The 72,089-nt window shown below is 42.1% G+C and overlaps 1 protein-coding gene across 2 annotated transcripts; it reads left to right on the top strand.

The window, feature by feature from the left end:
* Positions 1-23,651: 23,651 nt before the first annotated feature.
* Positions 23,652-59,556, top strand: BEST3 (bestrophin 3). 2 transcript variants are annotated; one of them, XM_039245640.1, is made up of 9 exons: positions 23,652-23,803; positions 27,518-27,612; positions 28,073-28,306; positions 39,754-39,908; positions 41,101-41,178; positions 41,538-41,690; positions 45,108-45,188; positions 47,697-47,848; positions 58,614-59,556. In XM_039245640.1, the coding sequence occupies exons 1-9, from the start codon at positions 23,652-23,654 to the stop codon at positions 59,554-59,556; spliced, it is 2,043 nt and encodes a 680-aa protein (XP_039101571.1). The 2 variants fall into 2 exon arrangements, with proteins under 2 accessions (XP_039101571.1, XP_039101572.1); XM_039245641.1 differs by lacking the exons at positions 23,652-23,803; positions 27,518-27,612; positions 39,754-39,908; ... (3 more) ...; positions 47,697-47,848; positions 58,614-59,556 and adding an exon at positions 35,693-35,748 and having other exon boundaries at positions 28,144-28,306.
* The last annotated feature ends 12,533 nt before the right edge of the window (positions 59,557-72,089 follow it).

Below are 72,089 nucleotides of genomic sequence, written 5' to 3' on the forward strand. Positions count from 1 at the left end.
ATTTCAAATAAGATCTTTCTTTTCAGATTATTTTTAGCACTTTAAATATGTCCTCCAAAGAGACTCACCCATAGTGCTCCAGGATAATTACTATAATGTGGAGAACTGGGAACGATGTGAATGTCTATCAATAAGGAAATGACAAAATAAATTATGGCATATGCATTCTCTGGAATCTGAGGCATTTGTTAAAAAGAATGATCACAACATACTGACAGGGAAAAAATGACTATGGCATTAAAATAAAACAAGTATTAGAACAATATGTACGATTCCATTTTTACAAAATTTCCACTTTGTAAAGCAAGTGTATCTATCAGATGTAATCTTCCTGCACCTTCTCTGATTTCCTCCACTACTTCTTGCTGAAGGTAACCCCAACATCCCAGTTGTATCCCTAATGCAACCATTGCCTTTGCTAAACTTCCTGAGCTGGCTAGAGTTCGAGTTGGAACCCACATGCTAAGCCTTATTGCATTGAGTCGTCTCTCTAGATTTGGATGAAATGCCACACAATTGTCTTCTTTGGTGGCTGCCAAGGGCTGAAAATATAAAGAGTTACCTCTCAATGATGTAACTGATAGGAATGATGGCTGATAGGAAATGAGAGGCAGGAGGGATATGAGCCGAAAAATCCTCCCCTCTTCCTTCTGGCAAAGGACTGCTCTGAAGTAAGGCTTCTGCTTAAAGCCTTTCCAGAGGAGCCCTGTCTGCCAGACAACACACCTACCAAGCACCTGCCTTGTCTTTGCCAGGCCCGTTAGGAAACAGCAGCCAGTGCGGTGACACGTCACAACATATTGCTCTGCATCTTTTTTACCCCGTTTCCATGGTTTCTTCACCCTCACCATCTTTGGCTGCCATTTCCCAAGTAAAGTGGCCCCAATCTAATCCTTGATTCTGTTTCTCCTGTCTTAAAGCACCTAGACTGAGATCATAGCAAACTAAATGTTGAAGCTATACCGTAGTCCCCCCATTATCTGTGAGGAATACGTACACAATCCCCAGAGGATGCCTAAGACCAAGGATAGAACTGAACACTGTATACGCTGTGTTTTTTCCTATAAATGCATGCCTGTGGTAAAGGTAATTTATAAAGGACTACTCATCTGCAGTTTCAGTTTCCAAGGTTTCAGTTACCCATGGTCAACCACTGTCTGGACAGATGATCCTCCTTCTGACAGATTGTCAGAAGGTCAGTGATAGAGTACTGCGGCCTCACAATGCCTACGTCATTCACCTCACTTCATGCCGTCACATCGGCATTGTATCATTGTATCATCTCACATCATCACAAGAGGGGTGAGCACAGTACAATAAGATATTCTGAGAGAGAGGCCACACTCACAGAACTTTCATTACAGTATATTATAATTGTACTATTTTATGACTGGACTATTGTTGTGAATCTCTTCTGTACCTAACTTATAAATTAAACTTTATGATAGGTGTGTGTAGATAGGAGAAAAGATAGTGTGTATAGGGTTGAGTACTATCTGCAGTTCTGGGGACCCTGGGGGGTCTTGGGATGTATCCCCCACGGATAAGCGGGGGGGGGGGGGGGACTACTGTCACCAACGAAACTCAACTTTAAAAAGAATTCTGTTCTTGGTCGGGTAGCCCCAGGGCTTGAGAAGAAGAACCTAAATAAGACACCATGAAGACAGAACTTGACACGCCACCAACAAAGAATGTAAGTTGGTTGTGGAAGTAGCAATTACCACAAGTGAGAGCTACCATTGTGTGACCTAGGTCAAGGCCTTCCTCCTAAACGTGGTCCAACAACCCTCCTTTTAGTAGCTTGAGAACTGCAATAACAAAGTTAGTCAGCTTTAAATTATAGCTATGGTTGGGGGAAACAGTTAACACAGGCAACTAATATTCACTTACGCAATTTTTATTATTACCATGTGCCAGGAAATGTTCAGAGTGCTTGGGATTCAGCAGTGAAGCAAAGGGAGAAAAATCCCAATCAACGTGGAGTTTATGTTCTAGAATTGGAGAGTGGAGGGGAGTGGGTTGGGAGGGAAAGTAACCAAAAATTTCAAAACTTAATTTTAGCCCTTAGTTTCCTAGCAAGGCCAGCTCGGAAGAAAACGTGTCAGAGCAACCGAGTTCTATTATTTTCTTTCCCCTCTCTCTTTATAGCCCTGTCTGCTCCCTTTTGCATCTTGCTTGGCAGCTCCCTCCCTTCCCCCATCCTGCTTTCGCTGGGCTGGGTGTCTAGTCAACTGAAATCTCAAGCTCTTGGGATGAAGCCCACCAATCTTTTTTCCCCCTAAAACCCTCTCCAGATGGTTCAGATGATCAGCCAGCCTGCTTCAGTCCTCTCTCTCCTTCCTGCTGCCACCCATCACAATTTGCCCAATTTGTGTTTCCCCCCCCAGGACTTGCTCACTACATTCCAAAGGAGTCCTATTAGCTCAAGCTAATCTGTTACTTTATTTCAAAAACTCCATGCTACCGCTAGTCCCTGACCCTTGCAGAGCGCTTTTGTATTAGCAGAGCATTTTCACATACAATAACCACTTGGGTCACATTACTACCCCAAGGGATAGGCAGGGCAGGATTTATTTCCCTCTTCTTACTGCTGAGGAGACTGAGCCTTGGAGAAGTTGAGTCCTTTGCCCCGGGTCACTCCGCCGGGAAGAGTGGAGTCGGGGAGTCGGTTTGAGGATCCTCCCAACTCCTTGACTTTACTGTTTTTCCCCCTGTTCTTTTGCACGGTTCTCTCCAGATGATAATTTGAATTGTTTTGATACCATTTCGTTCTAACTGTAAAGGAGGGAATGCCAAGCACCAGAGTGGGCTGACAGGAAAGAAGCCTGGAGCAGGTGTATCTTTGGTGTCCTTAAATCAACTAGATTGATTTTCTGGCCCACCTTCAAGTAGAGCCAATGCTGTCAGAATCAAAATCACTATCAAGTGATAGATATAAAGCTGATTAGCCTAATTAATACAGCCCACGGGCCAGTGTTTATTGGCAACTGGGCTACTTTCTGTTCCTTCAAGTGCAGCTGCCGGCTCCTTCTCCCGCTCGCTGACTGCTGGGAGCCAACTGTCCCTCCCACACACCCCCCCCTCCACTCAAGAGTCAGCATCCAGATGGTACCAGTCTTTCCTCCCCTCTCCCCGTATCCGAAATTGCTAGGATGATCATAGAACTTATTCTCTGAAGCGGAGCAATTTTTTTAAATAATTTTTCTTTATTTTTGAGACAGAGCATGAGCAGGGGAGGGGCAGAGAGAGAGGGAGTCACAGAATCTGAAACAGGCTCCAAGCTCTGAGTTGTCAGCACAGAGCCCAACGCGGGGCTCAAACCCACGAACTGCCAGATCATGACCTGAGCCAAAGTCGGACACTTAACCGACTGAGCCACCCAGGTGCCCCTGAAGCAGAGCAATTTTGAGAGAAGACAAGAGCACTTAAGCCAGGGTAGCGTGTAGACCAATATTGTCCTGGAAAAACCCTACTTATCGCCCCCAAGTAAGTGGTAAAAACTTTTTTAAAAACAACTGGCTGAATTAAGATTAGGATTTTGTTTCTTGGTGTGCTTCTGATAAAGGTGCCAGTACATACAAACGTACCCTCACATGACACAAAAAGAAAATAATCTTGAGAGTTTGCATGCTATGGAATGCATGAGAAAGCTAGCTAGTTAAGGAAACTTATGAATTCTTTGGAAATGTAAAAAAAAAAAAAAATCCCTTCACAATGCCCTTCCCATGTCCTCTGGTAAGGCTGTAAAATTAAATGTTCTGTACCAGTGTCTTACCAGGTAGTAATCTACACGGGCCACAGTTACCCATAGGAGAATATTTAATTCTCCAAGAACCCCACAGAGCAGTGTGATACGAGGCACACTGTCAGAACATTGCTTTGTTGAAGCATCCTCCCGGAGCAGATACTGCTACCCATCCTCGCAGCAAAATCCTTACTCCTAGAGCGTTTTCTTTGTGTTTTGATATTGTAAACTAGCATGCACCCATTGTGCATGAATATATATATTGAAAAATATAGACAAGTTAAAAGCAGGGAAACAGATCATTCATAATCATCACCTCACTGGTAACTATTATTTGCATTCAGTGTATGTAGTTCCAAATATTTATATAAGTATTTCTATAACTTTTCTTAGTTGCGATCATTCTATCTATAAAACCTATAGCTTGCTTTTTCGCTTAAATTATATTACATGTATTTCTCCATGTCATTATACATTATTTATGAGCATCATTTTAAATAACTGCACAGTAATCCATCATGTAAAGAACATCTTGTTCACTTAACTATTCCCAGCTTATAGGGAAGGCATTTAGGTTGTTTCCCACTTCTTATAAATAATGTCACAATGAATGCTTTATGCTAAAAGCTCTTTCAATGCTGCATGTTATTTCTTGAAGCTAGATTCCAGAAACAAATTATCTTAAAACACATGAACATATTTAAGATTCTTATTATATGTTATAAAAAGCCTTCCAACAGGCTTTCATCCGGTTTATATACCCATCAGTAATAAATATGGCCCTCACCAGCACAGAATATATTCATATGCAAAACATGATGTATGTGTTTTGTTTTGCATTTCTTTGATTTCTAGAGACGCTTAGCTGCTTCCCATATACTGGCTAACTAGTTGCATTTTCTATTCCATGAATTGTTTGTTTATATCATCTATACAGCAGCATTTTTACTAATGTGACAAATTAGAAATATATATAGTGTATGTTAAAAAGCTCTGTATGTTCAGACTTGATAAAAATAGCAGAAAGACCCACTAAGAATTATTATATGGATTATGGAATTAGGGTAATGTAAAATTTTCTATGGAGAGAATTCAAGGCTTAAGTAGATAAGCAACAAAATAGTTGGTTGCTTATGATGATCTCTCTCATATCCAGTGAGATCATGATATTAATATCTGTCATCATCAAGAACTGACAAAACTCTGAGCCAGGGAGGAAGCGAAGACCATACCATGCTGTCAGTTCTGGTCGTCGTGTGTCAAATTCTGTATTCACTGCTTTAGTTCTCTGTCTTCCTCTGTGTTTGAATATTTAATCATTTCATGCTTCCTGTTGTAGAACCTAAAGCAGCTGGTATTGTCATTTTTCCAGATAAGAAAACTGGAGTTCAGAGAGGCATGTAACTTGCACAAGGCCAAGAGTCAAACACTTCCTGATTCTAAACCTCATGATCTTTTCACTAACACGCTCCTATTGAAGTCAGATATTTAAAGGCATTCGAGGGGGCCCCTGGGTGGCCCAGTGGTTTAAGTGTCCAACTTTGGCTCAGCTCATGATCTCACAGTTCATGGGTTTAAGCCCCACGTCAGGCTCTGTGCTGACAGCTCAGAGCATGGGGCCTGCTTCAGATTCTGTGTCTCCCTCTCTCTCTGACCCTCCCTTGCTCATGCTCTGCTTCTCTCTCTCAAAAATAAAATAAACATTAAAAAAATTTACAAAGACATTCAAGAAAACAAGAAAGCAAGGAACCTGGAACATTTAGTACAATAGCAGCTGTAAGTGTTAGAGATGCCCCAGCCAGACGACACTGACCATTAGTAACATAAAAACATTCATTTCATGCTCTAGATTATACTTTTTAATTTTTGTAAAAAATCCCTACCTATCCACAGCCTGGTTCTTTTAGATACTAGCTCACCTGCAAGACAGTATGATACAGTGGATAAGAGTATAGGCTCTGAAGCCCACCTGCTGAATGTGAATCCCAGCTTTGCCATTTGCCACATTGTAACCTAGGAACATTACTCAAATGCCCAGTACCTTTGGGTTCCTTGGGTGTAAAAAACAGGGAAGAGATAGTAATAACAGGACTTAACAGAGGTCTAGGGAAGAGTAAGTGTAGCAATGCATGTAAATCACTTAAAGTGATGCCCAGTACACAGAACATATTCAAGTAATGTTGGCTGTTGCTGTATTATATGTATTAATTCACTTAAACTCATTACAACCCTGTGATCCTACTGTGATCTCCCATTTACTGATGAGAAAACAGAAAAACTGTACCAATTATAAAAACATAACATCAATACCATTCAAATCTAAAAAAAGGATCCCTGGCTATAGGTGTGAGTCAGATTTGAGAAACACAGTATAAGGTGTTTTCACGTTAGTGAAGTATAAAATGTTAAGGGAAACAAGTTACATTTTACATCAAAGACAAAATTAAGTAACCTTAGACACTAACATAAAACTTTTTCGTTAACATTTAATGTGCAAAAAAAATTCAAAATTGAATGTGCAAGAAAATTGCAGAGATTTTTTAAACAGTGTTTTTAGAAGTCTTAGAAAAAAGACTGTCACTGACTGACCTAGAGCAGTGACAGGGACGCTGATACCTGTAGTGGTCAGCCTCCGTTGTCCTATTTCAATGTCACTTATCCCTATTCTCAGTAGGCTTGAATGCTTGGTTTCTGATGCCTGTGACTCATAGTTGTGAATAATAAATGTAATAAAAACATCCTTTTTGCATCAATATATACTTTCACTTTGAATGAGAAGTGCACACACACCCTTAACGCATTTTTTTTTAAATCAGTCTTTATCCTGAGAACAACCCTACATTAAAATCCTAGAGGAAGTCAATATAACTAAAATATTTTTCTAAATGCTGTCCTTAAGAAATACGACACTGGGAGAAATGGTTACTCTCCTTTCCTTCCTCTTCTTTCAAATATAGGGGAAAACCGTGGCTGATGGATAGGCTCCGGATGTGTCCTGGGAATCCCAGGCCTGACTCAGGAAGGCCGATAACCGGGAGAGCAGAAGATGGTTGCAAATGTGAAGACCTAGAAGAACTTACCAACGAATGGCAATCCAAATGTGACAAGCCTAGAGAAAGAGGAGATGGTAGTCAGTGAAGAAATAGGAAACAGAGACAACAGAAAAAAATGAGCGAATGGATCAAGATGAAGACTGAAATGGCATGACTGCCATAGTGAACAGTGAGATTCACCTATTTCAAAAGGAAATCAAGCTGCTGAAGAGATCCCTGGGCTGTGGTGGAGACAAATGAAATGGAGTATTTCTAAGGGCACTGAAACTATTAAGTCCAAGCCAAGAGGTATAAAGTATGGTGGGGGAAAAAAAAAGCCTTTTCAGCCTATTGCTTTGTGTTTACAAGGTTTACACACTCCACTGACAGCAAGCAGTCTAGTTATCTATTTAAGTTTACTTATATGTAAACTTGACGTGTGGTTTCTCCTGCTTTTCATCTACTGGAGTGATTTAATAGCAAGGACATCTATATCTGCAAACCTGCAGAAGTGAATGCTATCATCAAACAACCCAGCTGCATTGCTGGTTGTAACCTACCTTATTTCTTGAACCATTTGGCTTCCTTGATTCACTTCAGCCATCCTGAAGATTGTTGAATTTCAGGTCAGTATTGAATCTCCCTGAGAAGTAAAATAAATATTGTGTATAGAAAGGGGAAGAACATTCAGACGGGTGGGGCTGGAGATGGGCCATGTAAAGAAAGCAGGTTTGCTAACACAACTCAGAGGGGGTGGCTCGTTCCTCCTGACCACTACCCTCAGTCACACAAACCCCCTAAAGTTCCCTGAGTGTGTGCTATTTAACACCTTTGTGTTAGCTGCCTTATTAGAGCAGATTGCAATCTCTCCCCACCTGACAACGATGTGCTTATATGTCTGAAAGTCCTTGCTTATATGTCTGAAAGTCCTTTTAGACAGCGGATCTATGATGGAAAGGATGGATCCTTACTCATCTTTGTATCTCTTAGCTCCCAGCACAAGCCTGGTGCATAGCTATTATTCAATATCCATTTGTTGAATGAAGGAATCAAACCCTCAACTACATTTTTTTAACCTATGAATCTTTTTCATGAAACTTCTTAAAAAGCCTATAAGAAATTTTATAAGATAAGATATCTTATAGAAATAAGATTTCTATAAGATAAGATGGAATGCATAGTTTTATGTTCAAAATCACATTGGTCCCTGTGACAGTCCATGGAAATTTATGTAATCTGATTATTTATTATATCACCAAACCTCCAGAGTTAGACTGGAGGGTAGACTCAATTAAGAGAGACAGAGGACATATGAGTACTTTGCACAACAAGCAATAAATTAATAGAAATAAATTAAAAGGCTATTAAAATTCACATCTTGGAATTAACCTTGAAGTAGTTATTCTTAATCTGGGGGACATGAATTTAGCAAGGATCCTTAGCAAGGATGAACTCCACAGGGCATATCTAGAAACCACACAAAAAAAGTCAAAGTCAGAATGAGGTATATGAATATGTGTATTTTGCAAAGGAGGTGGTCCATACATAGCTTTCATTAGATTCTCAAAGGTGTCCAAGATCTACAAATAATACAATCCATTACTGCAGAGACACTTGCAGAAACATGAAAAGAAGTATGCACAAGGATATTTGTCACAGTGTTGTTTGAAACTGATAAATAAGAAGCAACATAAATGGACTTCCATAAAGAGTGGGTTGAACACATACATAAAACATATGTGACGTGCAGTATACATATCACAGCACATTGTTCTGTGAAGGAGCAGATTACCACACAGTGTGTATAATATGGTCTCGTTGATGGAATACAATGTGCATGAGTATCCAGGCATAGAGTGTGTCTGGAAAGACAGTCACCAAATGTTAATGGTTACTGTTGACTGGTAGAATTTAGGATGTTTTTGTCCTTCCTTTCCACTATTCTGAGTTGCTTAAATTTTTACAGTGGGCATTTTGTCAGTTTGACAAAATAATAGTACTATTTCCAAGAATCAGAGGGGCTATTTAGAGAAATGTAAGAAAGCTGGAATCGTCATTGACAACTACTGGAAACTTCGAGGTTATTAGCCTTACAGTTGGCATCAAAGAGATCACTGCTGCTCCTCAAGTGCAGAGCAAGATAAGTCACAAAGCCCACCTGGCACAACAGTCCCTCTGTCCGAGTTTAGCAGTGTTCAGAGGCGGACGCCTGGGCTGCTCAGTCTGTTAAGCGTCCACCTCTTGATTTCAGCTCAGGTCATGATCTCGCAGTTGTGAGATGTTAGCTATTACCGCAGAGCCGTCTTAAGATTCTCTCTCCCTCTGTCACTGGTGCCCTCTCTTACTCAAAAAGGAAAAGAAAAAAAGAAAAAAACAGAAGTTTTCCAAGGAAGGGACAACGGTTCGTGGAAACTTCTGGCTCCATCCACCTTACCATGAACTGGTTTTTCTGTGAACACACAAGAGCTCTGTGCAAGAATAAAACCACGTATGGAAGAAGTAGAAATAATTGCATATTGTCACTTGTGGTTGTGCTAGTCAGCCTGGGATGTGGCACGACCAGTTCCTGGGATAGCTCAAGCTGTTCGTCATCTGAATCAGAATCGGATTAGAATCTTCTTTATTTTTTTTTTAATGTTTTAACAGCTTTATTGAGGTTATGTTTGACACAATTTTATTTATTTTCTTAATTTTTTAAAATGTTTATTTTTGAGAGAGAGACAGAGCGAGAATGGGGGAGGGGCAGAGGGAAAGAGGGAGACAGAATCCGAAGCAGGCTCCAGGCTCTGGGCTGTCAGCACAGACTCCGACAAGGGGCTGGAACTCACCAACTGTGAGATCATGACCTCAACCAAAGTTGGACACTCAACCGACTGAGTCACCCCGGCGCCCCTATTTTTTTATTAAAAAACATTTTTTTAATTCCAGTACAATTAACATACAATGATATTAGTTCCAGGAGCATAATGCAGTAATTCAACAATTCTATACATTACTCATGCTCATCATGACAAGTGTACTCTTAATCCCCCTCACCTCTTCCACCCATCCCCCACCTTCCCTCTGGTATCCATCAATTTCTTCTCTATAGTTAAAAGTCTGATTTTTTTGTTTGTCTCTCAAAACTTCTTTCCTCCTAAATGGCAAAGACCTGCTTTCCACCTTAGGTTTGAAATGTGAAATGTTTACTTGTAAGATTCAAACCCTTCTAAGAGGAACAATATATGAATGCACATTTGCCCTGAGTAACTGCTGTCCCTTTCCACAGTTCTTCATTGAAAGTCTCTGGTTAGTTGTTACACGTATATACCTCAAGAGCTATGCACTTTCAAAATGTCCCTTTGTTTGGTGCCCCCAAAATGTCACATCTGGGAATAATGCATCACAGTGGTATTTGAGATGGCTGAGAGGAACGCTTTCCTTTTACAAGTAGGAGAACATTTATGAAAAGGAAAGCACATTAACTTTAGGAGAGAATACATATGTATAAGGAAGTTGTGGCTCTAAAAATGATTCACTTAAAACTCTTCATGCCCTTTTACTACCTCAAAATCCTCATATGTACCAGAGATCTGTGTACCCCAGTTTGAAAACCACTGCTTTAGTCTACCTCATTTATTCATAGATATGGAAACTGAAGCACAGTGTAGTGACCAAACCAAGACTAGATGTAGCTGTCTTAATTTGCAAACCAACAGGTTTTCAGCCCTACAGCGCTGCCTTTTACTGTGACCTGTAATACATTTTCTCCCTTGCTGAGGCTTGTTTTTCTCATCTGCAAAATGTAAGAGATATACTCCCTGATCTCAGTACTTGATGCCTTTCCATTTTTTCCCTCCAGATCCACTTTCCAAAGTTCTGCACTCTGCTCTGAGCCTCTAGAGGTGGAAATGTTTAAACTGACCTCTAGCTTCTGGTTGGGTACAGCCAGTTAGGAGGCCCTGGCAGGAGCTTAGAAGGCAGAGGAGTAAGACTGGGCCATTTGTCACCTGGCAATCTCTGTCGGTTATTGTGGGCTGGTCGTGTCCTGTCCCTGAAGGCACCCACAAATCCTCTCCAGGGTTCTTTCCATTCAGCTACCCTCTCTGGGTTCCACTAACTTCTCCCTCCCCTCTTTCATTCATGCATAGGGGTAGTGACATTTTTCCAGATCATTCCATCCCACTGAGTCCCCTCATCCACATCCTGCCCCACCATTTTCCTATTTCAATTAAATCTTTTCTCTAGGAAGGGAGAGGGACCAGAGGCAACTTAATTTAATCATCCCAACTTCCTTCCTTAATCCCTCAGTTTTTCTTTGAAAAGAAAATGAATGATGTCACTCTATACATATTTGCAAAATCTTGGCTCAGCTAAATGTGAAAGCAAGCAAAATAAACAAAAGGTTTAAGTGAGAAAGACTTTTTGTTTTTAACTTATCCTTCTGAAAAATTTTAGACTTAGAGACAAGTTGCACCAACAGTGCAGAGCCCCCATGTACCCTTCACCGGGCTTCCCCTGATATTAACATCTTACCTAAGCACAGCGGTCAAAACCAAGAAGTGAGCATTGATGTGCTATTCATTAGTCTGCAGAACTTATCCAAATTTCACCAAGTTGTCCCACTCAGGTCCTTTTTCTGGTCCAGGATCCAGCTGTCCTGTTTCCTTAGTCTTCTCCAGTCTATGACTGTTTCTCAATCTTTCTTTGTCTTGCCTATCCTTGACACTTTCAAAGAGTGCTGGTCAGTTATTTTGTAGAATAGCCCTCCATTTATTATTTGTCTGATGTTTTCTTGTGATTAAACTGAGCTGATGCATTTAAGGTGAGAATACAGTGTAAGTGACGGTGTGCCTTTCTCAGCACCTCATCTTAAGGGTTCTGATGCCACTGACTTTTTACTGGTGAGATGGACTTTCATAGCTTGGTTATACAATTTGGCCATGTGTCATCTCTCTAAACTTACTATTTATTTTTTTGTTGCTAAAACTATCTTAGGAGGATGTACTTTGAGACTATGCAAATATCCTATTTCTCAACATTCTTACCTGCACTACTTTTAAGTGCCCATTAGCTATTCTTTTTTTTTTTTTAACTTTTTAAAAATGTTTTATTTATTTCTGAGAGAAGAAGAGAGACACAGTGTGAGCACGGGAGGGTCAGAGAGACAGGGAGATACAGAATCTGAAACAGGCTCCAGGTTCTGAGCTGGCTGTCAGCACAGAGCCCGACACGGGACTCAATCCCACAAACCATGAGATCATGACCTGAGCCGAAGTCGGACGTTTAACCGACTGAGCCACCCAGGTGCCCCTCCCATTAGCTATTCTCATCTTTACCTTATGGTGATTTTCTATTCCTATCATTCTTTTTTTTATTATTATTAAAGAAGAACTGTTCCTTCTCTCCATTTGTGTATTTATTTGTGTCACTATAGACTCAGGGATATTTATTTCACCTCCTACATCATAATCCATTACCATCATTATTTATTTTTTAGCTCAACTTGTCCCCGCTTTCCTTCAAGTTGGTTCCCATATCAGTTTCACACACACACCATCATTTTTTAGTACTTCCATACTTTCTGGACTTTAAGATATTCCTGCCTCATCTCATATTTTCCCTAGAATCAATTATTTCTCAAAGAAGCCCGTTACTCATTCAATCCTAGTATACATATAAAGTAGTTTCAGAATTGCTAACCTATACCCTTGAGAAAAAAAGTTACTAACTAGAGTATAATATTTGCTAACAGTTCTGTCTTTAGCCTTACATTACACAGTTAGAGTTGGTTGGTTCTTCCCCAACTTCTTTTGTATGGTCACAATAATCATCTGCAATACATTTACATCCATTTGTTACTCTTTTTATTCTAATTTGGGCTCCCACCCACACCCTGGTTGATTTTAATTCTTTATTTTGGGGATATGTGAAACATTATCATGATTCTAAGAGTCAGCACCATACAAAACTGCAAAAGGAATATCAGGTAAATGTCATTCCTCCAACCCTGCTACCCCATTCCTGCCTCCTCATTCTTCCCACCTGACTCCCACCCAATCCTGAGTAACCAGTTTCATTAGGTTTAGTCCTTCCTGGATTTCTTTTGCATAAATGAATAGATACACGTCTATTTTATCTCACCTTTTATCTTTCATGAAAGGAGGCACGCTATAGGAACTCTTTCTTTTATTATTGAGGTACAATTCACATAACATAAAACTATCCATTTTGAAGAGTACAGTTTGGGGGGTGCTTGGGTGGCTTAGTAGGTGAAGCATCCAACTTTAGCTCAGGTCATGATTTCACGACTGGTGGCTTCAAGCCCCACATTGGGCTCTGGGCTGACGGCTCAGAGCCTAGAGCCTACTTTGGATTCTGTGTCTCCCTCTCTGTCTTCCTTCCTCAGCTCGTACTCTGTCTTTCTCTCAAAAATAAAACAAACATTAAAAAAATAATAAAGTGTACAGTTTGGGGTGCCTGGGTGGTTCAGCTGATTAAGCGTCTGACTCTTGATTTTGGCTAGGGTCATGATCTCACAGTTCACGGGGTCAAGCGCCGTGTTTGGCCTTGTGCTGGCAGTGCGGAGCCTACTTAGGATTCTCTCTCTCTCCCTCTCTCTCTGCTCCTCCCTCACCCATGCGCACATGCTCTTCTCTCTCTCCATCATAAATAAATACATACATACATACATTTAAAATAAAATTAAAAAATAAAGTGTGCAGTTCACTGGTATTTAGTATATTCACATGCTGTAGTCACCATCTCTGTTTACTTCCACAATATTTTTCTTGCTCCCCAAAGAGCCCTCATACCCGTTGAGAAGTTACTCCCCAGTTGTCCTTCCCCAGAGCCCCTGCCAATGGCTAATCTGTTTTCTGTCTCAGTGGACTTACCTATTCTGGATATTTAATATAAATGGAGTTATACAATAGGTGCTCCCTTTGTGTCTGACTTCTTCCACCTAACATAATATATTTGAGGTTTGCCCAGATAGTAGCATGTGTCAGTACTTCATTTATCTTTTTGTCTAAATAGTGTTCCAGTGTATGGATTTACTGCACTGTGTTTATCTGCCCATCAGTTGATGAATATCTGGGTTGTTTCCACCTTTTGGCTATTGTGAATAGTGCTGCCATGAACATTCATTCAAACAAGTATTTGTTTGAATATCTGTTTTCAATATTTTGGAATAAAAACCTAGGACTAGAATTGCTGGGTCATAAGGTTAATTTCCCGCTTAACTTTTGGAAGAACTGCCAAACTGTTTTCCATAGCAGTTGCATCATTTTACATCCCCACCAGCAATATACAAGGATCCCAATCTCTCCACATCCTTGCCAACACATGCTAAATTTTCCATGCTTGTTTGTTTGTTTTAATTATAGCCATCCTGGTGGGTGTGAAGTGTATCTCATTGTGGTTCTGGTGTGCATTTTCCTAATGACTAATGATGTCAAGTATATTCCCATGTGCTTATTGGCTATAGGCACTCTTTTGCATTTGTTTTTTTCGCCCAATGCATCCTGGAAGTCACTCCATTTCAATTTATAAAGATCATTCTTATTCCTTTGTGCATGTGTGCAGTGCTCCATTTTGTGGACTACCATAGTTTATTCAACCACTTGCCTATGTGTAAGCGCTTAGGTTCTTTCCAACATTTTGCAGCTACAAGTAATGCTTCAATTAATTTCCTGGTACATATGCATTTTTGCATTATTGGAAGAATACATCAGGATGGATTCTTGGAAATGGGATTTCTGGGTCAAAAGATAAGTTAATATGTAATTTTATAGCAAAAGAACAGAAGAAGTTAGCAAAGAACAATTCTAGTTCTCTTAATCTAATGATAAATATAACAAAATTAAACTTTTTAAATGTGTTTTCCTTTTTTAATTTTTTAATGTTTATTTATTTCTTGAGAGAGAGAGAGAGAGAGACCGAGCACAAGGTGGGGAGGGGCAGAGACAGAGGAAGATGCAGAATCTGAAGCTAGCTGCCGGCACAGAGCACAATGTGGGGCTCAAACTCACAAACTGAGAGATCATGATCAGAGCTGAGGTTGGATGCTTAACCAATTGAGCCACCCAGATGCCCCAACAAAATTAAACTTTTTAAAACAGGGTTACAGAAGGTAAGCCCAAGAGAAAGAACCATCTACCTAGTTTTACCATGAGGAAAAGGAAACTGCATATGACTTATCTTTTTCTTTAGTCCTTTTATAACAAGATAACACTATGCTAAGGGAGAATTTGTAGTCTTGTCCACGCACAGACAGACTTAATTTTCCTGACAGCAAGTTTTTATAGGATGCCATGGGGTCTAGTAGAAGATGAGTTCTATGAATTTGCTTTTATGCAACTCATTTTTGTGTTTTTAATTTAGTATAATCATGAATCTCTGTGAAAAACAGATGACAGTGAACATGAGTCATCCCCAAGCTATCAGACTATATAGAGGGTGGTAAGGAATGAAGACAGGAGGTATACTTAATTCTCAATTTACTGCCACTTTTATGTCACAGAAATGTTGAAATATATTAGAATGTGCTCTGAAATACCACCTTAACAGTGGATCTGAATATCTACACCCCTCAGATACTATTACTCTGGTATTGGGATTTAGTCATTACCCTAAAGGACTTTTGTAATTTAATCTTCACCAAGAATCTTATCCTCTATCCCAGAAGGGCATTCAAAGTCAAGAACTGCAAGGCACCTTATGAGCCACAAGAATGATATCACCACCACTGAGACCATCATCAAAGAACATTTACTGTATTCATCCTTTCATTACACTGCTATTTTAATGGGCGTGCAATGCATTTGTCACCAGCAAAGTCAGTGCTTGTTCCCATGCCTGAACAAAATGATGCTGTGGAGTAGTCAATAGGAAGTAGAAGGAATCAATTTATTTCTGCATCTTTCCTTATTGCTATTTAATGTACAGTGGTATCCTAGTCTGAATCTCCTTGAGGTCAGTTAAAAAAAAAAAGAAGAAAGAAAAAGAAAAAAGATAAGAGGCAGAGTTACAGATGGATGACTGGAAGAAGTCATTCCCTATTCTTTAAATTCCTGAGTTATTTATCTAAGGATACAGAAATCCAGAAGAGTACCTGGGTGGCTCAGTCAGTTAAGTGTCCGACTTTGACTCAGGTTCGAGCCCCACGTCAGGCTCTGTGCTGACAGCTCAGAGCCTGGAGCCTGCTTCAGATTCTGTGTCTCCCTCTCTCTCTTCCCCTCCCCCATGTGCTCTCCATCTTTGTCTCTCAAAATAAAATAAAGACAGTAAAAAAAAATTTTTTTAAAGAAACCCAGAAGAGAGGTGACCACACAATGCAAGTGTAGCATTCTGCAGTATAGAGAGAATGCAAAGTCTTACTCAGAGGTCCCTAAATGGTATCCGTCTTTAGTTTTCTGGCGTGCTGTAAAACTGCTACAGGAAAAATTCTGAGTCTTTTCATTTTCATTTTAATTCTATAAAAACCATTTTTATGAAAAAGATGTGCTAAAATCTAGAGTAAAAATATATGTTCTCTTACTCATTTCACAAATATTTATTGGGTACCTGTTAGGTGCCAGACACTTTTCTGGGCATTAGATATAAAGCAAATTACAAAATAATGGAATCTGTTCTCATGAAATTTACATGACAAAAAGTGGAAATCTCTCTAATCTTTTTAGATTTATTCATTTAATAAATAGTTATTGAATTAGGCATTGGATGCACTTTGTTCTCATCAGTGAACAAAACAGACACCTCTTGAAACTTCCAATTTAGTAGGGGTAAGTAGACAGTAAATACAATACAATTAGATGGTATATTTAAAGGAGATAAATGGCATGGATAAACAACAAAAGGATAAGGGGGATCAGGAGGGCAATGGGGAGAGAGGTGTGCTGGGTCAGTATTTAATTTTAAGTAGGATTATCAGATCATTGAGAAAATACTTGAGCAAAGATTTGAAAGAGGGAGACACCCTACAACTATCTGGAGGAAGGGCATTTCAGGCAGAAAGATGAGCTATTCCTAAGCTTTAGGATGGGACCATGCTGGATATGTTGGAGGAAGGAAAGAAGATGAATTGTGGCCCACAGGATAGGAGAGAGTAATACAAAATGAGACCAGAGAGGAAATGGCAAAAGTCATGAAAGACCCTGTGGACCACTGAAGGACTTGGGCTTTTACTGTGAGAAACAGGGAGCCATAGAGGGGCTTTGAGCAGAGGAGTGACACTACTCACTTGACTTACTTTTAGTATAAGCACTCCACCTTTTTGTCAGAGATTGAAGGGAGCAAATGGAAATCAGGGAGCCCCCCCCCCCGAGAAGCTGCTGGAATAAGCTGGGAGAGTGATGATGGTGGCTCTGGGGAGGTGGGAAGGGAGGAGACAAGGGTGTGAGATGAGAATTAAGTGACAGATTCTGAATATATCTGGACAGTGGAGACTTTGTGGATGGATTTGTGGAAGACTGGACAGCAGTATGAAAGAAAAAGAGGAAATGGAAGTGACTCCTAGGGTTTTCATCTTTTGGAAGGAACGAATTTTTACCAACTGAGATGAAAGGTTGCAGAGGAAGCATGTTTTGGGGAAAAGATCAGGGATCCAGTTTGGGGCCTTTTGGGTTTGAGATATTGTTGAGAATATTAAGGATATTCTAGAGTTGGGTGTAAGATCTGGGCTGGAGGAATAAATTTAAGATAAGACTTTTTATTACATACGATTAAATATGAAAATATGGATGGTATTTTAAAAATGCAAAATTATATGGAGCCCAAACTGAAGTTTCTTCTTCATTCTCTTACTCCAAACCCACTACCCTCCCCAGCAGTAGCCATTAAGGAGCAATCCACCATATGCAAGAAGAACCAACAACTGGGTCTTCATCTCCACAAACATCTTACCACAGATAATAAGGTGTCTTAGACGTATCCAGATATTTAACATAGAATTTTTCTATTTACCTGTGTCTTCCCTTTACCCACATAGCCACACGATAGCCATCATGGTGGTGAAGTAACAGAATTTCTCAGCGGTTTGGACCAGACGGTGTACTTGGATTTGCACGCTTTTTCATGTAAAACTAAACTGTTTTAGTTGGGTCTATGTTGCAGGGGGTTTCTTTCTTCAGCAATCGGGAATGTACCTGAGCTAAGCAGTACCAGCCATTTAAGAAATATCATTGATTAGAAAACACAGGATACACTTTAAGCACCATAGTAATAATTCTCTAGACTCTGAGCATTCATCCCGAAAATAGAACAAAGTTTCTGCATGTCCCATTAGAAAAGATAACCTTCAGAATTTGAACTAATGCATTTCTGTTTTGCTGAGTTGGCAATTATTCTGTGTAAGGAAAGTAATGACTCCTCAAATATCCAGTCACTTACGAGCTTAGAGCTTCATCTGTAATAAAATTCAATAGCCTTTCTCATCCTAGAAGTTCTCTATTTGTCCCCTGAAGTCAAGAAGAAAACAATTAATTATTCCCCCTTGATTTCATTTTTTTGTCAGGGTTCTATCACCAACGACATATATCAGAAACCTCCATTCATCTGGACAGACACATGGCTTGTCCCACTCAGCCACTCAGCTATGGTATCGATAAATAGGGGAAAAATAAGAAAGAGTAAGGCAGGAGTTCTTGAGAGGCTTACAATACCACTGAGCCAATAAAAAATTATCTGTAGGGAAAAAATATCACCATGAGTGGTTCTCAAACCAACTGAACCAAGGTATTCTGATGTGGAAAAAAAATGAATCAATCGAAAGTTTACTATATGAATTTTTCTTGGGCCTTGGCACTGACTACTGTCTTTTTTTCTAGAGAGATCCAACACATAGCAAAATGAGTAAGTGCTGGGAAAATCATTATGAACAGAATTGTTAACAGAAACACTGCAGATTAGCTAATCAAACACAATTTAACAACTTGACTATTGGTGGATACATGAGCTTCTCTTTGTGATTTTACTTTGCATCCATTTTTTTCTAATCAAAAGTTATTTGCAGGATAAACATCTTAAAGTTACACGGTGCCCTACAAAGGACTGTGTCACTTGAACAAATCTGAAATCATATTCTGTGGTTCTTATTCTTCATGAGCAAACGGGTTCAACGGACAAAGCAAGCATCCTATCAGACTTCGCCTCCTCCTCCTTTTGCCCCCCCCCCCGCCCTTCCCCCTCGTTTCTCCCCCTCCCCCAGTGTTAGTTTTCCTCTGGGCTTTCTCTCACCACCCTTCCTCTGCATTCCACTTTCCCAACCCCACCACCAACAGCCATAATAACTCCAAACTGGTTCCCTGTTTATAGTCCCTGCCCATTTAAATCCCTCACATTCTCTTCTCACAGACTCCCCTTTCTACAACACAGATTTTTTTCAAGCCCTTTTCCTATGCAAAAATGTTTACAATTTATTGTTCTCCATTTAATAATGTCCACAAGTCTGAGAGTCAGAATAAAATTCTCCAAATTTTCTGGCCTCGGAATATTTATAAGTATTCTCTGCACCCAACGTGGGGCTCAAAATCACAACCCCGAGATCAAGAGTCACATGCTCTTCCCAATGAGCAAAACCTGGAATATTTATTTGAATGCAAAGTTTTGCATGCACATGACCATGTTCAACCAAGCACTCAAAATAAATTTGGCAAAGATTTCTCACATCAATGATACAAGTATAAAAGCTTAAAATGAATGTGGGGCTTTTTCATTTTTTTTAATGTTTTATTATTTACTTTTGAGAGGGGGGAAGGGCAGAGAGAGAGGGGGAGACACAGAATCCGAACCCACTCCAGGCTCTGAACTGTCAGCACAGAGACTGACACAGGGCTCCAATCCATGAATCATGAGATCATGACCTGAGCCGAAGTTGGAGGCTTAACCAACTGAGCCACTCCGGTGTCCCTATATGTTGTTTTAATTTTTAATAAGCATATGTTACTTTCAGAATCTGGAAAATGTCTATTTTAAACAAGAAACTTAAAGTTTTCTTCAAAAAACCATATAAACAGTAAACTTTGCAATTTAGTGTTTGTTGGATATTTTGAAAGAAGCTATAATGGCTTGTCCCCTCAAATGAGATAATTTCTCAAAGGCATCTTTTGGTACGTGTTAGAAATAGCAGCCAGACTCAGAGCCCAGTAATGGGAGTTTGTTCATTTAATCTAGTCATTATTGACTAACTTGCATCTAGAACGTGATCTCGGCCATTAATTAGTCATTTCTCAAAAAAGCCTGATGGGAAATATGAACATCATTAACCTTGTTTAAAAGCGAGACCAACCAACAGTGCCCCAAAGATGAGGCGGACTCCATGGTTATGCTGGGAATCGTGCCACGTTTCAGGGCCACCACACACCCAGTAAGAGACATAAAAGTGGGAGTTTTTTTTTAATGTTTATTTATTTTGAGAGAGATAAAGAAAGAATCCCAAGGAGGCTCTGTGTCATCTGTACCGTGAAATCACGACCTGAGCCTAAATCAGGAGTTGGTCACTTAACTGACTGAGCTACCCAGGAGCCCCCATGGGTGAGAATTTTTAAAAATACCTCCCAGGTTTCTATTTCATCAGCACTTGGGTTTGGATTTGCTCAAACTCTATAGCATTGATCAGTCTTGCAAACCTTGATAAATGCAACATCAGGTCTATCCAACCACTTTGCATGGCAACCAAATAGAAAATATGTGCTTTTAAAATGTTCGCAAATTCAAATAGGTAAACAAATATGTAAAATGTTCGTAAGTTCTCCCAAATGTACCAAGAGAAGTATCATAGTGACAAGATGATAATCAAATGACAGATGCATATTAAATATCCATTATACACAGGGCTTCATGCTGGAACTATGAACAGGGATGAAGGCAAGAAAGCAGACACCACAACTCTGTCTTTGCTCTAAGGTACTTACAGTTTGATAAAGAGACCAGGCAAATGCATATAAAACTTTAGAATGCTGTAAAAAAAAAAAAAAAAAAAAAAAAAACCATTTTAAATGTACATATTCTCAATTTTAGAATAGTATCTTTTTTTCTCTCTCTCTTCTTTTCTCACAAAAATATATGTTTTTTGTAGTCATTTTAGTTAAGCTTAAGTTGCATTGCTTGGTGCACACATCACTTTAGAAGAATGCAAAGTCTCCAGGAACTGACCCTGAAATTATTTATTTCATTATCTAAAGAATGTCAATGAACCCTCTTTCAAGAAGGAAACTATGGAAGTCGTTTTGAATAATTTAAAATTTTTCCTAGCTGACATGGAAGGACAACAAATGTAATGAATGAATCAGTGTGTTATTTTCCGCTACACTGTCATCACACATAATACTTTTCTATGCTCTTTTGAGACACGCGTGCGAGTGTGCGCATGCACACACACACTGAAACATGCAAGCTTGTTGCTTTTAATGGAAGAGCATTCTTAATACCTCTCAAACGAGAGAAAATTCTTATCTGCCCCAGTTTATAGCTTCACAACAACTCATTCTTCATTTTAAGCACACACAGACTGTCCTAATTCCCTTCTTTGACCAGTGGAGCCTCTTCAGAACCCAGTAGGGGAAAATGGATCTTTCTCCCTTGATCCCAGGGTAGAATCAAAGTGAAAGTAACAGACTTCAATGGCCCAATCTCCTTCACGTCACCTCCGACTTCTCATTCAAAGGGGTACTTTGGGCGGCAGGTGGAGTTATAATTATAGATGAGAAAAAAAGCTACATCAGCAGCTGTTGCTACTGTTTGTTCCCGGCTATAACTGTCATCAGTGGGCAAATTGGCATAAACAGGCCTCCACAAGTGGAAAAACATTCAACTCCCGTACGTGTCACCCTCTGGGTCTTCTCGGTGGCCAGGGGAGGAAAGAAAATCTGACTGTGCATGAGCGAACAGTGAAGCCAAAAGCAACACGGACCCGAGGGCACCTCTTCAGGGGGAGCCTGAAATTGGAAGATTTCCTTTCCCATCGGAGACTCGAAACCAGAGAAATAGGTTAGTGCACAAAGAGTATATCGATGCGTTTTAATTCTGACCTCTCCTCTATCTGATCTTCATTTTTCTGATGGCTGAAATGGAAGGGTAAACAGTTAAATGAAAAAAAAAAAAAAGTTGAGGACTGTTATTTAAAACGATGCTGTCCACGAGAACAAATTATAAAATGGGCTTAATTTATTAGCCTCCTCTCCCCCAGTTTCAGCTGTACTCACATGACACAGAGAGGCCAAGTAAAATGGAAAAACCAAACTGGCTTTGTGGCGTGATTCCCATCCTCTCATAATGCCGTTCACTTATGCCAAAAAGCCCTGGTTTCTTTACTAAAATCAGTGATGCTGAATGCTTAAGTTTGTGAACATAGTGCCAGTTTTATTTCTTTAGGGAAATGAGGCAAATTAGAATTCGATTGTTTTCCCACCGCTGAAGAAAGACAGAACATTTTCTTGTTTAGATAAATGGTGGGTTGCAGGTCACTTCATATAAGACATCTGCTAGAGGTTTCTTTCTTGTGTTTAGCCCAATTCTACCTCAGACCTCCATAATTTCCATCTAAGTAGCTCTGGAAGACTCTCCTCATAGATTCTTTCGCAACAGAAAAGATTTCAAAGAAATTTCATTTTCTCTGTATATGCTCCATGTTAGAAAGTGGTGGTACAGGATTTTCTTTTTGTTTCTTTAATTTTTAATTTTCTCAAGTTCATTTTATTAGCAAGAAGTGCGAACTGTTTTGAACAAAAGCAAACTGTGAGTCACAGCATTTGGCAAGACATTAGACTTGGAAAAGCAAACAATCTTCATTAAGTACAATATAAGTAGGGGAGATGCCTCTCACATGTATCATATTCATGCGTCTTCAGTTGTCTCTTACCAACTTTCAGTATATTTTGTCACGAGTGGGATAGCAGCTCAAAAATCCAGGAGCACAATGGAAAGCTTGGCAATTATTTTGGGCTAATTGAGTATGAAAGTAAACATTGTACCACAGTTTCAGGTGGCACAGGATTTTCAAACGAAGATTAGTTCAGGGCCGTCTCAGAACCTTAATGTTTGATATCTTGTTGAAAAGCAATGGAACGTGAGAGAACTCGCTGAAATTAGGCATGGGGGTCCAGTTCCCATTCTACTCGTGTCTATGGAGCAGATCCAAGTGGAGAGAACCCTAAATAATGACATTACTTTGGTCAGCTCCAAACAGAAAGAGAACCTCCCGAAGCCTTTCATACGTGACTTCCTGTGGGAAGTGTGCCTTCTGTGCTATCTCTGTGGCCCTGCCTTTGAAGTGTACACGGTGCTAACCGAGCACTCGGACCTCCACTAGAGAGATACCCGCATCCAACTAACACCACCAAAAGTGACCCATCAGTAAAATTCCCTGAAGAGCCTTGCTTCTCTTCAATAACATCTCCTGATTTCTAAGAGAGCCGTAAGTTCCCCTTAGGAAATGTAAGGGTGAAATAAATACCTCTTTACCTACTGTAGCAAATAAAGACCCAATCAGTGAGTATGACCAGTGCACATCAATACCCTAAGTCTTCCCATGGATTAAGAAAATACATGACAGGCGATTCTACAATATTTCATATATCATATTCATTCATTCATTCAAATATTACTAAGTAAGGACTATAAAACCTGAAAATAATATTTATAAATTAAAGCAAGTACTACTAATACTCCTTCTGGAGACTACTTTCCTCCCCTTTTCTACCAAAAGATTTAACATGGAGGTGTTGGTTATCTCTAAATTCCAGATGGTTTAAACAGAGAAAGGCAAAATGGGGAGATGGTTGACTGGTTATGGCTTGGGTTTTCTTTGAGACATAGATTTATGCTCAATCTTAAACATTGCTTTTTACTTGTGTTTTGTCTTCTTGCTCTTCTAGAAAAAAAAAAAGCTATCCAAGATGACTGTCACATACTCCAGTAAAGTAGCAAATGCGACTTTTTTTGGATTTCATAGGTTACTCCTCAAGTGGAGAGGCAGCATCTACAAACTACTGTACAGGGAATTTATTGTCTTTGCTGTTTTTTACACGGCAATAAGTTTGGTGTACAGGTACCTTCCTTTGCATGTCTCCTTAAATGGCCATGAAATATCATGTACAAATACAGTCTCAAAAATCTGAGCCTTGGGTTGCCGCTGACTTTTGCCTTATGTAATCTCCTCCTTTGCATGATCCTCTCTTGTGTTCTTCATCTCAGGACAGGGTATTTTAATCCACACTTAACTGTGCTTAGGGATGTTATGTAGCCTCTATCATGTTCAGGTGGCCCTCATTCCAGCTCCATGTGAACTGATCACAGTGAGATACTAGGTATGTGCCAGAATTTTGCTGGAGGCATAAAATGGTAGATTTGTTACTTAAATCCTCACTCAGTGATGATTTTGAATGACAAAGGCCATGGGCAAGTAATCGTCTGTGCCTCTCTTCGCTGTGTCATTGATAGTTTGAATTTGTGATGTGGTAGCTTATAGCCACTACTAACTACGTAATTAACATGTTCTCGAAGGGTGTGTATCAGGTGACTTTCCTTTCTTTTGCCTGGAATGACAAGATTTCATTGGCAGGATGGTGCCAAGGCCTGAAACCAAATTTATTTTATCTTCTGAGTGAGGGCATATTATGTTCACAGCAGATGTTTATTCTTTATAACATCACAACTTAAGCCTGTCAGATTGACAGAAAACTTGAGCAAAATCATGTCTAAGAAATACTCTCATGACTAAAATTATAGTCTTAATAAAATTTTATCAGGGGCGCCTGGGTGGCTTAGTCGGTTAAGCGTCCGACTTTCGCTTAGGTCATGATCTCGCGGTTCGTGGGTTCGAGCCCCGCGTCGGGCTCTGTGCTGACTGCCAGCTCGGAGCCTGGAGCCTGTTTCAGTCTGTGACTCCCTCTCTCTCTGACCCTCCCCTGCTCACGCTGTCTCTCTCTCTCTCTCTCTCCTAGAAATAAATAAAAAAAAAAACCATTAAAAAAAATTTTATCAGTAGTACTTATGAGAAGCTTTATGAGTTTTTTTTAACTAATTTTATTTTATTTTATTTATTTATTTTAAAATACTTTGTTGTCAAGTTAGCTTACATACAGTGTATACAGTGTAGTCTTGGCTTCAGGAGTAGATTCCTGTGATTTATCGCTTATATACAACGCCCAGTGCTTGTCCCAGCAAGTGCCCTCCTTAATGCCCATTACCCATTTTCTCCTCCCCCGTAACCATCACCCCCCCCCATCAACCCTCAGTTTGTTCTCAGTATCTCAGTGTCTCTTATGGTTTGCCTACCCCTCTGTTTGTAACTTATTTTTCCTTCCCTTCCCCTATGGTCCTCTGTTAAGTTTCTCAAATGAGTAAAAACATGGGATTATCTGTCTTGCTTCTTTTAAATTAAAATTGATTGCATATATTTCTACTCTGGGGGAAGTTAAAACTTAAAATAGAAAAGCTAAAGGTTTTTGAGGCTGTATTTCCCCCTTTTCTATGTATTCAGTTTGTTCTTTCTCTCCCGCACACTGATGAACAACTGTGTATTATCATTGTTCTTACCTGCCTTCTTCTTTGCAGCAACAGGACTCCATCTGAACAAGAGGGACAGTAATTTGGCCAGCTGAAATTGTCAAAAATAGAATAGGCAGGGCTATTTTGCCACATGTCAAAATATCTGTAAAGGAACATTAGGGGTTTTGTTTAAAAACTTCTAATTATTTTTCAGATGTGTCTTATAAATACGATATTATTTTGACAATTTATGTTTGTGTCACCTCATCCTTCAGAATATGAAATGGTGGAAGACACATGACGTCTCAGAAGAATTGTCTCATTAGGTTATTTTTACTAATGTGAGTTTATTGCTGCTACTGCTGCTCAGGATAGAGCAGCAGTTGGAGCAGATGCATCGTGGCCAAAAATGCTCCACGGGGCCTCCACTCTGGCTCCGATATCTCACTTCTACCCCACACAGTGGTATGCACGTATTTTTTCTCAAGACCAAAGAATGCTTACAATTACAATGATCAATCGTGCGAGTCATTCTTCATTTTTGTAAAGTTCAACTAGAAAACCTTATTAAAATAGCTGCTTAATCTTGATTGAAGGTACACCAACTAGCATAGGTTGAGTTTATCAAGAAAGTCAAACACACCTGTAGAAAAATATAAACATAGTGTCATTCTCGTGTCTATTAATCATCCTAAGTTTTAAAATTCTATTATAAGCACATAATTATACTTAGCAAAAATCATAAGACAACACCAGAATTCACTGCTTTTGATTATACCTCTTTTTATTTTGGGGTGAATTCGATAAAATCACCATTTTAGTACTTTCTAGCTAGTAAACTTTCTATGGAGCTATTAACTAAATATTTTTCCCTTTGGCCGTTATTAATAATAACCACCACTCTGTAATCGAAAAAGTATGACACTCTATATTCAGTGGTTTTATGTAGAATATATTCTTTAATCTTCATACCATTCCTAACACATAGGCTTTATGACCCCATTTACAAGTGAAAAAACTGAGGTTCAGAGAGATTTAAAAATATGTTCCAAGTCTGAATCTGTAAGTGGCAGATCTGGGATTCAAACCTGGCTTCGTCTGACCTTAAGGTCTGTGCTTTGTGCATTTAAATCCCCTTTGACCATTTCCATTTGAGTATCAGAAACTGTTCTGGCTGTGACTTGTCATTGGCATGACCTTGATAGGCCTGTGCAGCTGAATAAGAGTAAGCTGAGTAAGAATTTCTGAAATCCCCTCAAAGCCAAAGCAGGAACTCCAAGACCACCCTGTGCCCCAGACTCCCGTCAGTACTAGCTCTTCATGTGTAGTCTGATTGGTTTACTGTTACCTCATAATCCCCCTGCTTCCTTTATCAAAACTCCACTGACTCAAACAGGCCTTTTGACATAGGTTGTAGTGGATCTTTCCAAGGGATTTCTTCCTCCCTTGGAACAGCTGTGCTCCTTCATTTACGCAAATTCATTTCCGTTGCTTCTCCTTCTAGAAGTTGACCGTTATGATTAACCTGCCTTGAGACATCTCTCCTGACTCTAAATTCCCTCCCTATAACATAAATATCAATAACAGTTCCATTAAATGAACTTATGTTTGGCAATACCAGAAAAATGGATTTTGGTCCTATCTATAAATTTAAATTTTGATATTTATATTATGCAAGTACAAACCCACCAAATTACTCCTTGTTGTTATATGTTATTTTATATCTTAAATAATTACAGGCTTTAAAATAAATGTCTATAAACTCCCTTGAAGTACAACACATGTAATCAAGAATGTGCTGAGTAGCATACTTGTAAGATCAAGATGTCAAGTTTAGGGTTATTATTTAACAATTACTTATAACTGTAGTTCACGTCATCAAGCCACTCTTTTTTTAAGTATACCTGATTAATAATTGAAAATTGGGCTCTTTAATGAGGTATTGAATATAAATCCAATATATTCATCATATAAAATTTTAAAATATAAAGTATTTAAAAATAAAAGTTAAAAATAAATAAATAAATAAATAAAAGTTAATAAACCCTACTGTCTAATGGCCAATCACATTTATGTACTAAAAACATTGGTACTTGAAACATTCAACAATTAAAAAACTTTTGAGATATCTCAGCTTAGGGAGAAAAAACATTATCGCTTCTTAAAAAAAATTACAATGATTTGTGCTTAATTGTTTGCACTGAATATCACTTGCAAAGCAGGTGCAGAAGTATAATATCATAAAGGGCTGTGCATTTTATTTTTGCTCCAGATTGTTACTTACAGGAGCCCAAAAACGTTACTTTGAAAAATTATCAATTTACTGTGACAGATATGCTGAACAAATTCCAGTAACCTTTGTGCTTGGTAAGTATAGGTCACATGCAGAATGCAGCCACACAGCTGTCTCCATTAGGATGACATTGATGACGCTGCATGGGAATGTTTCCAAGCTGAGAGGCATGCCTGAAAAGCCACCGCTTGCAATAGAACCAGAATCATCCATAAGGTTTACCTTCAGGGCTGCTTTCGCTAAATTAACACCAAACAAGTTTGAGGTAATAATTTGCTAGTGTACAATTAAGCTTTCTCTTCACTAACGGTCTATTTTTGCCACCAATATTTGAATTCTAATACCCACTTACTAGGTGCTATGGCATCGCCAGGCACAAATTACATTTTTTTTGGAGGGCAAAATCATAATTTATGGATAACAACATATTTTTACACCCTGATCCCTAAAGAGGCTGAAAGTCTGCTAAACGCATCAGTGTCAACAGCTTGTCTGCTATAAGAAATTGCCTTATAGCTTTCTGTTACTTTACAGGGTTTTATGTTACTCTGGTAGTGAACCGATGGTGGAACCAGTTTGTGAATCTGCCCTGGCCAGACAGGCTGATGTTCCTCATCTCCAGCAGTGTTCACGGAAGGGACGAGCATGGGCGCCTGCTCAGAAGGACACTGATGCGCTACGTCAATCTCACTTCTCTGCTCATCTTCCGCTCGGTGAGCACGGCTGTGTACAAAAGGTTCCCAACGATGGACCATGTGGTTGAAGCAGGTATTGTAAATAACTCTTCCCTCCATGGACTCCTCTCACCTAGATGGAAACCTTCAAAATTCCTTTGAAAATGTCTTTTATTTATTCATTCACTCATGAAACATTTACTGATTGCGTCCTGTGTGCCAGATACAGTCTTAAGAAGCAAAGATGAATAAGACATAGTTACTGCTCCGGAGAAGTTTCCCTGGGCGGGGTTGGGGGGTGGTGGGTGGCAGGGCAAAGGAGGGAAGGAGCAGTCAACTTCAAATTAAGTGGCAGAGTCGCTAGCCTTTAGGTAAATATGCCATAGTAAAAAGTATCATATTTGTTGAACCATCTTTAGTATTATCTGATCTTTTCTTTTTTTAATGTTTACTTATTTTTGAGAAAGAAAGAGAGACAGAGCATGAGCGGGGGAGGGGCAGAGAGAGAGGGAGACACAAACTCTGAAGCAGGCTCCAGGCTCTGAGCCGTCAGCACAAAGCCCTCCGCGGAGCTCGAACCCACGAACTGTGAGAGCCTGACATGAGCTGAAGTTGGAGGCTTGACCGATTGAGCCACCCAGGCGCCCCTATTATCTGATATTTTCTAGCACCTTATAGTTTATCCATTTTCATAAATATTATTTCATTTGGATCTAAGAACTAAAAACATGAGAAAGGTAAGAAATAGATTCAGAGGGGTTGTGACCCAGGGCGCCTGGGTGGCTCAGTTGGTTGAGCATCCGACTTCGGCTCATGTCATGATCTCACGACTCCTGAGTCAGAGCCTGAAGCCTGCTTCAGATTCTGTGTCTCCCTCTCTCTCTCTCTGCTCCCCCACATCCCCAGTCACGCTCTGTCTCTCTGTCTTTTAAAAAAATTAAAGAAAAAAAGAGAGAGGTTGTGATCAGCCCTGGGCCATTAGCAGAGGAGCCAGAATTATGATTCAGGCTCAGAACTCCTAAGTTAATGCTCTCCTTCACCGCCCCCCCCCCCCCCCCCCAGGAAGTAGATTCTAGCAGGAACCGGCAAGGTGAGTTTTCATCCAGGCAGTGTGGGTGTGTCTCTCACACCTGAGAGCAGCTTCAGGGGCTCTTCCTGGCCTCCAGGGCACAGTATGCGGAGAACAAGTCATGTCAGAAGGATGGTTCTCCTCGGTGTGTTAATATTTAGGAGAGAAAAGCAGTTAATTTGGCCTTCGATGGGATGGGGATTAAATGAGATCATTGCTGGCACACACTGCATAAAGAATGATTGCTGTGCTGGGTTGTTGTTAGCAGATCTGATAGTTTGTTGGGATACATTAGTGAATATGTAGACAATATAAAAATCATGGGATGACTCTGCCTTTAAATTGAGTACAGCCTCAAATTAGGTTGCTGTATCCAGTCTCCTTTTCTGAAATACCCTTGAAAACAGATTTTTAAAGAAGAATAGTATTTGTAGGGTTTTATATTTTTTTTTGGAGGTGTTTTTGGCTTTGATTTGGTTTTGCCTTCTTAGATAAATAATATAGATAGTGACTAACTAAGAACAGAGGAGGAGTTCAAATCCTTATTTCACCACTTACTGAACCTTCTATGTTCAGTTTCCTCATCCATAAAACACACTGATAATAATTCATAATACCACCTCACTCATACACCTCACAGGCCTATTGTGAGGATTAAATAATATCTGTACGGCATTCTGAGCAGCACCTGGCCCATGGTAAGAAAGCTCTTGCTATCAATAATAAAATCACCTAGCACAATGGCATAACATCACCTTTTGCTCATTTTAGAAGACTCACATGGGGCGCCTGGGTGGCTCAGTCGGTTAAGCGTCCGACTTCAGTTCAGGTCATGATCTCATAGTTCGTGAGTTCGAGCCCCATGTCAGGATCTAGGCTGACAGCTCAGAGCCTGGAGCCTGCTTCAGATTCTTGTCTCCCTCTCTCTCTGCCCCAGGCATGCTCACGCTCTGTCTCTGTCTCTCAAAAATAAATAAACATCAAAAAAAAATTTTTTTTAAAGACTCACTTGATATGACATCCTAGGTCTTCTTGATCTGCTATGACCAGGAGGTCGTGGAGGAGAGGATGGTGTTACAGTTCAGAGTAAGATGTGAGAAACTAGTGTGGTCTGGGGTGTAGGCTAAGGATTCAGAGAAAGGATACAAATGGCCTGGCATACACACAGGTCTGTGATGATCTAAAACCATTAGGGACTTTTAAAGAATTATCTGCCACCCTTCCTCCAAATTTAAAAGCTGACCTACTTGCAAATGCCACGTGATAACTTAATTTTCTTACCCTAATGTCCTGAGGATCGAATGCAGTAAGAATCCCCACCTCTGAATAAAGTTCTAAAAATGAGCGAGAAGGGTTTGACCCATACTGAATTGAAGAGTGAGAGCTAAAGTTTACTTGGATGCATAAAGGTGGTGTGTCTCTGGTCCTGATGCATCCTTGGGGGGAAGAGAGTGTGTTCTGACAGGGATTAGGCTGCCAGGCCCAACTCTCAAAGAAAATCCCTTCCAGCGGCACCTTCATACTCAAAGCACCGCGGGAGGAAGCCAGGATGGCTGGCGATGAAGAGGCCTCCAGGGCCTCTGGTCACAGCTGAGCTCAAAGAAGGCAGAGTTGTGCTTGGTTCTGAGGGAAAGAAGGCAGAGTTGTGCTTAGTTCTGAGGGAAAGAAGATGGAGTTGTGCTTGGTTCTGAGGGAAAGAAGGCAGAGTTGTGCTCAGTTCTGAGGGACGAGCTGATATGGAGGATGAATAGAATGATGTGATTTCACTTCCCGTAGGTGGACTTTTCATAATACCAAGGCTTACTCCTTGTCAAACTTCTGCAAATGCCTGTTGTGTACCTGTATTTACCCTCTGCCCCTTTCCAAGGTATTTGGAATATTGGACCACTTCTCTCTCCCCGCTACCCACATACTCAACCTTTCCAAGCAAATCTGGAAATATTCACAACTTGATGTGCATTTAGACAAGTGTGTCCCAAGGCATGTTCTGCAGAATCACAGGCCCATTACATCTTGAATAACTTGAGTTATTTATTTAAAATACATATTCCCGGGCCCTACCTCAGACCTCCTGGATCAGAACCTTTGGCTCTGAGGCCCAGCAAACCTGCACTTCAACATGCTCCTACACTGCTTTATTCAGCACCAAAGTTTGAAAAGAATGGAGTCTTTTCTGGGATGCTTATTTTTTAACCCCCTTTTCTCATCCCTGGGGTAAAAGGCTTTGGCATCCACTGAGTAATTCATTACTAATAGCAAAGTAGCAACAATTAAGAGAAGGGGGACTTCATGGCTGTGACCATGTGACAGTCTCTAGAATTGCACAGGGGTATCGGGCACCAGCCTGTTCAGAGGCTGCTGTCCAGGGCACTTGAATCAGACATGCATGGCCACAGTGGGCATCATTCTGACTTCAATTTCTCGCTCGGTTTTTGTGGAGCCTCTGAAGGAGGAGAGAACGGACAGAGACAGGAGGGCGGTAAAGGCTTTGCAGGTGCCCCCAGGGTCCTCTCGGACCTCACAGTAAACGCGTCCCTGCGCTCTCATTCACTCCTAAGTGTTTTCTCGAAACGCAGAAAAGGTAGCATGTGCCCCGGGGAACATGAAATCTGTACGTTAGGCAGCAAGGCAGAGGGTCCAAGCCACTGACCTCGAAGCTCGGGAACACACGCCAGAGGCCGGCTCTTCCTGACCACCCCATGGCCCAGTGCACAAATGGGCATCCTCTCTGCTGACTGGCACCACCTACTCACCAGACTTCTTGCTCGTTTCCCCAGCAGAGAGGGCTGACTCAGTCTGCACATGGGGTCAGTGTCCAAGCTCCCTCAACTGGATACATGCCTCCGCCACTGTCCTTGGCCTTGGCCTGTGCCAACGTTTCTGGGAAGAACAGGAAGTTCAGGGATGGCAGAAACTGTCTGCCAGATGTCCTGAGCCAGAGCCATGACACCTGCCCCGCCTAAGGGCAGACGGGGCTGGTGAGTGGAGCACAGGGGCCGCAGAGGAACGGGGGCAAAGGCCAGAGTGAGTGTGGAGGGCACAAAATACCTACTTCTTGTCAGGTGACTTTCCTGCATAGAGTCACCCATCAGAAAAAGTACATGTTCTCAAACCTCAGTGCACATTAGATATTGCTAAAAATCAGTATCACCAGAAATGCAGATCCCAAGATACCACCCCCCGAGATTTTGACCCAGTAGACCTGGGGTGGTGTCCAGGAATGAATGTATTTAACAAGCTCCTAGAGACTTTGAGGCAAGGGGTCCCTGGATCACATTCGGAGAAAAATGGACTTTAAGGCTATCAGAGCTTCCCTCTAATCTCTCCTTCGCCTTGCTTCAGGAAGGGTCCCTGCCACAAAGATTCAGGGCTGGCCAGGAGGGACTGAGCAAGAGGGCAGAGAGAAGGAAGACCAGCATGTCTTTCTGAAGCACCTGGCAACCCCTTGACCGGAGCCAGATGAGCTAGGGTGCTCACCTGCTAGCCCCTAAACTTCCCTTTCTTTTCAGTTGGACAGTCAAATTACATTAGCCCAGAAAATCAGAAGGACCAATTGTATGCTACCAGGATAATGCATATGCTTTGATGTTACAGGTTTAATTTCTCAAATTAAAAATAAAATAGTTTTATTTCTGCTCGCATGAAAATGGAAATAACAGTTGAGTGCAAAATAATATCAGTTATGCTAAAAATTCCCTCATCTGTCATCAGTTATTTACCAGAGGAGCTGTAGCAGAAGAGGCTCTCTTATTTTGTCTATTGGCAACAAACCTGTCCTGGAAAATTCCAATCATTCCAATCACCAGCCCTGGAAGATGTCACTCATTCTAAATCAAGTCAGGTGCACAATTCCAGACCTTTGCCCATTCAAGTGATGGCCTTAATTGGGCATTTATGTTACGGCATGAGACTGCACTGAAACATTTTATTTGGCATTTCACGGAGGCCAGGAGAAAAAGTATTTCCCTTCAAAATTACTCACCGGAAGCACAAAAATAGGTAATGGGAAATTATATGCATTCCTCTGAACATTCCTCTAAAAGAAATGTTACTAAAGCTGTTGTTACATCTGTCATGCATTTGCTTATTTAACAAAGATCTATTGAGTGTATATTATAGGCCAGGCGATGTGCTCAACACGGGAACACAACAAGAGGCGAGAATAGATGTGGTCCTCGTCCTCAACAGTCAGTAAATATTACTACAAATCTTTTCTCACACAAATCATTTTCAGAGACAAGCACAAATATATTTGCAGCTAAACTTTATATCTCTACATTGTATCTCTGTTTCTCTAAAATAGTTTCCTTCTGTGTTTGATGGCCAATTAGAGTGGTTAGAAAACAGTAAAATTTGAGGAAAGGGCACTCTTCAGTTTTCTTAAAGCCCTGGAATCTTCACATGAAATTCCTCAAGCTTCCTCTATAATGAGGAGACCCCATCAGCAATTTTAGCAACACTTACAGTTAACAGACATTAATACAACTAACCAAGCTCTCAGTTGTCAAGTGGCTGTTAAGATACAAGCCTTTAGACGCACTGCTGGAAGGCTAGCCCATCATGTAAGTGTGATCTTCTCTCACTAAGTAAAATCCAATAGATGTTGTATAATATTTTGACTCTCTGGCCTGTGGTCTGCTGTTCAAGTTCTTCCAGACGCATTCCCTGTCGCTGGGGCCTCTGTAAATTCCCCAGCTGCTCCGTGCTGCACAGAGATGGACGGTGGTATCCATGGGCTGTGCCAGTTTTTCCTCTGTTGGCTGAACTTTTACAGGCTGAGTCAGTTACCCCTGTAGTCTCGCATGATGTGCCCGGAACAGACAGAATGTCATCCTGTGAGTGAAACTTGACTCACCTATGCACACTTGCTGTACGAGGAGAGAAAGTGCACAGTAGAACTAGCCCTACTTGAGTTAATGCCACGAAGTGTAGTCTCAGCCAGTCAATGTTTGAAGGTTCCACACAGTTCTAAGAATTGAATCAAAGTAGCCACTCAATGTTTCTCAAAGTATGATCATAGACCGCATTCACAGAATTACCAAAAGTACTTTTTTCAAATTGTCTTAGTGTTTATTTATGTTTGAGAGAAAGAAAGACAGAGTGTGAGTGGGGGAGCAGAGAAAGAGTGGGAGACACAGAATCTGAAGCAGTCTCCAGGCTCTGAGCTGTCAGCACAGAGACGGACGTGAGGTTCAAACCCATGAACCGTGAGATCATGACCTGAGGAGCCAAAGTCGGATGCTTAACCGACTGAGCCACCCAGGAGCCCTCAAAAGTACTTCAGATTTGAACAGCAGGTTCCCAGATGGCTGATGGAATCAGAATATCTGGGGCTTGCGACTTCGGAATCTCCATTTTGAACAAGCTCCCCAAAGCACTGCAGGAGGTTTGACCCAGGCCAAGAAGGTTAAAATGGCCAGCTTGCTGTGTATTCTGTGCACAAGGATAAATGATCCTAAATTTTGTTGCAAGCTAAAATCACTAGGGTTTTTTCAAAAATACTGATGTCTGGCTTCCACCCCACAAATATTAGGATTCAATAGATGTCTGATGCAGCCTGGGCAACAGGAGTTTTTAAAGCTCTCCAGACCATTCTAATATGCAGCAAGATTTAGGAACCACTGCACTAGAGCACATCCATTAACTCCTCAAGCCTCACCTGCAGACCACCTTGGATCTATTTGTTGAGGGCAAATGTAATTCTGGGCTGCCTGGACAGGGAAGCGGTTAAGAGCACTGATCTGGACTATGTTATTTCCTGTGTGTTGTGTGTAGAAGGCAGTGAACTGCCAAATGGGATACTAACTGGGGCACAGGGATATAGCTGAGCAGAGATGTCTTACCCATATCAGGAAAAGAGAGAAGGTTCTCTGTCTCTGTTCAGTATTGCTCTCCCCAGAAAATGATTTTACACAACCAAATCCTATTTCAAGCTTTCAAACTATAAGTTGTAACTCATTATTGGGTTCTTAAGTCATTTCAGTGGCTTTCAAGCAGAATTTTAAATGGAATGGAATAGAATAGAACAGAACAGACATGAACACTAAATACCAAAGAGCACATTATGTGGAAGAACCAATAAATGTTTTGGGAACCATATATATGTTACTATGGTTTATGGTAGAAAAAAAAAAATTCTGACATTCTGCCCAAGACAGTGGTTTCACAATGTGATTTCATCCCTCTCCCTCAATCTCATTTTACCTCCGTTTGATTTTCCCAGTTGATAAGAATGTCTAACCCCTACCATTGAGTTTAGAGGAGATCTATAGCTGAATCTGATGGCTTCATTCCATTCATTTAGAAAGAACAGTATAGAGATGAAAATGAGCCAGGCACATTGTAATCTTCTTGAAAAAGTCATCTCTCTGAGAAGGGCTCAGGTGCTGAATGCACAACTTTCTCTTACAGAAAGAACTGGCAATAAACCCATTCTGCCTTCAAGTTTTGAGATGCGGGGCTTTTAGTTCTTCTGCTAATAGAGGCTCATCTGCACACTCTGCTTTAAAAGCTAAAGACATCTGCCTCAGCTTCACCAGAGGCAAAATAGACCAACTGTACAGCAGGCAAAATCTATAAAGACTGGAATATTATCAGTGGACACAATTAGGCCTTGGGCTTGAGGGCAGTAACATTTTGCCTTAAAGTAGCAGGTCCCACTCCATCAAACCACAATTCAAGTCTAAAGAAAAACCTGTGTGTGTGCATGCGTGTGTGTGTGTGTGTGTGTGTGTGTGTGTGTGTGTGTTACTCTGGTTTGAAATATTAGGGAGGTTTCCTGGGATAAGCAGTATGAAAAGTGCTGAACAGAGCCAAGCTGGCCAGAAAGCCAGAAGGAAAAGAGAAGTTCTGGGCAGATGCAAGACGATAGCAATGTCAGGGGTGTGGACAGGGCCCGAGGGAGCATGTCATGAAGACTGACATGTCAAGGTCACAGGGTTGTATGAGGACCAACCAGTTGACAGTGCTAGCACACTGTGGCAAATCAGTGCCTGTGCTTCACATAGTCCTAGAGATGAGGATAATGGCCACATTCTAGAAAAGATCATTGGCCTATGGTGATAATGACCTGAAGTGCTGATAACATTCCATTTCATGGTAAATGTTCTTTCAATGGACTTAACCAACAATCTGTAGATTTCCTTTTAATTGACCGATAACTTGATTTTCAAAGACAGGGTTTACTTTAGATGAGATGTGTGACCCTGCAGGGAATAACAAGTCACTCTGCCTGTGCACTCTTGGAGGACGCATTAATGTCTAGTCATTTCATCTTTGGTATTCATTATTGTCATCAGTGTCTTGTCATTCATCTTTCACGGAGCCTAACAAAGTACTCAGTACACGTGGGCTAAAAATTAACAACCACCAGCTTTCCTTGCTCCACACATCCCCTCCCAATTGGTGGGTGTGCTGTATGGAGGGGGACCTAACTCTAGCTTGAGTGCACGTGCTGAATAAGCCCTCACTCGGCATATTACATTCTGCTAAGCCAAGAAAGAACTCGCCAGCACAATTTGATCCATACTCCTGAATAAAAAATAACCAGATGTAAAGTTATTCTTGGGTCAAATGTCAGAGACTGCAACCAGGATATAAATGGGGTAATTTTTGAAAATTGCAGTAGAAATCCCAAGGATAAAACTCCTAGACAATTGATATGAAATCTCCGAGAATAGGTTTCCAGGTGACGGATGAACCGCTGCCTCAAATATTTAAGTACAGAGACAGGACAGGTCAAATTTATTAACTTCTTGTAATAAGGTTTAATCACACTCTGCAATTCTTTAAAACTCTTGAATGCTGAGAACAAACTGAGGGCTGATGGGGGTGGGGGGTAGGGGAAGGGGGTGATGGCCATGGGGGAGGGCACTTGTTGGGATGAGCACTGGGTGTTATATGGAAACCAACTTGACAATAACTATTTTTTTAAAATAAAGATAAAGAACATGTACATTTTCAAAAAAAAGAAAGAAAGAAAAAGAAAAAAAGCAGAGTATCTGGATCATGCAACAACTTTGAGACACACTGAGAAATGAGAAGAGAAGGATCAGGCTCATTGTTATTTTTGACATCCAGAGAAAGTCCAATTCCCAGGCACAGGCAGAACCCTTCTAAGCTAATACAAATAACCTGAGTATTATCTAAACCGAGTCTCCTGTTGGTAAATATTGGTTTTGTAGTTGATACTCTGTTTACTTCAAATACTGAATAAATAGAAGCTTCATTCAGTAGGGCAGTGATTTTCAAACATTGCTGTATGTTAGAATTTCTGGTGGAGCTTGGTACACGTGTGACTGCCTGGACCCAATTCCATTTAGTCACTCAGGAAGATTTTACATGGATGCTGGTGCCCGGACTCACTCTAGACCAATAGAATCAGAATCTCCAGGGATAAGGCCAAGACACGGGCATTTTCTAAAAGTACCCACATGACTCTGCGATGCAGACCTGGGTTGAGAACTTGAGCACTACTGAGTATGATTTAGTAGGTAAGGGTGAAATCTCGCCCTCTCCATGCGTAATAGATGTCACAAGTGGTGCAGGTACCCATGGTCTGTGGACCTTATTCTCTAAAACACTGACCTAGACCTAGGTATCTCTGAAGCTCCATGAATCAGAGAAGCACATCTTACTTCTCCTATGACTTCTTTTCTGTTATAGTAATGCCTCTGAAATAAAACTACATGGAAATGAGGGCAGATTACTTTAAGAAGGATAATAGGATTCATAACTTGATTACAGATGGTTAAAGATACATTAACTCTGTTACACTGGGGCAAAAGTGATTTTCATCTGAATGTGTTAGAATTTTAGAAGCAAACGATTACATTCCTGAGACAAAAGTACCTCAAAATGAGTATCTAACAAAACTCAGTTTTTGAAAAAGGCTTTAGTTCGGAAAACATTATTTGTACTAAGTCATAACTAACATTGAAAAGTCCACTTAAAAATCAAAGGAGTAAGTACAAGGATAGTCATGGCATTATTGTTTTTGAGAGCAAAAAAATTTAAACAATTTAAATGTCTATTCAAAAGAGGACTAGTTAAATAAAATATCATATAGGATTAACTAGAACGCAGCCATTAAACACAATGATGCCACTCTCTATATGTTAACAAAAAAAGATCTCCAAGATATAAGCAAAAAATAGAAGCAAATAGCAGATATGTATGTAGTATAAAGCCATTTGCATTCTTAAAAACTAAACCTGTATGAATTCCATGCTATTTCTTTGGGAAGATACACAATAAATTGGTTGTAGTGATTCCTTCAGAGAGGGAAACTGTGTGGCTGAGAAAATGAGACTTACGTTTCCTATTAATATTCTTTTGGCCCTTTTGGATTTCTGTACCATTTGAATGATTCAATCAAATTTTTTAAAAAAATAAAAAGTCAAGTGCAAACTATAAGCTTTTAAAGTATATATTTGTATGAATGAACTCTGGTACATAGTAGATATTCAGTAAACGTTTATTTATTAAATAAACCTACTACTTTATTTCTCCTCTCCACTTTTTCAAATCTCTTCTTTCCTTGGTGTGCAGGGTAGAGGTGGGGTGGATCGCTAAAATTTCATAATATGTTATGCCTTTGCACTTATCGAGTGCTAAGTATGTGCTAAGCATTATGCTAAGCCCTTGACATGAGTTCATCATCTCAGGTAATTCTACAACATCCTTGGGGAGTAGATATCATCATCTTTCTTTTGCACCTGGGAAAACTGAGGCTCAGAGAGGTCACTGGGAGCTCAGGCAAACTGTGTTATACACACACACAAATAAAGGTTATAAAAATTATGCTTTTAAGGTGTATGCAAACTGCTGTAGGGACTACAAAGATAGTATGCTCTTTGCCCTCCCAACAAGTCTTGGCAAGAGAAACCTTTATGTATGGCATTATTATAAAATAAGACAACCCCTTCTTCAAAGGGGAGAAATCCCAGGAGAAGGAGAAGAAAGAAATCAAGAAAGGGTTCACAGAAAGAGACTTAGTTAATCAGGACCGTGAAGGAAATGAGCGGTCAGGAGGAAGAGTATGTGATTCATGGGTTCCGTGCTATATAAGAGCTTTGTATATGGTAACACCTTTTACTCTTTTAATCCTAACATTTCTAAGTATTCTTGTTCCCAATTTTAGATGAATAAACCAAGTCCTAGAGAAGAAATTTTCCCCAGATGTTCTAGTCCACATTTAATGTCACCTTACCTCCTACTGGCCATCTCTAGGAGGGATCACCAACATGCCCAGCCTTACATATGACTGATACACAACTTGTGTGTGTACACTTGCACGTACGCATCCCTTATCTCTAGTACAAGCTTAAACTACTTCAGGCAAGAACCTTCATTTTATATACTTTTAATATCCCCCATTGTATGCTCACATACTAACCATGAAAATATTTATGGTAATGTATTAGTACTAAGCTAATTCTATATAACTGAGCTATCTTCATTTTGTGCTAAAGGTTTTATGACGGCGGATGAAAGAAAATTATTTGACCACCTCAAATCTCCTCATCTGAAATATTGGGTTCCATTCATCTGGTTTGGAAATCTTGCAGCTAAAGCCCGGAAGGAAGGTAGAATCAGAGACAGTGTTGATCTGCAATCACTGATGACTGTAAGTACATCACAAACCATCCGTGAGAGATGCTAATCAGAGAACAGCAGGGACCTGGATGTAACAGGTCAGACCAGGACATGTCTACTTTGTTCATGCCCGGTTCCAAAGGAGCCAGAAAAACTGGGCTAGTTTCAGAACCCTCAACACGCAGGACAGGGGTAGTATATAGGTTTTAACTCGGGTTGATTGAGAGTGATTGCTTCAAAACTCTGTCTAAACAGAATTAGGCTTTGTCATAGCTCTGTAAGAAAGTGTCCCTTAATCGATTAGCAATAGCTGCCAAGGGTTCTCAATGCCCTGGTGCCCACATGGCATATTTGCCATCCCCCAGGATCCTAGAATTAAACTGGAGTAGAAATAAACCTGCCCAATCAGTTCCCCCAAACTGGAAGTTCCTGAGGTTAAGCCAACTTTTCAGATGCTCCAGAAAACAAAATTATGTTTTCATTAAACCAAATAACCCTGAATCCATCTGAGAAATACATTTATGGAAGGGCTAGATAGATATACCCAATGACAGTCTCTTGCCTGGATTGGGCCAAAAGGAGTGAATGACATAAAAATAGCTCCCAAATTAACATAAACTCTTTTTCCCAGTCTTATATAATAACTTAAGCGCAATAAAGGAAAAATCAGTGGGCTCGAGTCCTTCCCATTCCAGACAGATGTTTTCTGTCAATACAAGTGCTCCAAAATCCTTGATTGTGGGGAGAAAGGTTTAGGAGGTACTTCTTTTCCCCCCTAAAATCTAGAGTAAGCATGTTTTCAAGAGGTAGAGAAACAAAAAAGGAAATCTGCTCTCCACATAAATTTATGAAAACAGATAGAAATGACTTATTTAAAATATTAATCCCTAGCTTCCCATTTACCACTTTGGGCCAATATACATGTTGGAAATCATGGATTCAATAGAGTAGGTGGTAGTTCTAGAAAGTCCTGATTTATTTTAATATCTTTTTAGAAATATCCAACTGTCTCCATCCTTTTTGCATTGTTGAACGATGTTGATTGTCATCTTCAGCATTTTCATTTCAGAGTAGCCTTCAGAACCAATTACCAGCCTTACAAAGTCAGTCTCGTCCTTTTACAGACATATTCATAAAAGACACGGACACATTATGAATTCCAGGAAATATTTATTGCCTCATGCATCATTTAGTAAACCATGTTTTATCTGTTTCTGGCTTAGGAAATGAACAGATACCGCTCTTGGTGCAGCCTCTTATTTGGTTATGACTGGGTTGGGATTCCGCTGGTTTACACCCAGGTATAAAATAATTTGCATGTGTTTTTTTTTTAAGTTGTTTATTTATTTATTTTGAGAGAGAGAGAGAGAAAGAAAGTGGGGAAGGGCAGAGAAAGAGGAAGAGAGAGAGTGGGAAGGACAGAGAGAGGAGAGAGAAAATCCCAAGCAGGCTCTGTACTGTCAGTGCAGAGCCTGATCGGGTGCTTGAACTCACGAACTATGAGATCATGACCTGAGCTGAAACCAAGGGTTGGACGATTAACCAACCGAGACACACAGGTGCCCCTACACATGGCTTTTATCTACTTGCCCACTTGGGCACTCTGGCCTGACGCGGGGGCCCAGCGCTGTGCTCTCACTCAGGCTTCTCTCAATTGCAGGTTGTCACTCTGGCTGTCTACACCTTCTTCTTTGCCTGCCTGATTGGACGCCAGTTTTTGGATCCCACCAAAGGCTATGCGGGGCATGACTTAGATCTTTACATTCCAATCTTCACTCTCCTACAGTTCTTCTTCTACGCAGGATGGCTCAAGGTAGCCTGCTTTCTCTGTGCCCGAGACCCGCTGTGTAATCTGTCATGTTCTGTCCTCTGCACACTTGTCCTTTCCTGAGTCACTTGTTCATGAGTGAGTCAAAGGTAGATTTAAGATTTAATCACTCAGAGATGTTATTACTTGTAAAGTAGAGATTCAGGTGATGTAGTGAGTACCATATTGCAGCTATCTGAAGCAAAGAGATTACAAGAATACTCTTTAATGGCCAGTGATTTTTTTTAAGTCTTTGTGTGCTCCCATTAGGATTATAATAATGTAATTAAAGTAATAACTGTGTCTTCACTGATATTTTATGCCACCATAAGCAAGTAGGCAGAATAAAAGAGAGTAAATAAGAAGCCTGTATATCAAGGCTATTAAGCATTAGTATTATATTATCTTGGTTCTGTTCAACTCTGTAAATAGTTAACTGTGATTCTCTGCAATCCCACTAGCTCTCCCCCATTAAATGCATCCCATTTTCAAAACCAGAACTGAGACTCAGAAAATGATTCAACAGAATCAAAACCAGAAACACCAGGATTGGTGACGATATTTGGTTTGCTAGGAAATTGAAAACAGGTTGGAGCAGTGAGGATGACTTGTCCACTCATTGGTGCGGAATTGTATTTGCTCCCTTCCTGCACCCCTTACCCCTCTCTAGATGCACGTGTAAATATCAGAGCCTAAGTCTTCCATCTCTTCTGTGAACTTCCAGAAAAGAAGTAGTGAGTGGAAAACACACACACACACACACACACACACACACACACACACACACACACAGACAATGGCTGAATTAAGGTAAATGAAATCTAATGACAGTTCAAAGATGAATAAAATCAAAGTTTCAAACTTTTGACCTTCCAGCCAGCCACATGTTGACACACACCGTGGAGGCCTTCTAGGCTGCGGCAACATTTTCTCTGCCAGTGCCTTTATTTTCATTGATTTGAATCTTAACCAGGAACGATAAATATGTTGGCGTTTCAAAAAGTAAAAGCATGTGCTTTATAAATGGCAAAAACATTTTCAGCCGGATGACTGTAATCTTTAATTATTTGTATGCATTTAAGACAAAGAAAGAGCAAGAGGGACTAATAGCCCTCATTTCCCACTAGTGAAAAAAGTAGACTTTAGTTTTATAAACAGCAAATCACCACAATTGGCCCAGGTGCTCGATCATTCTGGTCTTTTATTGTCCTTTCCCCTGAGTTGTGCTGAGCCTCTTATTCTTTGTTTTATGTCTACGTGAGGTGTTTGCCCAGCCTGTTAGGAACAGCTAGCAGTTCCTGCCTTCGGAAATGCCCTCTAAAATATTGTTCGGATGAGCACTGGGTGTTGTACGTAAGCACTGAGTCACAGGGATCTACCCCCAAAACCAAGAGCACACAGTACACACTGTATGTTAGCCAACTTGGCAATAAATTATATTGAAAAAAATAAATGAATAAAATACTAACATTCCTTTCCGGTATAAAGTACTTTTAAAGGCAAAATATGAAAATATCACCTTAGCTCCTTTAAGAGATAGACAATCCTAAAAGAAGTGTTTTCCCACCCAACAGATTATATCTCATATCCTAAGCAGCTGTTTAATCTTGACCATTCCAATATTTATAAATCTTCTCAAAGTGTAAAAAAAACTCATCTTAACCTTACAAAGAGTGTATTAGTTATCTGCTGGAAATGGAGCCTCCAAGAAAGTAAAAGATATGTTTTGAGAACATCAGTTCTGACACATAGGTATCATTTTGGTAGTTAAATGCAGACTCTAATACTATATACAGGACTGATACTATAAAAGTGAAATTCTGGTTATAACAAAAATATTTTCGGGGCCTCTTCAGAGGCCCACTTAAGGAAAATCTCAGGCGGGAAAGTGTAGACAGCCCCTAGAAGTTGCAGTAAACGACTATGATGTGGATGTAGCAGTGAGGCTGACTGATTCCAGACTCAGGCCTTGCCCAGTTTTGTCCCTTAGAATTGGGGAGATGTACCTCTCTAAGTTGATGGCTCTCAACTCCAGCCATGCACTAAATTCTCCTGGAGTCTCACCTAGTGCTGATACCTCTGCTCAACCTCACATCCATTAAATCAGAATCTCTGGAATGAATGAATGAATGAATCAATCAATCGATCGATAAGAATCTCTGAGGGAGGAACCCAGGCATCAAGTTCTTTTAAAGCTCTCTTAGCGTGGGGTGTCTGGGTGGATCAGTCAGTTGGGCGTCTGACTTCAGATCACGATCTCACGGTTCGTGAGTCCGAGCCCCGCATCAGGCTCTGTGCTGACAACTCAGAGGCTGGAGCCTGCTTCAGATTCAGTGTCTTCCTTTCTCTCTGCTCCTTCTCCCCTTCCCAAAATAAATAAACATTTCTTTAAAAATAATAAACACACAAACAAAGCTCCCCTAGTGATTTTGATCTTATCCAAGGTTGAGAACAACTGTTCTAAGTGGTTAGTGGTTAGACTTAAGTCCTAAAAAGTCAGTAGGTAGAACTTCTACAAAATAGTCTCAGAACACAGAAATTCAACTAATCAATGGTGTCTATTTTTCACAGTTTTTTTCCCATTTAGATTTAATGTAAAATCTCTCTCCCTCTCCCTCTCTCTCTCTGACACACACACACACACACACCTAGATGATAAAAAGCAAGATTATTTAAAAAGAATAATAAATGAGTCATATTTGACATCTATATCTCTTATCAAGCAGGCTATTCAATGCCAGAACATGGTTAAGATCATTTCAAAATGACCAACTATTAGAAAATGTATAAGAAGCTGCCTAAACTTTTTGCAGTGGGAAAATTGACCCACCAGATAAAAAGTAAATCCTTTGGAGTAAAACAAAGTGAGACAAATTCCAGCTTTATGACCCTCCAGCTCTCTAGCTCATTCATTCAGCAGTTAGATCCAATAATTGTGCAAAGTCCTTGCCTTATTTTCTTTAATTGTGCTTTACATCTCTGCTGTTTCACCTTCCTCATGGTCACATTTTGTCTCATGACTTGGGCCTCTGTAAGTTGCTTTAAGCTGGCAGGCTACATCATCCTGGAAGTGCCCAGCACGGTGCCTCACACCTTGTCCGTGCTCCTTCGACATTCACTGGTTTGATTTGTACCTGAACATCCATCACTGGGCTCCTACTTAGTACACGCTGCTCCTGGGTAGGCCTGTGCTGCCACCAGCTGAACAGACGGGTCCGCTGGAGAGCAAACCCACGCAGGTGCCTCGTTCGTGGTCTGAGAGTAGTGTCACTTGCCTATGAATATCGGTGTCTGTGGAACAACCCACTCCCCTCTGGGGTTCCTTTTATGAAAGTGGCAAAGGGCATCACCTTCATCACCTTTAGCCTGCATCTTAGTCCCCACAAGCACCACGATGTGTGTATTCTATGTTCCCCACCGCAGGTTGCTGAGCAGCTCATCAACCCTTTTGGAGAAGATGATGATGATTTTGAAACCAACTGGTGCATTGACCGAAATCTGCAGGTTAGAGGAGTTTTTCCTTCCTTGACAAACATTAATAATGGGTCATTGTGATGTCTGAAAGAGGTTTGGCTTTTCAGTATGTTGTCTCAGCTCCTTTTGGGACTTCACAGGTCCTGGGTCTCAGCTGCAGTGAGGTTTAGTCCCTTTAAAATAGTATTTAGTTTTCTTTTTATTTAAATCCAAGTTAGTTAATATGTAGTGTAGTATTGGAGAGCTTAGTGATTCATCACTTACATATAACACCCAGTGCTCATCCCAACAAGTGCCCTCCCTAATGCCCATGGCCCATTTAGCCCAACCCCTCACTCCCCTCCCCTCTAGCAACCCTCGGGTTGTTTTCAGTATTTAAGAGTCTCTTATGGTTTGCCCCTCTCTCTGTTTTTATCTTATTTTTTCTTCCCTTCCCCTAAATGGAATTTCAAGCCAGTTTTCTTTGTAAGTTTATTAACTTTACACAGCCTCTTCCATCATACTGCAGAGCAATATTTTAATTCATTCTTTTTTAAATTTTTAAAAATATTTATTTATTTTTGGGAGATAGACAGAGTGCAAGCAGGAGAGGAGGAGAGAGGGAGACACAGAAACTGAAGCAGGCTCCAGGCTCCTAGCTGTCAGCATAGAGCCTGACGCGGGCCTCAAACTCACAAAGCATGGGATCACGACCTGGGCTGAAGTTAGACTCTTAACTGACTGAGCCATCCAGGTGCCCCTTAATTCATTCTTTAATCTGGTTTCTGTTGCCACCCAAGTGAGGTTAGCAGGGACAGACAAGGGCAGCCAGACATGCTCTGGTGTGAGTTCCCAAATTCATGTCATGCAGTTCCCTGCAGTCAGATGTGCAAGCAGCTGGACCCTGGGAGTGTGGGCCACACCAGCCTGTGTCTCAGATCTGACAGAACTAAACCTAATAGAACCCAGGACCCTTACCCCAAAAGTATTATTCCAGAGAGGTTTTTCATCAAGAATCAGCATGAGAGACTTTTCCTTCCAGGCAGGACTCTTCCCAGACCATTTTCTTCCTCACAGACTAAGAACTTCAACTTGTCTACTTGCTTCAGGCCCTTCCTCAGTTCTGAAGCGGGTTCAAATGTTTCACTGTGGATCACTGTTGCTTCACAAACAGGCCGCGTATAGAGAGGACTGGGAATGGAAGAAAGGAGCCACTCCAGACTGGTAGTGGCAGGTTTAATAAGCAAGGAGACTGACCTACAAGGCTTGTCTCAGGCGGCCACAAGACAAGTAGATATCCATGCCCACCTGCCAGAATCTTAAAAGTTTATACAGAGGCCTTAACTGGGTCCAGTCACACGTTCAGTCCAGACGGTCTCAACAATATATTGCTCTCTCAAGGCTGTGTCCTTGACATGGCTCCACTGTGAGAACAGTGAGCAGAACGTACATTCCAGTGACGGGGGAGGGGTGGGGGTCAGGGGCCTCTGGTAGCTTGGGGTCCGCTCTCAGGTCTCCAGAGGTTACATCCTCCCCATGACCGCCTCCAACAATCACATTGTCCATCTATCTGGGAAGAAGTATAATGGTTAGGACACTTGCTCTTTGTAAAAACTGGATTTACAGATTAATAATTTATTCATGCATTAGTTTGTCAAAGTCAAGAAGAGAGACCACTATATAGTCCCAACCAGTGTAGACTTGCTGATATACTTGTCGAAACAAATAAGCAAATAATCAAGGCACATAAGAAGTGATATCAAGTACAGGGTGCCAGGGTAGCTCAGTCGATTAAATGTCTGACTCTTGATCTCAGCTCAGGTCTTGATTGCAGGGTTGTGAGTTCAAGCCTCACATTGAGCTCCATGCTAAACATGAAGCCTACTTAAAAAAAAAAAAAAAAAAGAAAAGAGGGCTCCTGGGTGGCTCAGTCGGTTAAGAATCTGACTTCAGCTCAGGTCATGATCTCACAGTTTGTGGGTTCGAGCCCCACATCAGGCTCTGTGCTAACAGAGCTTCGGATCCTCTGTTTCCCTCTCTCTCTGCTACTCCCTCATTCATGCTCTCTCTCTCAAAACTAAATAAAAATTAAAAATTTGTTTTAAAAAGAAATGATGTCAGGTATAAGTATGCTTATGCAATCCACAGAATGGGATATTAAGAATCGTCACATTCCTATGATATCTGGAATTATGAGGTGGCTGTCAGGATAGCCACTAGACAATACAGTAACTCTGAACAAAGAAGGAAAAGGAGACTCTCCTGCTTCCTGGTAAAATGTAGCTCAGCCCATTTTGGGCATGTGGCTTGATAAACCAAGTCTGGGTGGTTTTGTAGCCCCACTTAATCCCCATTGCCATTGCGAAGTGCCCTCGTGCAATAAACATGTGCAAGTCCCTGCAACAATCCTGGTTACAGCAAATATGAACAACAGACATTTGTATTTACTCTCTCGGACTGCTCTATCCTACAGCAAATCCCATCCACCCACTGGAGCTTACTCTCTGCCTTTATACAATACACATCCCAATTATTCTAACAATAAAACAATGATTTCAGGTCTCTCTTTTAGCTGTGGATGAAATGCACATGAGCTTACCCAAGATGAAGAAGGACATTTACTGGGATGATTCTGCTGCTCGACCACCTTATACACTGGCAGCTGCTGACTATTGCATACCCTCCTTTCTGGGGTCAACAGTCGAAATGGGGTAAGTGCATTTTTTAAAAAAATCATCAATATTTAGAAAATAAGCTGGTCACTGTTCTGATCTTTTTTAAAAAAATTTCTAATGTTTATTTTTGAGAGAGAAAGAGAGACAAAGTGTGAGTTGGGAAGGGCCAGAAAGAGAGGGAGGCATAGAATCTGAAGCAGGCTCCAGGCTCTGAGCTGTCAGCACAGAGCTTGACACGAGGCTTGAACTTACAAACCGCAAGATCATGACCTGAGCCGAAGTCGGACGCTCAACCAACTGAGCCACCCAGGCGCCCTGTTTCTGATCTTTTTATGCCCTGGTGTTGAACTTGTTCTCATGGCAACTCTCAGTTGTTAATATCTTAGAAGAGTAGCCTTTTCAAATTTTCAGGTATAACTAATACACCCAAGGAAGTTTGAGAGTAAAGAGACTATAGCTTATGGTTTAAATGTGGTGTGTGCATACATGCAGGCATGTGTATTTGGGTGTAATTTGCATTTCACCTTGTTGTTATACCACAGAAAACTTTTCCAATAGTTGTGAAATTACTCTCTTTTTTCCCTTACAAATTGAAAAGTAGTTTATTTGATTCTGTAATCATTTATTACTTGAGATTTTCGTAATAGAGTATATTTCCAACAAGTGTTTATGGAGTATATACAATGTGCAGGTACTGTGTTGGACTACTTAGAGACAAGCAAATCCTAAGGAATGAGATAAGTTTTGCCTAAGATTTTAATTCAACTATGTTTAGTAGACAAGCCAGTCTCTGTGCTGTGGTTTTAACATAACAATCTGTCCTTATATACTCAGCTTTAAATAAATGGGCTGAGGCCTGAAGTAACTCATGTATACTTCTCGAACAATTTTATTAAATCACACAATGTATTTGATTTTGGAGAAATGTGTAAATGTGGGGGAAGTTTGAGTATTTTTGCTCAAGGCAGATGCCACAGTTTCCAAGTAACTTAAAGGGAAGATTGTAGACAAATTTAGAAAGATAAGGAGAACCCCTCCCCCCCTTAAAAATCCCTCTAAAAAGGAGAAAACATTTGCAGGATTTTTCTTATAACTTCTGGCAAAACTGTGGTTTTTGCCCATTCTTGAACAGGAAGAAACAATATTTTGATTAGCTGAGGCTGGTTCACGTGTCCATCTTTGGGCCAAGGGTGTGTGTCAGCCCCAACCAACCATATGGAGTAGGTGATGTCTTAAGAAAATCATAATGGTACTACCAGGAATGAGTGAATGGTTTGCTAGGCGGAAACCAATGATTGTCCTCTAAAATCACAAAAGATCATTCCATAAGCATTTCACTGTTCACTAACCAAATTCAAAATCAATATCAAGGGAGCCGTCTGAGGCGCAGGGAAAAGGGAAGGTAAAAGTGAGCATTATTGTGGCACAGGTAATTTTGTTGATGATGACTGAGTCAATAAGCCCTTTGTATTAGGATTAAGACCAGGTGTCAAAATAGTGTGGATGTGAGTATTTCAGAAAAGTGTTTGCTGCTTGATGAGCATATAAAATACTTTCTTGGATGAGTAAGTTTTTAATTTTCTTATTCTATTTAGGATGTATGTTCCCAGCATATTTAATTCAGAAATCAAATTTCCCTTATCTTTTCATATCAACATTTCAAGCTTATGATCACAATTCCCATGACCCAGAAATTCTAAAATCAAAGCAATGCTCTAAAATAACTGAACAAAAGTACAATCCAAGGGCAACCTGAGAAATTACTCTGCCTCATATTTTCTTTTACATTCAGGGGACTACTCATTTCCACATAAAAAGGAAACTCCTTAGGAGCACCTGAGTGGCTCAGTTGGTTAGGCATATGACTTTGGCTCAAGTCATGATCTTGTAGTTCCCGAGTTTGAGCCCCCATCGAGATCTGGGCTCTCTACTCTCAGCACGAAGCCTACTTCAGATCCTCCGTCTCCCCACTCTGCCCCTCCCCTGCTTGCTCTCTCTCTCTAAAGTAAATAAAAATTTAAAAGAAAAATCCTTAGAGACAATTCCACTGGTCTCTATATTTAAGAACGTATTTAAAATACTGCCATATTTCCTACACATTTACCAAATGTACATTAGTGAAATAAAGTAGGTTTTCCCCCATATTTTTATCTCAAGTACAAATTTAAAATATCATGTTTTCCCTTGTATCTTCACATATGGAATGAACTCATCCATTTATTCAGGCAAATTTTCTTTCAGGGCCTCATATACCGCAGGTTCTATTTCAAATGCTAGGCATAGGCAAAAAAAAAAAAAAAAAAAAAAAAAAAACACCAAATACTTCTTCAGCTCACTGACACAAGAAGCCATGTCCTAGAACCATGTGGTAAACACAGCAATAGAGAAATGCTCAGTCTCATGGGAATGCAAGGAAGTTACACTTCACCCAGCCCAGTGAATCAGAGACGGCTTCCTGGAGCTGAAGAGTCTAATGTGCATCTTTAGGAATAAATTAGGAGCTAGCACACAAATCAGAGGAGGGGATTCAGCAAAGGGCAAATTCCAAGCCAATATGAGGAAAAGCAGCAAGGAATGATGCTGTATTTCAAGTAACAATTTTTTTAAATTCAGCTTTATTGAAGTATAATCGACATAAAAATTCTGAGATATTTAAAGTATACATTGCGGTCATCTGCTGTTTTAATTAAGTGTCTTTTCATTATTCTTACTGTGGAGACACTATTAACCCAGATGAAGAGATCACTCACAAGCAGCGGGAAGAGTTTTCTTTTCTTTTTTTAACCTTTAACTCTTTGGGAAGAGTTTTCTATAAGATTTATGTGAAAAAAACATGCCCAAGCCCTGAAATGCAAATGGATCTTGGCAATAGTAAACACTTAGGCATAATAAACCAAACTTTACCAAAACAAACCTAGAATGTTTAAACTCAAGCCAGTATTGCTGAAAATTAATTTCTTTTTTTTTATGTTTATTTTGAGAGAGAAAAAGCACGAATGGAGAGGGCCAGAGAGAATCCCAAGCAGGCTCTGTACTGGGGCTCTGACACAGGGTTCTAACCCACAAACCATGAGATTATGACCTGAATCTAAATCAAAGGTCAGATTTTGCCAACTGAGCCACCCAGGTGCCCCAAATATCTTTTTAAAACAAAGAAGAAGATCCAAGCCTACCCCAACACAGCTAGCCAGAGATAGAATGCTGTTCACATTATATAGCACCATGAGTTGCTCCAAAAGTCTTAGTCTTTTTTAAATACTTGGGATTATCCCTTAGCACAAACATAGAAGTCTCTGAGGAATGGGACACAAGGGAATTAAAGTCCTAAAGCCTCAGAACTCCCTTTAATCCTGTCTTGAAAATCAAAACCATCAAGAGCGAAGAAGCAATAACCCCTCAAAGACACTGGAAAAACCCTACTGAAATATCTATCCATAGCAGCTAAACAATTCCAAATCCTGGAAAAGAGAGGCTGTAGCTGCTTATGAAATGGATCACTCAAATGTGTACACGTGGAACTGGGGTGGCTGTAAGTGTCCTGCTGATGTAAAAGCATGCTCTCAGCCTACGGCCCTTGAACTGCTGACAGCAATACCATTTAAAGAACGGTGCTTTATGGGGCTTTCTGCCATCATTCCAATATGTCACAACTTTCTCACACTTAGAGTGATCTTAAGGAATGGATCTATGAAGTCAGTTAAGGATGCACTTAGCACTGAGGAGAAATATACAGATTTTTGTACATGTTCCTTCTGGTTAGAAGCTGAGGGATTTAAGATTTATTTGGTGCTGTAACACTGTAACCATCCACAAATAATGACTTTTCCTTATCTATCTTCATTCCAAAGGCTCTCAGAATGTGTAAAAATAATATAATTCCTTTTTTTGCAGTTGTACTTATATATTTAGTGTAGAAAACATTAAGGTTGCATAGTACAGTCAGAAGTATTCTTGATGATATTAGTTCAAATATACCCAAAATATGTATTTAACAAGCACGTACTTTAAGTTGTGGTTAAATACACCTCTAGATAGATGTTTTAGTAAGTAATCCTCTCTTGGCTGACTATCTTCAAATAGTTTAGCTTTACAAGAAAATACATAGTCTGATAGATACTACTGCATGCTTGTGTTACAAACTACCAAAAATATCTCAAATTCTGAATCACTAACTTCAACAAAAATGTATTCTTAGAACATTGATTTTCACTTAATATACCAGAAAGGAAGGAGAGATGGCGCCTCCCAAGGAGATGAACGCACGTTTTTAAGTTTATAATTTTAGAACCTTCTCAGGAAATCTTTCATGTGCCAACATAGGCTCACCATTGGCACTTGATTCTCACCTTCAAAAAGATAAGACAGGTATAGATGATTTAATTTCCTTTTCTAACAAAACTCTCATAGAACACAACAGCGTTGAAACGTGGCAGGCTTTAAGTGAACCCCCACTTTGGGCCACAACTTATTTTTGCGTCAGCCAGCGGAGGGCCCGTGAGCATAACCAGAGTGGTAACAGGAGTCCAGATATGCCTGTTCTTTTACCAGATTTGCCGTAATCCTTGGTCCAAACTAGCAGAGAGTCAAGAGAGAGGTAGCGGGAGGGTCGCCAGCTCTGGGCGCCCCTATTCTGAGCTAAGCAAACCTCCCGTGATGGTCTACTACTCGAAACTGTCCCCCACCCAGCAAGGAGGCAGGAGGGGCGCTGGGTGGATACAACCTCTGCCCACTGGGTTTTCTTCCTGGCGCTCGGCCCCCACCTCCCAACTCAGCACGAGTTACCTTTCCCATCTTATAAATCAATCCTGGGCTACAGCTCTGACAAGATTCTGCAGAGCAGAAGGTTAAAAATAACAGCACTTGCCTCTAATGGGTTTGAAGAGTGCATTTTGCTCTGCCTTGAATAAATGCTCCTCCACACGGGCTCTGCCCTGATAGATTTTCAGGCAAATTATCAGCTCCCTCTGAGGTGGCTACCTGACTTGGAGGAACACTAGCAATTTGAAAATAAGAAGTCTGACATGAGAAGTAGAATTCATCATATTAAATATCAATTTCCTAAATTCCTCATTTCAGTTTTGTTAAAATGACCTAAATTAATTGAATTTAAACTGTCAAAATATCACTTTGTTTTTTTAAAAAAATTTTTAATGTTTTTATTTTTGAGAGAGGGAGAGAGACAGCGTGAGCAGGGGAGGGTCAGAGAGAGAGGGAGACACAGAATCTGAAACAGGCTTCAGGCTCTGAGCTGGCTGTCAACACAGAGCGAGATGCAGGGCTCCAACCCGCAAACCGTGAGATCATGACCTGAGCCGAAGTCGGACGCTTAACCGACTGAGCCACCCAAGTGCCACCCTTTTTAAAAAGATTTTTAATGTTTATTTATTTTTGAGAGAGAGACAGACAGATTGTGAGCAGGGGAGGGGCAGAGAGAGAGAGAGACCCAGAAACTGAAGCAGACTCCAGGCTCTGAGCTGTCAGCACAGAGCCCAACGTGGGATTCAAACTCACAAACCGTGAAATCATGACCTGAGTTAAAGTCAGATGCTTAACCGACTGAGCCACATAGGCGCCCCTCAAAATACTACTTGTTTTGTGACAGAACAACAACAAAAAAATGGCCACTGCGTAAGGTGAAGATGTTGACTGACCTTACTGTGGTAAACATCTTATAATATCCACATATGTCAAATCATCACATTGTACAATTAAACTTACAGAATATGATACGTCAGTTATATATCAATAAACCTGGGGGCAAGGGGATGGGTTAAAAACAAAAAAGGTGGCCCAGAGAAAGAAAGGCAAGCATTATCCAGTTTTATCCTTCGATCTTGTGAAGCTCTATACTTATTTACCTGATCACACACATGAGACAGGGGGAGCTTTTTACAAAGCTTGCTTTGGGGGGAAAATGCATCCAATCTCTCAAGTTACTGGAGCTGTTTTGGTCTTTCCATATGAGACACTCGCCAAGAATTCTGAAAGTCCCTGCTGTCTCTAGCAGTCCTGTCCCCTCGTATTATGGTAACAGGAGGTGACAAGTGCTCTTCTGAGCCCTGACCAGCCCGAGCATCTTTTCGAAAGCCCTCAAATCACTGCTGCTCGTGCCCTCAGGTACCTGTCACTGACAAGGGAGACTGTGGGGCTGAGAGTTTGCTGGGTGCTCAATAGATATTTTCAAAGTGTGGGTGGGTGGCCTTTTATTACTGTTGAGATTGAAATCACATATCCCAGCCCTGATGCCAATGTGACCTGGAGGGATAACACCTGCCCCCCCCCCCCAGACCCAGCTACAACCAACTAGCCTGACTGGCTTAATATAACCTCTTCTCTCTCCCCCACCCACTCTTCTCCACCCTTTCAAAATAATGCCCAATATATAGCACAACCTTCCTCATTCTACTCTCTTCCGTATTGATGATTTACATTGTGCAATAAATGTTTACTTCAGGGTTTGGCAATGTCTGCAAGAAAACCACCTGATAAGCCCCATCTTCCTTCTCCCGAATAACCAGCATTCTCTCAATTCATCCAGTGCCCTTGCCTAACCAGTAAGTGACTGTTACAGTCATCACTTCTAACGTGTTCATTGTCAGGTGACAGCTCCAAGGTGTGGCGACATTTTTTTAAATATATTTTGAGAGAGACAGAGAGTGCGACCCGGGGAGGGGCAGAAAATCCCAAGCAGGCTCTGTGATGTCAATGCAGAGCCCAATGTGGGGCTTGAACTCACGAAACCATGAGATGACAACCCGAGCTGAAATCAAGAGTCAGACACTTAACCAACTGAGCCACCCAAGTGCCCCGGTGTAGTGACATTTCAAAAATACACTCTTGGAGGAGAAGAGGGATTAACTTTTGAGCAAACACTATCATTTCCTCCAAGCAGGTGCAAAAAGTCAACAATGACTTGGAAATCACCTCTGAAAATCTGCCAGTCATTGACAGAGTTCCATTCATATTGTCTACTCTTCAAAGCTTTTCCACATCTATTACTCTTTTGAACTCCCCAACAGCCTCTAAAGCAGGTAGAGGAAGCATTGTTGTCACTAGCTTTCAAGTATGATGCTGAGTCACAGAAAGGTTAAGTGGCTCTCCCAAGGTCACACAGCTAGTTAGAGTCAGCCCAGGCAGCAGAAATCCTGGCTCTGCTAGCTCCCGAAATAAATCATTTTCCTCACCACAGATGCAATTCTCAAATTCCATCTTCTGGACACTAATGGCTGCACAACACTTTCCATGAATGTCCTCCTATCTCTAATTACTTGCCTATTTAAGTCCAAGTAAATTCCAGAACCTTTTTTCAACTGATCTTCTCTAATGTATAGCAACATAATGAGCGTGCTTATATTCTATCACATAATGTTTCTGCTATAGTTGTTTTGGGGCATTTTAAGTGGTGTTATATTTGGTCCTCAGGATTGTACTAACCTTGTCCCAAAAGTACACTTTACAAACCAAATAAGGAGGAGAAGAAAGTCTGAAAGGGCCTAAAAGGTACATCCAAGTCTCCCAACTTGGGAAATGAAGAACCTTTCCATGTATTCTGTTCTGTGTATTCTAAGCTTTAAACCATTTTGTTCTTAAACCACAGTTTCTGTGTCATATTGGGAACTGTGACCATCAGAGAAAGGAGCTGGGGAGTGTGTGCTGGTAGTGAAACGTTCCCTCACGGAAACATTTAGAAGAAAGGTTGTTAGGTTCATCACGTGGGGGAATTTCACGACTGCTCTTTGATACTATAATCACCCGAAAGGCTTCCTTCACCACGTCATCATGACATTCAAAAAACTGCCCCCCTCCCAGAGCACAGGCCACCAAGTGTTCTTCCAAAGACCCATTAATGGGTCTTTCTGACTACTAGAGTAGAAAGTTCCCATGTCATGTTTCTTATCCAAAGCACCAAAGCATTTCTGGATGATAACACTCATCAATGCTGCTGTCCATGTGGCTCTTCCAGCTTGCACACTGCCACAAAATGGTACGAGTCTCCCTATGGCCTTCACTCTCAAAGACAGTCCATAGCTGCCCACTGCCTCTGGGATAAAGTCCAAATCCCTCTACCTGGTACCTATGACTCTAACACAACCCAAGGCTACCTTTTCAGTTTTATGCCTGGCATTATTCTGTGCTTGTACAGCTCAAGTTTTCCCACTTCACACCAAACACCTTGAGGTTTCCCGTGTCTTATTTGCTCAAGTAATTTCTTCCACTTGGAGTACTCTGTCCCTTCTCTGCCCATTTGATCCCTGTTCGATGGCAAAAGTCAGCTCAAAAACTTACTTTGCCACAATATAGCTAATTATACACATGCCTTCTCTCTCCTTTTGAACTATGTCATACAGTTCTTAATGCAACAAATTTACTCATAGTAGAGGCTCAATAAATTTGGTTGGGTAAGTGGATAATTCTCAGGCATCCACACCACAGTCTCATGAGGCAGGAAGGGTCTCATTGGCAGCCCTGCCCGGTGTCAGTTGGTAAATCAGTAGAACATTAGCAAGAGCACTGGCTTTTTTGTAGTTTGCTCTTTGCAACTGGTCTCTTTTCCTCTAATGTGTGCTGCAGGGCCTTAATACTCTTGCCCCCATTGAATATACATGTCCATCATCAGCATAGTTAGAAAATGTTGTCCTTATGATTTACAAAGTTTTAAAGCAATGATAGTACAAACATGTTTCCTAGAAGATTTAAAAAATTTTTTTTAATGTTCATTTTTGAGAAAGAGAGAGACAGAATGTAAGCAGGGGAGGGGCAGAGAGAGAGGGAGACACAGAATCTGAAGCAGGCTCCAGGCTCTGAACGTCAGCACAGAGCCTGATGCAGGGCTTGAACTCACAAACCATGAAATCATGACCTGAGCCGAAGTCAGGCACTTAACCAATTGAGCCACCCAGGCATCCCTAGAAGATTTTACCATTTTTACAAGGCTGTGTGGTTTAGCAGTCAAAGAAGAGAAATCCCAAATAAAAAGTCAAGATCTCAAATGGAGGACAGAAGCTCACCCTATAGGGAGAGATTGGCAGCCCTACTTCAGATTCCCAGAGCACATCCAGCGTGGCGACCTTAGTCAACAACTGTGCTTGTCGCTCCTCTGGTGTGACTGGAGATCTGACCTAATGAAACTCAGCAAGCTAGGTCACCGGGGCCGCTGAGACATGAGTCTGCATTTCTCAAGTTGGTGTAACCGAATCAGAGCCGTGCCCGGCCGAGGGTGGGCCAGAAGCTATCCGGTAGCCAAGGGCACTGCTGGGGCTTTAGAATAACAGCACAAGGTTGTAATCGAATGCCATCCCAGGACATTTAGCCAGTTAATCATCTCAATCAGCCATCTTTTATTCATAAACACAGAGGAATGATGTTCTCTTTGCCACTGACTTTGCCCCTTCAGGTTACACCAACACCCTGCTGCCCCGATGCTCCCCTCTGTGTCACATAACGTGCACCAGGCATTGTCACCAGCGCTGTCGGTAGGAATATTTGACTGGGGCAAACCAAGTGCTGATGCTCCCGGAGCTGGAGTGAGCATTTGTGGTTTAAGGGCAAGGCTTTAAGTAGCTCTTCCCTGTACCTCATTAAGACCATAAATACACCGACCCACGAGACAACCATGTAATGTGAGGCAGGAGAAGGCCTTACGACCCCATAGCCTTCACTGTTGTCCCAATTACCCATCTTATTTCAGCCTTAAAGAAGAAGATTCAAAGGCTACGGTTATTTGTTTTATGTCTCAAATGTTGAAAACTCAACATTACCAAATCCATCAAACTTCATCACGGAGGAGCCCAGCTACATTGCGAGGCCACACACCACCCTCTTCAATGGATGTGTGTTCACATTTCTCCTTCTGGACCAGGGATGTTAACAAATTACTTGTGGGCCTGGACTGTGTTCTATTCCTTACTCTGCCCCTGGGCTCTACCTCATCACTTGACACCCAGGTAGCCGACTTTATATAAAAGAGATTTGGAGTAAAATTTCTGGGTTTTGCCCTCACTGGTTACATTGCCTTTAGGAATCTCTCTGGGCCTCAGTTTCTTCATCTATAAAATCTGAATAATAATAGTACCAACTCATATGATGAATGCGATAATTAACTGCATTGAGGCATGGGAGGTATTTAAATAAATGTAAATCTCAGCTGTTTTTGCATTGTCTTGAATTTAGCTATGATCCATTGCTGGGGGAGGGGGAAGGTTTACGGATCCTTCATTCATGACCTGGTTCACCTGTAATAAAGGAGAAATAGTACACACTATATCTTCTCTTTAAGGTCCACGTCTCTAGATTAGTGATTTTCAAAGTGTGGTCTGGGGAACTCAGGGAATCCCCAAAAACCAAGACCCAAGTCTTTAAGATCAAAACTATTTTTGTAACAGCACTAAAATGTTATTTGCCTTTTCATTCTTATTCTTCCCGGAGTGTATGGGAGAATTTTCCAGAAGCTACATGCTATGTGATGATGTCATCACTTGACATTTCTTGTTTATGAGTGCTTGTACATTCTTGCGTGTGTAAATTTTTTATATTCCTCAGTTATTTCTAACACAGTAAGTAGCAATAGCTGTAACCCACAGAAACCAATCTCTTCGGGCTACTTGATAATTTATAGGCATTTAAAAAGGTCCTGTGACCGAAAGGTTGGAGACTCTCTGCCAGACAATCTCAAGTTAAAGTCTCCTCCATTTCAAAACCTGTAATGTGAAAATACAAAACTCTTTTCTGATCTCTGAGACCCTGCCCAGAGAGCCGGGGTCCTGAAACTGCTTTGCCTGCATTTTGCCATTGTGTGTTTTAGACTGTCCAGCTCCGATCTCCCCGGCGAGGAGTGGCTGTGGAGTTTTGAGAAGCACGGCCAGCGCCACTCCGTGATCAGACGAGTCAAGAGGTTCCTGAGTGCCCACGAACACCCGTCCAGTCCCGGGAGGAGAAGCTACGGCAGGCAGGCCAGCGACAGCTCCATGTTCTTCCCCCAGAGTGGTGACGTCAGCCCAGCCAGAGATCTGCTGGATGTCCCCTCGAGAAGCCCCCACCGTGCCTCCGCCGCCCAGAAGCAACCCTGCTCCCCCGAGGGGAGCCCCAAGCTGTACTCCAGCCTGGGGGAGCTGTCCACAATCAGGGAGACCAGCCGGACAAGCACTTTGCAGAGCCTGACTCCACAGTCCAGCGTGAAGGTCTCCCCCACCACAATGCCGCAGGTCCCCGAGGTACTGATCACAGTGGCCGAGGCACCAGTGCCACCATCACATGGCTCCACCGCCTCCATCCAGAGCGCAGACTTTACTGGAGTTGAGCCAAGCAGGACCGGACAGCATGAGGTACCCGGGGGATTGAGTCCATTCCCCTCAGAGAAAGGGACACCTCCTAGGGACCCCAGTCCCCAGACCAGTTCAGCCACAGCTGAGAGAAACATCCTCACATTCGCCTGCGGGGAAGACCCTAATGATAATGACAAGTTCCCAAAACCGTGGAGCCTCCCGGGTTTCCTGGCGCCCAGCCACGCCTCCCTGGCAGGCCTAAGTCCAGACCCCATGAGCTCTGAGCCCGTCCTTTCACTTGACACAAAAACATCCTCAGAGTCCAGTGGAATCAACATCGTGGCTGGCCCTCGAGCCTCTCCTGATGTGCTGTACTTATTGGAAAACCTGGATACCAAGGAAACCGATATCACAGATTTTAACAATGAGCAAGCTGAGGAATCACCCAGAGGAATACCAGAAAGGCCCAGGACCTGGTTCTAGCCTAGATTCTTCCTTTCCCAGAAGTTCAGCGTTAGTTCCAGAACATACCTAAGGGCTGCTCAACTTTTTTAAAAGCCATCACACTATATACGCTACTTAAAACTGAAGGGCATTATGATCCTGAGTTTCTGAGAACTGAGAAAATGAAACACATTCACATCATCCATTACAAGGTGACTTTCATGGAAGTTACACAGTCCACAGTGACATAACTTAACCAAATAAGCAATCTTAAAAATATATACATGACTTATAGTTCATAGATTGTTAGCTTTGTAGATAGATAGCCCAGGCCCCTGTTTTTGCCTATAGGGAGACAAAGAGTCTCCCCTCCCTCCTTTTTTTCTTTCTTATGGTCTTTAATTATAAAGAGAGGGAGATGGATGGCACAATGCCTCAAAAGCCCCTACCCAATTACAACTCTTTGAGGCTTTCTAACTGGCTCACTCCAACTGTCTAGAACTATTACCACTTCTTGATTCTTAAGCTCTATCAGCATCACAACCTCCATCTCCCTCCAATTTCCTTTTCTCTGCTTTCTTTTTATTCTCTCATCCGTTTGTCCTTCCCTCCGACTCTGTCTCACCTTTCAAGCTGTAATATTTTCTCTTGCCATGTCTGCTGCTTACTTCTTGCCACGGTTTTTAAACCACGAGGCGTTGACAATGCCTCCTATGGGGCAATCAAAGATGTCGGCAAACCCAGGCTGACACACGCCAGCCTCCCAGTGGAAGGGACGTGGGAGGGGTCGGCGCCCCACCATACCCGTGGCGGCCATTGCTGTTCTTTCCATATCCACTCTTTGGTCTTAAACACTGGAGAAATCAGAAGGACAAGGAACCTGCATAACCAAATGATATGGAACCAAAGAATAATAAGGCTTAAGTGTGTTTAACTTGAACTCTTAAAGCAAAATTCCCAATCATGTCCCAATCTGGGACCAGTTACTGTGTCTTCCAGGTTGTTTGGCATGAGGTAGGATCTTGGAGCTGGGAGGTTAAGGGGGTCCAGGCTTGCACGATGGGGACGGGATGTTGCCCACCTCCCTCCAAGGGGTTGTGGGGATTGCGATTGGTTGGGGCCTCCAACTGTGTCTGGAAGGCCATGTCTTAGGAGTACTGCTGTCACTATTTCTGTTGAATGATGACTCTTGACTGCATATGACTTAAGAAATAAAGTAAGCCTTGTTGCTACCCTTTATCGAGTGCTCACAGTCCAGGCAGCAGTCTGTAAAGTTCACAGAGAATCTCACTAATCCTCACAGGAATCCTATGGGTCGATATACTATTCTCTCCATTTTATTTTATTTTTAAGGTTTATTTATTTATTTAGAGAGAGAGAGTGAGCAAGTATGGGAGGGGCAGAGAGGGAGAGAGAGAATCCCAAGCAGGCTCCACACTGTCAGCACGGAGCCCGATGCGGGGCTTGAACCCAGGAACCGTGAAATGACCTGAGCCAAAACCAAGAGTTGGATGCTTAACCAACGGAGCCACCTGCATGTGCCATGTTCTCTCCACTTTAAAGATGAAGAAAACAGAGCCTTTGGAAATGTAAAGTAGCATGACTAAAATCACCCAGCCAGAAAGTGGCAGAGCTCAGATTCTAACCCAGGTTTATCTGACTCAAGAGCCCACACTCTCACCCTGTGTGCTCCCTCACTGTGCTGTGCCATGTGTAAGGTGCTGAATCTGCCAGCAGTTTGTGCGTAATTCCAGAGGATGCCCCACGGAAGCCATACCAGCCCCATCTCCAGCCCCTCTGGGTCCTCTCTGCTGGAGTCTATCCAGCCTTTTATGCATGCACACAGGGGGGCGTCACTCCCCTTCGAGCCAGCCTGATCCTCTTCATTTTTCTGAAGAAAGCTGGCAGAACCCCTCCTCACCCCTCCCAACTCCTCCCAACATGCAATGTTATAATTAGCACATATTTGCAAGACGTTGCATCCAACTGGGCCGCCCAGCTGCATGACAGCAGTGACATTTACTTTAACTGGCTTTTCTCAAAAGACTAAAAGGAAATAATATTGAAAGAAATACTACTCATTGATGTTTCTCTCTTTTGCTTGAGAGCATTAGTACCTAGGAAGGGACCAGTATTTCCAAAGCATTAAGTATAAACTAGACAATCAAGCCCCGACATAACGGAGGTGAGAGGCAGGACTTCTAACTCTCCTCCAGCCTCTTACTGCTATTTTCTTGGCTGTTGCAACTTAAGGCCCTCTTATTCCCTTCTCTTTGGCTTTATTTATGGCTCAAATTCAAATAAATTTCCACTTCCTTGCTTTTGAAATATAATCAATTTTTGTTCATAAATTCAAGGTGATAAATGATACACAAACAGAACCATACATTTTATGGAGGACTGGGAGAGTGTTCATTCATCTCTGTGTCCATCCATCCCTTATGCACCTTTGTCCGGAAAATTATCGAATCTCCTCAATATTTCATCAGACTCTGAGGTGGCCTCCCATTTCTTCCTTGCACTGGAAACTGAATAATGACTCATTCAATGAGCCCATGTGGTTGAATACAGCTAGATTCACGTCAGCAATTGACCAGATCAGATGAAGAAATCCTCTACTCATTCTAAAATGAGTTTTTACCCAAAACAGTCCCAAGTTGTGAAAACAAAATGATTTCTTCCCTGGTGCCTGATTTCATTGCCTGCCTAACCCTTTTTCTCCTGAGCTCTGGAAACTTCTACCCTCTGCGTGAATGGTCACATGGCCTGGCCACTTAGTCTTTTTGGCTTGTCCATTCTAAGAACAGGCTCATGCATTAGATGCAATCCCCCAGCCGGAGAATACAATGAGGCCGAGCCCCATCTGTGCCTTCTCTCTCCGCCCTCTGGAGGGAGCTGTGCCCTGATGCCCGCCCACAGGACAGTGAAGGTAAAGGCCTGTGAGCTTTTTCTCTGTCATCTAAGAATTTAGCGATGATTGGCCCTCCACAAAACAAAGAGGGATGTTCTCTCCCCTCTTGAATTGTCCTGTGTACTTCATGGCTCACCACCTCTACCACTCCAGGCAGCCACAGCTAGCCTGACAGTGTGGCTCACAGAAAGGTGACAATAATATATCCTATATATATTATTGTTGCAGAAAGGGTGATAATAATATATTCTACCAAATATTACATAAGAACCAGTGCCAGGGCCCTCTGGGTGGCCTAGTTGGTTAAGCGTCCAACTTCAGCTCAGATCATGATCTCCCAGTTTGTGGGTTTGAGTCCCGCATCAGGCTCTGTGCTGACAACTCAGAGCCTGGAGCCGGCTTCCGATTCTGTCTCCCTCTCTTTCTCTCTGCCCCTCCCCTGCTCACACTCTGTGTGTGTGTCTTTCTCTCTCTCTCAAAAACAAATAAACATTAAAAAAAAAAAAAAGAACCTGTGCCAATAAGCTGCTAGATAATGGAGAGAGACCTGATCCAGCTTCAGCCTCTATATATGTCTCACTTAGGACCAAACAAATAAACCATAACTTCTAGAGAAATAATTTGGCATTTTATTTTGTGGAGAAAGGAAGGACTTTTTAGTAGAAAATTGTTACAGAGGTAGAATGTCTACCTCTTCCCCACAGACCAAGAAACCGCATGAATTTCCCAGCACGTCCAGGAGAGTACCCTCCGGGAACTGGTGAAGTCCTGGATGAGGTCACCACTTGGACTTTTATTCACAGTCATTCATGAGACATTAGGCAACTCCTGAGTCTCAGACATTCAGCCTAAGCTTGGTGGTGGGACTTAGGGCCCTGCGCCTCCCACATCATCTGTCACTGTCCTCTGTGGGTTTAGGGAAATAATGGTTGGCTTGTTTGTATGTTTAATTGTTGCCTTTCATCCCCAATCCTATTCCCATCCCAACTGGTTTTTTTTTTAGAGAATTCTTTTTTTTAAGTTTATTTTTTTATTTTGAGGGAGAAAGAGAGAGTACCAACAGGAAAGGGCAGAGAGAGGGGGATAGAGAAAATCCCAAGTGGGCTCCATGCGGTCGCCACAGAGTCCTATGTGGAGCTCAGTATCACCAGCTATGAGATCATGACCTGAGCTGAAGTCAAGAGTCAGACGCTCAACCAACTGAGCCGACCAGGTGCACCCTCAGCAACTACTTTAATGTGTTTAACTTTTGTGTGTAAACATTCTTCCACAATGTGTATTTGGGTGCAAGTGTTTTCAAAGTATGTAAATGTTTTTATATTACAGGTCTCATCTGTTTGTTTGTTCACCTCAAGTATAATGTTTTTAAGATCCTCCCTTCCAAGTTCGCCTGGGTAACACCTCTCACCCATTGCTTCTTTTTGTTTAATTTTTTTTTATAGTTCTTATTTTATTTTTGAGACAGACCATGAGCAGGAGAGGAGCCGAGAGAGAGGGAGACACAGAATCTGAAACAGGCTCCAGGCTCTGAGCTGCCAGCACAGAACCCGATGCGGGGCTCGAACCCATGAACTGCAAGATCATGACCTGAGCCGAAGTTGGACACTTAACCGACTGAGCCACCCAGGCGCCCCTCATCCATTGCTTCTAACTCCCACATGTTCTGAGATGTCTTATAGCTTCCTCATCCATTCCCCTATTGCCTCCACGCCCTCTGCAGTGAGCTGCCTCAGACGCTTCCTTTATGGCCCCATGGAGCATCAGATATCCAGGAGCAGGGTCACGGGGTCACGGGGTCTGGATATACTACGTACTGCCAGATGCGCTCCAGAATCACACTGCTAACTGGTCGCCCGCAGCACACTCTTTCTCCATCCCCACCTCCCTGCCCCTTGCTTGGCACCACCTATGTTTTGAATTTTTCCAGTCTAACAAGTGCAAAATGACCCCTGATTGTCATTGAATTAGCATTTCCTTGCCAATTAAACAGTATTGATCACTGCAGGGTATTTATCTGATTTACTAATGACATTTAGCACCCCTTCATATAATTCTTAATTCTTTTGGGACATCTCTTCTGAACCTCCTCGAGAGAAAGAGAAAGGAAAGAAAAGAATCCAAACTAGACCCAAAGTTAAGAGACCCGGAAATCCCTGTCAAATGTGACCATAGCCTTAGCTGTGTGGTCTCTTAGCTGTGCTCAAGTAACTTGATTACTTGACTTCAGTCTGCTCAGCTCTAAAATTAATGGTTAGGAGCGCCTAGGTGGCTAAGTCAGTTAAGTATCCGACTTCAGCTCAGGTCATGATCTCATGGTTCGTGGGTTCAAGCCCCACGTCAGGCTCTGTGCTGACAGCTCAGAGTCTGGAGCCTGCTTAGGATTCTGTGTCTGCCTCTCTCTCTACCCCTCCCCCCGCTCATGCTCTGTCTCTCTCTCAAAAATAAATACATATTAAAAAATAATAATAATAAATAAAATTACTGGTTAGATTAGGTGATTTAAGGTCTTGGATTCTCTTAATAAATTGTGAGGGGTCATGATGCCCATTTTACACATAAAGAAACTGAGGTTCAAGAAGGTAAAATAGTGTACCCCTGTAACAGAGCTGATACTTGGCAGAGCTGGGGCTCAAAATCAGGTCTGCACATTAAATATGAGGCAAATATATCATTTCCCTGAGGGATAACCCAAACCTAGAGCCTATTTCTCTATAAACACATTTCTTGCAGGTAAACCTGTTCTCCTCATAATCCCTGCCTTTTCTGGGACAATTTAAGCTCTTGAGTTTAATATAAGATTGGGTATAATATAGGGTTGTCCTTTGTTAAAGCTGGTGTGGTGCCTGAAACAAGTCTGTGGATCCAGTGCAAGACCACCAATTCCTCCTCCTTTGTGCCCGTGTGACGTGTGTAGGTGTATCCTTGGAATAATGGAATCGTATGCAATGTGTATGACACATATGAATTCAGCTATGCAAGTTTGACCAAAGAAAGAGAAGCACTTGTATATATATATAAAGAAAAGACCCCATGGGGCGCCTAGGTGGCTCAATCGGTTGAGATTCCCACTCTTGGGTCATGCTCCTAGGGTCGTGGGATCAAGCCCCATGTCCGCCTCCATGCTGATTGTGAAGCCTGCTTAAGATTCGCTCTGTCCCCCACTCTGGCCTTCTTCCCAGCTCCCTTCCATCTCTCTCTCTCCCACTAAAATAGAAAAAGACCCTCCTCACTTCCACCCTCCTCCCACGGAACATACACCTAGTGTGAGTGGGAGATGGAAGACAGGAATTCCACTCAATCAGCCTCAATTCCAGTGTGCGGAGAGTGAGTCTGCCATGTAAAGGCACAACAGTAGAATTTCTCAAACAGTTTGGCTCCTAAACACAAGCCAAACATCATCTGCTGTTCAACTGAAAAACTTCCAATGACTTTAGGCATCCGGGCACATAGGCTTCCTGAGAGAGATACTAATAAAGTGCCCAATGCGATACCTCCCTAAGAGATTCTCAGTGGTAATTTCCACTCTACCAATTTTCTCATTCTGTGCTGAATTTAGGGTCTAACCTCTGCATAAGCTCACTGTGATATGTTCATTACCCAAGGATTTATACTGGGGCATCCCAGAAGCACAATAGAGAGTGTGGAATGGTAGAAATATGTACAATAATTTTACTGTCTGAGACAGAGGTAGATATAGGACATTGGTCTGCAGTGGCAAACTGGTGGCCTGGATCTGATTTCCTGATAGCTCTTACTCATCTAGGATTCTCCAGTTTACCACAATCTCCACAGCTCCCTATTGCCCTGCGCTGAGCCTGCTTCACTCCGTTGTTGCCTACTTAGCCCTGGTGGTATCTTCAATTGGCAAGTATTTTACTAAAGCATCGGCGTCTCCATCAGCATGAGCTCCCTAAACTGCGCAAACACAGAAAGAATAAGAAGGTGCAAAGCCAGTAAGGTCAGGTCATCTTTCTAGTTCCTGCTATAAACTCCAGCAAGCCCATGCTACCACTTAGACACCAAAAAGCTGTATTCGTTCCTCTTTCTGACCTGCTTCTCTGGGTGAACCGTACACTCAGAATTCTCCCTGGCTCAATGACCGTGCAAACCATCTGTGACGCGGGGACTCCGGCACTAGCCAGCCGTGCTTGACCAGGCCCCGTTGGCTCAGGCCTTACAGGAATGTCCCATCCGGACAACCCAGGAACACCGTGTCATTTCTGTGTCATTCCCACTGGGGAAACTCTAGCCTCTCCACTCGGGTCTGCGCGGCCACAGCTGCTATTCGTAGTACCCGGCAGGCTGGCTGCCTCTTCCATGGGCGGAGGCCGCCTGGAGCCCTCCTTCTATTTCCAGCCACTGACCTCAGCCTGAGGTCAGCCTCGGAGCAAACTGCATGGAACACGGAATAATGGGGGAAGCTCCACAGAGACACGAGATGAAAGGATACGGAACTTTTAAAAGCCAGGTTCACTCCTATAAGGAAAAGGGGCAGGTCAGTGAGCAGAATAGGCAGCTAAGCCCTAGTTGGTAAGTCCTTTTGGTGTGGGGAAGAGATGGCTGAGAGGAAGATCAAATCCCTTCACTGCTTGGAAAAACCTCTAACAGCCGTAAGGGACTAAAAGGTGATTTTTAAAAACGTAGGGACAGAGGGGCATCTGGGTGGCTCAGTCAGTTAAGCGTCTGACTTTGGCTCAGGTCATGATCTCGCGGTCTGTGGGTTCGAGCTCCACATCGGGCTCTGTGCTGACAGCTCGGAGCCTGGAGCCCGCTTCAGATTCTGTGTCTCCCTCTCTCTCTGCCCCTCCCCTACTCACAGTCTGTGTCTCTCTCTCAAAAATAAGCATTAAGAAATAAAAAACAAGGGGCACCTGGGTGGCTTAGTCGGTTAAGCGTCCGACTTTCGCTTAGGTCATGATCTCGCGGTACGTGGGTTCGAGCCCCGCGTCGGGCTCTGTGCTGACTGCCGGCTCAGAGCCTGGAGCCTGTTTGAATCTGTGACTCCCTCTCTCTCTGACCCTCCCCTGCTCACGCTGTCTCTCTCTCTCTCTCCTAGAAATAAATATAACATTAAAAAAAATTTTTTTAAAGAAATAAAAAACAAAAAATAAACAAAAATAAGTGGACGTCAGGAGAAATACCAAATAAAAGAGGCAAGAACGCACCCATGTCCATGAATTCTCTCCCCGATGAACACTGGCTTTGTGTTCAGCTAATGCTAAGTTCAGAGTCACTCTCCTCAGAATATACTTCAAGGGACAGAGAGCCCACAGCAGGAGCCCCGTGGAGGCTGAGAACAAAGAGTAGGAAGCCCAACATCAGATTAGAAAGGAGCCCCTCCTTCTGTCCCGCCAACATTTGGGGTTGGGGTCTGGCCCCTCAGCCACCAGGGTACTTCTCGGCAGCTGGCTCCCCTCTGTTACCTGGAGCCGACAGGGTTGACGCCACCTCTGTGCGCACCTTTTGCAAATCCCACTCTGTTGTCACCCACCAAACACACAGTGCTCTTCTGCTAAGATACAGAACTGGCCAGAGCTGCTGGCGACGGGTCAAACCTGAAAGCTGCTGGTTACCGTCCCGTCCCGTCCCTCAGGGATTTGGGGGGAATCCAGATGAGCAGATGGGGATCCTGTGGGCCTCACAGCTCCCCAGGCTCCACCACACAGGGCTCGATCTTTTCAGCAGACAGCGCATACTTCTGCTGGTCAATGGTGAAGGTTGCATGAGACAAATCTAGAGTCTTCTGCAGTCCACAGTGCACCAGGGACGCAGAAGGCACCAGGAGCTCCTGTTCTTACTTCATGTTCCATTCATAAAACTAAACTCCAAATGTGGCCTAATCAGCCTTTGTCAAGAAGAGAACATGGGGCACCAGGGTGGTTAAGTGTCCAACTTCGGCTCAGATCATGATCTAGCAGTTCATAATTTGAGCCTGCATTGGGCTCTGTGCTGATAGCTCAGGGCCTGGAGCCTGCTTCAGATTCTGTGTCTCCCTCTCCCTCTCTCTCTGCCCCTCCTCTGCTTGTGCTCTCTCTCTCTCTCTGTTTCTCTCTCTCTCTGAAGAATAAATTAAAAATGTAAAAAAAAATTTTTTTTTAATGAAGAGAGCATAAAGGGTATGAATGAGACCTTCTGGATTCAGGCTGTGTGTGTTCAAATTGTGAGTCAACCACTGCTTGTGCAAAGTTACTTAACCTTTCTGTAACTTGGTTTCCTCAGAGATAGAACGGGGATGATTGTAATGCCTAATATTGTTAGTATTACATGAGCGAATACATACACAACTCCTAGTATATTGCGTGTTATATAGTAAGCACTTCGTAAATGTTTACTACTATTATTGTATCATCATAGGATTAAATAGTATGAGGATTAAGAGCTGGGGGGCCAGGTTCTATTCAGGCTCAAATGCTTCTTAGGTGTGTGACCCAAGTCAAGTTACCTGACATGCTTTAGCCTCTATTTCAGCAACAATGAAACGATGAAACAGTATTCATGTCCTTACCTTCCTCACTGGGCTGTTTTAAAAACTAAATGAAATAGTGGGTATAAAGCAATTCACACAAGTCCTGGTGCAAAGTTATGGCTCTGTAGTTATTTACTGTCTTTATTATTATTTAATGAAGTCGGCCTGACTTTAGAACAAAAGTAAGATTTGAGACTGCTTAATGTTTCTTCCTTGAAAGTATAAAAATGATGCCTTTCCTGAATCAAAGATCTGTAAATAATTCCTTAAGCTTCCTGCCTTAAAAACTGAGTTGAGGGGCGCCTGAGTGGCTCAGTAGGTTGAGCGTCTGACTTCAGCTCAGGTCATGATCTCGCGGTTCATGGGTTCGAGCCCCTTGTCGGGCTCTGTGCTGACAGCTCAGAGCCTGGAGCCTGTTTCAGATTCTGTGTCTCCCTCTCTCTCTTCCCCTCTCCCACTCATTCTCTGTCTCTCTCTGTCTCAAAAATAAATAAACTATAAAAAAATATTAAAAAAAAACTGAGTTGAGAAAAAAGCAGACTCCACTTGCAGGGGCAAAGCCTCAACCAGGGGCCAAAAGTGGGGTTTTTCTCAAGCAGCACAGCCCCAACCCGCCTCCAGGTGGCAGCATTTCAGCATGCTGAACTTCCGGAAGTCCCTGGTCAGACCATCCAATTTCATCCACCTAAACCAAGGGCCATCGTGATGTTTATCCCTGAGGGCTGCTGGAGATTTCCAGACACACTAGAAATTGCCTCTGGGAGAGGAAGTCTGGGACACACACAGGACTGGGAAGCAACCAGGGCCATGACAAGGGTGTGGAGGGCTCCTCTCTGTATAAACAATTTGAGTCACCCCAAATCAGCATGTCCTTTCTAGAGGCCGAACCTTATGCCAAAGGAAGCAGCAGCAAAAAAACAAAACTACACTCACCCCAGGAGTGGTCCACTGGCCCGGCAGGTCCCCCCTAAAATCAGGGCCGGGCCACGGGCCACAGGACACCTTCATCAGTCTTAGGACCCTCTGCTCCAATGGCATGGCCAGTGTCACCCTCAACCCAGCCCCTGCACCAGGGAGGGACTGGAACATGAGAAACCAGAGGAAGGCATTCTGAAGCATGGAAGACCTTGGGGTGGGAACCTGGCTTCCTAGGGGCACGGATCCCTGGGTCTAAGGTAATACGGGGGAAAATAAAGGAAGTATGGGGTGGTATGGGAGGAAAGGGGGAAAGGCAAAAATGAGGCGGGGTATTCCACATACCCTCCCAGGCTCACTCAGTAACCCCAGTGACTTAGGTGGCCTACCTCCTCCTTATTCTGAACAGCAGGCCATACACCCCATCCTGTAACCCAAAGACGTTACCAGATAGGAACTGAGGACAGCCCAGTCACACATAATTTATTTCTTAAAACTTTGGTTAACATTTCAAACCTCTTCCAACTGGGTTGCTTGCCAAAGAGAAAAACCTAAGAAATTGGTAGCTAAGGGTCTTATTGGGAGGGAAAACAATGCAATAAAGTGTTGTCTGAGAACAAGGGGGTGGCTGACAAGCCTATCCAGGGGTGCGGGGTGCCTGGGGACACGAGTCAGCGTGAGGAAGTGAGTCAGGATGGGAAGGGAGGCGATAAGGCTGCACCAGTAAAAAGTCTGACACACTGGTCTGAGCAGAGCTAGAGAGGTTCGGCCTTCACAGTATCTTGGGGCCCCTCAGATCCAGCTCCTCTCTTCTTGAATGGATGGGACATTACGGAATAGAGAGTCTCTTCATCTGTAGGACACTAAGGAACAAACGTCCGAGGCTGCTGATACCCAGTGGCACCAGGCTGGTTACAGAAATGCATTCACGCTGGATCTCCGTATCACTGATCAGTTCCAGAAACTCAGGGTGGGAAGGAAATGTTGGTGTCGCCTAGTTCAGTGCCCCTTGTGTCACAGAATTCTCTCTTCGGTATCACTGCCAGGATTGTTCCAGCCGGAACCCCTCCAATGAAAGACAATTTGCCCCTGGAGCACTGCATGCTGGGACATTACTCAGTAGATGGCCTTCTCCACATCGGCCTCCTGGCAACCATTCTCATACCTCCTGGGTTCATACCTAATTTGTCCATCCTTCTCCACACTGAGGACCACCCGCAGAGATTTGGAGAATGCCATTATGCTGCGTCTGTATAAACCCCAACACACACACACACACACACACACACACACACACACACACACACAACCTTTTCTTGAGACCAAATCTTGCCAAATAATTCTACGTCTCATAGTCCCTTCACCATCCATCTCTCTCTCTACTGGGAATGTCATAATTTAACAATGGCCCTGCTCACAAGTGTCCCCAGAAGCAAGCACAACACTCCTCATATTTCTTCGCATTTTGTTTTTTCCAGCAGCGCACAGGGGAGCACAATCAGCTTCCTTGTTACAGACATTTGGCTCCTATCCATACAGCCCCATAACAGGGGGATCATGTCTGTTCTGTTCACCACTCTACCCCTTCCCCCCAGAGATTAGACTACTGTCTGGCACTCAGGAAGTATTCGTTTCGTAAATGAGTGACATTTCAGGGGTGTAGGCTCACTTTGGTTTTTGTGGTAGTAGTAGTTGGTGGTCGTGGTTGTTAAGAGTCAGGAAGAACAGTTTTATTTGGGGTACAGTCAGCCCTACCCAAGTAGACATGTCAAATGGACAACGGAGTATCAGACAAGCCTAGAGATTAGAAGAGAGGTCAGGGCTGGAGAGAGAGAGGGGAGTCACCAACTCACAGGAATGTGGCCCTCTTCCTAGATGGCCTCCTGAAGCCAGAGACCATCAGCCTCTCCTCTGCCTCTACACGCATCCCACGCAGTGGAGCTCCCAGATTCATCCACCTTCCCCTTCTCTATCCCCACTATCCCTGGGAGATTCCAGTGCTGAAGGGGATGCCTGCCCTCCTTGCCCACGGGGACGCCACAGGGAAGATCTGAGGCAATCGCCTGTGTATTTCTGGGAGCAGCACAGGCAGCTTCCACTACTGCTAGAGAAAGTCAGCCCCTTCCAACTCTAAAATGAATTTCTTTCTCAGCACATGGCCGGGAACTTAGAGATCAGCAATCAAGGAAGGGGCATTTGTGTGCTGTCTCCTCACATCAGGTGAACAATATTGGAGTCCCCGTGTCCAACGGTAGGGTGGACTCCTGGGGCTGGGCGTGC

Source organism: Hyaena hyaena, unplaced genomic scaffold (assembly GCF_003009895.1).
Source record: "Hyaena hyaena isolate Hyena2069 unplaced genomic scaffold, ASM300989v1 scaffold_262, whole genome shotgun sequence".
Lineage (NCBI taxonomy): Eukaryota > Metazoa > Chordata > Mammalia > Carnivora > Hyaenidae > Hyaena > Hyaena hyaena.

What these genes read in the sequence shown, in the direction of transcription:
- BEST3 (XM_039245640.1), top strand. Translation starts at nt 23,652, where the DNA reads ATGACTGTCACATACTCCAGTAAAGTAGCAAATGCGACTTTTTTTGGA. An exon ending in GCAATAAGTTTGGTGTACAG is followed by an intron (nt 23,804 to 27,517) that starts GTACCTTCCTTT and finishes TTTTTGCTCCAG; the next exon opens with ATTGTTACTTACAGGAGCCC. An exon ending in GGGTCAACAGTCGAAATGGG is followed by an intron (nt 47,849 to 58,613) that starts GTAAGTGCATTT and finishes TGTGTGTTTTAG; the next exon opens with ACTGTCCAGCTCCGATCTCC.